The sequence below is a fragment of the Ophidiomyces ophidiicola genome (assembly GCF_022830035.1).
Source record: "Ophidiomyces ophidiicola strain CBS 122913 chromosome Unknown scaffold_24, whole genome shotgun sequence".
Lineage (NCBI taxonomy): Eukaryota > Fungi > Ascomycota > Eurotiomycetes > Onygenales > Onygenaceae > Ophidiomyces > Ophidiomyces ophidiicola.
Window position 1 is genome coordinate 1 of NW_026054664.1, and position 60,004 is coordinate 60,004.

The 60,004-nt window shown below is 49.0% G+C and overlaps 19 protein-coding genes across 19 annotated transcripts; 9 read left to right on the plus strand and 10 right to left on the minus strand.

The window, feature by feature from the left end:
- Window positions 1–5,299: 5,299 nt before the first annotated feature.
- LOZ57_005109 (uncharacterized protein) lies at window positions 5,300–8,065 on the plus strand (the record flags this gene model as incomplete). Its single annotated transcript, XM_049254141.1, has 2 exons — window positions 5,300–7,449; window positions 7,510–8,065. The coding sequence occupies 2 exons, from the start codon at window positions 5,300–5,302 to the stop codon at window positions 8,063–8,065; spliced, it is 2,706 nt and encodes a 901-aa protein (XP_049106794.1).
- A 1,459-nt stretch (window positions 8,066–9,524) lies between these two features.
- rpl15 (60S ribosomal protein L15) lies at window positions 9,525–12,782 on the plus strand (the record flags this gene model as incomplete). Its single annotated transcript, XM_049254142.1, has 9 exons — window positions 9,525–9,546; window positions 9,623–9,800; window positions 9,896–10,030; window positions 10,144–10,725; window positions 10,945–10,987; window positions 11,407–11,487; window positions 11,584–11,670; window positions 11,888–12,044; window positions 12,100–12,782. The coding sequence occupies 9 exons, from the start codon at window positions 9,525–9,527 to the stop codon at window positions 12,780–12,782; spliced, it is 1,968 nt and encodes a 655-aa protein (XP_049106795.1).
- Window positions 12,783–13,085: 303 nt separating this feature from the next.
- Window positions 13,086–14,924, minus strand: LOZ57_005111 (uncharacterized protein; the record flags this gene model as incomplete). The annotated part of the gene is made up of 2 exons (XM_049254143.1): window positions 13,086–13,203; window positions 13,264–14,924. 2 exons carry the CDS (start codon window positions 14,922–14,924, stop codon window positions 13,086–13,088), a joined length of 1,779 nt encoding a protein of 592 aa, XP_049106796.1.
- Window positions 14,925–16,127: 1,203 nt separating this feature from the next.
- On the minus strand, window positions 16,128–17,456 carry LOZ57_005112 (uncharacterized protein; the record flags this gene model as incomplete). The annotated part of the gene is made up of 1 exon (XM_049254144.1): window positions 16,128–17,456. One exon carries the CDS (start codon window positions 17,454–17,456, stop codon window positions 16,128–16,130), a length of 1,329 nt encoding a protein of 442 aa, XP_049106797.1.
- A 567-nt stretch (window positions 17,457–18,023) lies between these two features.
- LOZ57_005113 (uncharacterized protein) lies at window positions 18,024–19,538 on the minus strand (the record flags this gene model as incomplete). The annotated part of the gene is made up of 1 exon (XM_049254145.1): window positions 18,024–19,538. One exon carries the CDS (start codon window positions 19,536–19,538, stop codon window positions 18,024–18,026), a length of 1,515 nt encoding a protein of 504 aa, XP_049106798.1.
- An 802-nt stretch (window positions 19,539–20,340) lies between these two features.
- Window positions 20,341–21,132, minus strand: LOZ57_005114 (uncharacterized protein; the record flags this gene model as incomplete). Its single annotated transcript, XM_049254146.1, has 1 exon — window positions 20,341–21,132. The coding sequence occupies one exon, from the start codon at window positions 21,130–21,132 to the stop codon at window positions 20,341–20,343; it is 792 nt and encodes a 263-aa protein (XP_049106799.1).
- Window positions 21,133–22,429: 1,297 nt separating this feature from the next.
- Window positions 22,430–23,494, plus strand: LOZ57_005115 (uncharacterized protein; the record flags this gene model as incomplete). Its single annotated transcript, XM_049254147.1, has 1 exon — window positions 22,430–23,494. One exon carries the CDS (start codon window positions 22,430–22,432, stop codon window positions 23,492–23,494), a length of 1,065 nt encoding a protein of 354 aa, XP_049106800.1.
- A 924-nt stretch (window positions 23,495–24,418) lies between these two features.
- LOZ57_005116 (uncharacterized protein) lies at window positions 24,419–25,428 on the minus strand (the record flags this gene model as incomplete). Its single annotated transcript, XM_049254148.1, has 3 exons — window positions 24,419–24,598; window positions 24,649–25,002; window positions 25,054–25,428. 3 exons carry the CDS (start codon window positions 25,426–25,428, stop codon window positions 24,419–24,421), a joined length of 909 nt encoding a protein of 302 aa, XP_049106801.1.
- Window positions 25,429–26,382: 954 nt separating this feature from the next.
- On the plus strand, window positions 26,383–27,105 carry LOZ57_005117 (uncharacterized protein; the record flags this gene model as incomplete). Its single annotated transcript, XM_049254149.1, has 1 exon — window positions 26,383–27,105. One exon carries the CDS (start codon window positions 26,383–26,385, stop codon window positions 27,103–27,105), a length of 723 nt encoding a protein of 240 aa, XP_049106802.1.
- Window positions 27,106–27,200: 95 nt separating this feature from the next.
- Window positions 27,201–28,844, minus strand: LOZ57_005118 (uncharacterized protein; the record flags this gene model as incomplete). The annotated part of the gene is made up of 2 exons (XM_049254150.1): window positions 27,201–28,430; window positions 28,491–28,844. The coding sequence occupies 2 exons, from the start codon at window positions 28,842–28,844 to the stop codon at window positions 27,201–27,203; spliced, it is 1,584 nt and encodes a 527-aa protein (XP_049106803.1).
- A 1,218-nt stretch (window positions 28,845–30,062) lies between these two features.
- Window positions 30,063–31,543, minus strand: LOZ57_005119 (uncharacterized protein; the record flags this gene model as incomplete). Its single annotated transcript, XM_049254151.1, has 3 exons — window positions 30,063–30,199; window positions 30,256–31,341; window positions 31,417–31,543. 3 exons carry the CDS (start codon window positions 31,541–31,543, stop codon window positions 30,063–30,065), a joined length of 1,350 nt encoding a protein of 449 aa, XP_049106804.1.
- Window positions 31,544–32,181: 638 nt separating this feature from the next.
- Window positions 32,182–34,088, plus strand: LOZ57_005120 (uncharacterized protein; the record flags this gene model as incomplete). The annotated part of the gene is made up of 2 exons (XM_049254152.1): window positions 32,182–33,311; window positions 33,365–34,088. 2 exons carry the CDS (start codon window positions 32,182–32,184, stop codon window positions 34,086–34,088), a joined length of 1,854 nt encoding a protein of 617 aa, XP_049106805.1.
- A 396-nt stretch (window positions 34,089–34,484) lies between these two features.
- LOZ57_005121 (uncharacterized protein) lies at window positions 34,485–35,883 on the minus strand (the record flags this gene model as incomplete). The annotated part of the gene is made up of 2 exons (XM_049254153.1): window positions 34,485–35,756; window positions 35,818–35,883. The coding sequence occupies 2 exons, from the start codon at window positions 35,881–35,883 to the stop codon at window positions 34,485–34,487; spliced, it is 1,338 nt and encodes a 445-aa protein (XP_049106806.1).
- Window positions 35,884–36,382: 499 nt separating this feature from the next.
- Window positions 36,383–38,840, plus strand: SEC3 (GTP-Rho binding exocyst subunit; the record flags this gene model as incomplete). Its single annotated transcript, XM_049254154.1, has 3 exons — window positions 36,383–36,578; window positions 36,647–38,670; window positions 38,721–38,840. The coding sequence occupies 3 exons, from the start codon at window positions 36,383–36,385 to the stop codon at window positions 38,838–38,840; spliced, it is 2,340 nt and encodes a 779-aa protein (XP_049106807.1).
- Window positions 38,841–40,332: 1,492 nt separating this feature from the next.
- Window positions 40,333–41,165, plus strand: LOZ57_005123 (uncharacterized protein; the record flags this gene model as incomplete). Its single annotated transcript, XM_049254155.1, has 3 exons — window positions 40,333–40,515; window positions 40,574–41,065; window positions 41,118–41,165. The coding sequence occupies 3 exons, from the start codon at window positions 40,333–40,335 to the stop codon at window positions 41,163–41,165; spliced, it is 723 nt and encodes a 240-aa protein (XP_049106808.1).
- A 2,102-nt stretch (window positions 41,166–43,267) lies between these two features.
- DCK1 (Deoxycytidine kinase 1) lies at window positions 43,268–49,648 on the plus strand (the record flags this gene model as incomplete). The annotated part of the gene is made up of 1 exon (XM_049254156.1): window positions 43,268–49,648. The coding sequence occupies one exon, from the start codon at window positions 43,268–43,270 to the stop codon at window positions 49,646–49,648; it is 6,381 nt and encodes a 2,126-aa protein (XP_049106809.1).
- Window positions 49,649–50,336: 688 nt separating this feature from the next.
- On the minus strand, window positions 50,337–52,151 carry HEX1 (woronin body major protein; the record flags this gene model as incomplete). The annotated part of the gene is made up of 1 exon (XM_049254157.1): window positions 50,337–52,151. The coding sequence occupies one exon, from the start codon at window positions 52,149–52,151 to the stop codon at window positions 50,337–50,339; it is 1,815 nt and encodes a 604-aa protein (XP_049106810.1).
- A 2,376-nt stretch (window positions 52,152–54,527) lies between these two features.
- Window positions 54,528–55,517, minus strand: LOZ57_005126 (uncharacterized protein; the record flags this gene model as incomplete). The annotated part of the gene is made up of 1 exon (XM_049254158.1): window positions 54,528–55,517. One exon carries the CDS (start codon window positions 55,515–55,517, stop codon window positions 54,528–54,530), a length of 990 nt encoding a protein of 329 aa, XP_049106811.1.
- Window positions 55,518–55,639: 122 nt separating this feature from the next.
- On the plus strand, window positions 55,640–56,026 carry LOZ57_005127 (uncharacterized protein; the record flags this gene model as incomplete). The annotated part of the gene is made up of 2 exons (XM_049254159.1): window positions 55,640–55,850; window positions 55,929–56,026. The coding sequence occupies 2 exons, from the start codon at window positions 55,640–55,642 to the stop codon at window positions 56,024–56,026; spliced, it is 309 nt and encodes a 102-aa protein (XP_049106812.1).
- Window positions 56,027–60,004: the final 3,978 nt, after the last annotated feature.

A 60,004-nucleotide genomic window follows, 5' to 3' on the forward strand; every position in this document is an offset into this window, starting at 1 on the left:
CTCCAACTCCATTATCCAACCATTCTTCGCAGTGGAGTATAGTATATGCATCCAAGTCTGTCCGTTGGATCCGAAACGACGTCCCCTGTTTTTGTTGATATCATTGTTCTCTTTAAAAAGCTAGTTTACATGCCTCTACGGAGTATCCAAGAACGACGCACAGTCCAATAACCAGCTCTATCGAAGACGACCCTCGCACAGATCCGTTTCTTGATTTTTGGGTTTTTTTTCTTTTCTTCTTTAAATCGTCCTAAGAAGGTTTGCTGCAATAAGCTATGTCGGCATTGACATACTACATACATACCAATGGCTCGTACCACCAAGGGCTTCGCGGCCGCCAATCGTTTGTTGGACCTTTTTGTTTCATCTGAATGTCATACAGAGCACAGGTTGTGCTTTTTTTTTTTTTTTCCTTCTTATCTGTGGTGTATCAGTATTAGCCTGGCATGGATCTGAATGGCGAAATCTCTCCCTTTTTTCTCTCTGGCACCCGTTAGTTACAACGGCAGGAATTCTGGTTGGATCGCCAAACGAAGGGTCTGTGCTGCTGCTGCTGCTGCCCAGTTTTTTTTTCCTTCTCGTCGTGCCGTGTTTGGTGTGGATGTATGTACGGTCTGTATGGACGAGGTGCAAGCGACACATATGTATGTACGTACGTACATGTATGTATGGCCCAGCTGTCTCATGTGATGGGGTATAATACGGGAGAGACAAAAACCAGTCGGCCGTGGCTACTACTACTACTGTGTATCCAAGCCGGAGTCGGTTCGGAATCTTGTTTCTGCATGGGTCGGCATGTTGGTTAGTTAGTTATATGTGGTGGGGAAAGGGACAACGACTCTCCCGCAGCATTTGTTTTGCACGTTTCTTGCGTCGAAAGAGAGGGTTTTACGGTGTCGACGGAGTATGGCCGTTAGAAATAAGTCTCAGCCTTTACTTTTTTTTTTTTTTATGGTGTTTCAAACAACAGGCCCCCAGCTGGTGGTGCTCCAGCACGGGCCACGGGGGTGTTCTACCTGTAGGGCTTGGGTGCAGCGCAGTGGTGTAACAGACGGCGCCGTGGACGGGCCAATCTATTTGGTTTCTGAGTTTCTGGCTCTCTGCTCTCGCTCCCTCTCATGCGAGAAAGTCAATCTTGCAGCGGGCGAGAGAGAGAGAGAGAGAGAGAGATGGCTGGGTTTCCCCTTCGGATCCAGAAGGATAGGCGCTTGGGCGCTGGGGTCTCTTTTTTTTTTGACGCACACTGGGTCGGAAGTGCAGGGTAGATGCATGCATGTATGGGCTTGTGTTTGCTGCATCCTGGAGGGGGGAGGGGGGAGGGGGCTCGAACCAGGGAGTTTGTTAGTTCGTTAGTCGCTACGAGTATTATTATTATTATTATTATTCCAGCAGCGCACATGATGGGTGTCCTTCTTCCACTGACGAGATTATTAGTATTATTATTATTCTCCGTAGCACCGGCTTCCTTCTCCGTAGGCCTGCCGTCTTGGTGTCACAGGCGAGCGTTGACTAAAGGGCGTGCGTGCCGGCGCAGCACCCCGGTCCTGGTCGCCGCCCGACTCGCCGCGCCGCCGTCGTCGTGGTCGTTGTCGTTGTCGTGGTCGTGGGCCGTCGCGGGCAGCAGTGCGTGCATTATTTAGGTAGTGAGTCGTGAACTAACTCCTGGTGCTCGATCAAGGCATCGAGCACAGGACCAGTCGCAAAAATAAAAAAAAAAGACTGGTAACTACAGCGCGCACGGCGCCTCGACCCAGCGTTCCACCGATCTGCGCGGCCGGGGGGGAGCAGGAGGCGATCGGCGTCATGGACTGACATTGTGCTTGAGGGATTCTTCTTACGCCGCCCGTGTGTGCCTTTTGGGAGCGCTGCGGGGTTGCTGGGGCCCAGCCGGCCTTTTTTTTTTTTTTTTTTTCTTGGGCTAACTAACTTAGTTAACTCACTCAACTCCGTACAAAGACACGCTCAAGAACTTTTCGCCGCTGGCGGGCGCAAGGTTGGGGCTAGAAACCTTCCACCCACGCCTGGCCTGGCTCGGCCTCGGGCTCGCGTGTGGGGTGGTTGCAGCATCCTGGTCGAAGTAGTTCGAGGGAGCAAAAGCGCACGGCAGCTGGCGGGCTTTGGAATCCGGCCGGCGGGTCGTGTGTGTGTGTGTGTGTGTGTGGGCGGCAGCTCGAGGGAGCAATACTGTATTAATTATTATTATGATCCCGTACTCCAACACAATAGATGGCATGCACGCGCATCCTGGCGGGCGAATGGCGGGCGTTCCGCTCGAATCCCACGGGCGTGTGCGTGTGTGGAGGATGCGCGGCGCCCCCCCCCAGGCTGGCTGCGTGCCCTGTGGCCGGCCGCGCATTTGCAATCGCCGCGAGGGCAGGACGGAGCAGTTATGTAGTTAACATCAAATGCCTGCCCGGCCGTAGCTTAAGAGCAGCCTATTCTCTGCGGCCAACGGCGATTGGCGGCGGGCAGCGCCTACGCATAGTTATATATCATTCTGGCGATTCTTCGTGTGCGCTGCCCGAAACGGCGCCCGCTGAGTTCGCCAGAACCGCCCACGGCCTGCGCTTCTCCGCAAACCGAACCAACCAACTAGCTACACTAACTTAGCCGTGCCACCCGCCGGGGCCTTGCTGGCCGCCTGGCCTCTGCGCTGCACTGCACTGCACTGCGCTGCGCTGCGCTGCTCATCACCCGCTTGCTGCTTGTTAATCCGCCGCCGCCCGCTGGCTAACTAGTTACCACCCACCACCTCATCCCCCTCCCCAGCCTGCCTGCCGCCACCAACCCCCAAACTCGCTTTGCGCTGCGTTGCGTCGCGTAGCTTTTCGCGGGTTGCTTGGCCTTGTTTTTGCTGCCGCAGCTCAGCTCAGCTCAGCTCTGCTCTGCTCTGCTCTGCTCTGGCCTGGTTCCGTGGTTCTGCGCGTGGCCTGCGCTAAGCCTGCCAAACGGCGCCTGGCCCTCTCCGCCGCCGCCGCCGCCATCGTCCCCCCCGACGCTGCTTGCGCTCCTCGTTCGTCGTTCTTCTTGTCTCCCCCCCCCCCCCCCCCCCCCCCCCCCCCCCCCCCCCCCCCCCCCCCCCCCCCCCCCCCCCCCCCCCCCCCCCCCCCCCCCCCCCCCCCCCCCCCCCCCCCCCCCCCCCCCCATCATCGCATCCTCATACTCCTCCCACGCGCCTCGTCCTCCTCTCTCCGCTTCCCACCTCCCGCCTCCCCGCCATCCCAGACTCAACGCCTGGTCGCCCCGTCCCCCGAACCTGTGCCTGCGCCGTGCTGCGGGCCTCTCCCCTCAACCTCGCGCTCGCAACACACGTTCGTCTCAACCACACCCCGTGCGCGCGCGCGCGCGCCAACTCCCCCGACCTGCCCTCCGCCTCGCGTCTCCGTTGAATGACCCTTAGACGCCCTCGACGGTGCGCCTGCCGAGCTGAGCGCGCTGCCTCCGCCCTCTAGACTGCAAGCCACCCGCTCCCACCCTTGCTGCTGCTTCTTCTCGCGGCCGTGTGAGCGTTGGGGTGGCGTTGCCAGCCGATCGACTGCTCATATCGCCTAGACTGCATCCAAGGTGCGGACGGACGTCTTTCTCTCTCCCACCCCCTCGGTGTCGCTGCTGCGTGCTTTGCTTCGTCGAGCTAACAGCTGCTGTCTCTTGTAGACTTTGTTTCCTTGTTATTTCGTTCGATCCCCGTACTCCCCCCTCCTAGATTGAGCTTAAGGTAAGAAGAACACCGTTGTTATCTCTCCTGTCTCGAACGTCTGCTGCTCTCCCACCCCCCCTCTCTCTATCTCTCTTTCTGCCCGCTGTGGTACCTCCTCCTCGGACCCCGCGCGCTTCGGCCTTCCACTGGACTCTCTGCCCGTTCCGGACGGTCCGAAGCTGGCTCTATTGGGACCTACGTGCTATATGTCCGGCGCGTAAGGAAGCAAATACCCGCATGATTGCTGCTTGCGAGCTGTTGGCGTCTGGCAACGGGAGCCACTTGGACCACCTGATACCCCGTCGAGACTGCTGCTTGCTTGCTTGCTTGCTAGCTAGCTAGCTAGCTAGTTAGCTAACTAGTTATACCCAACCACCAAACGGCCTTTGCCACTGACGTCTTTTCTTCTCTCTTCCTTGCATAACTACCACAACGCAACACTCCAACACCAAACTCCCTTTCCCTCTTCTGACATTGCTTCTCTTCTGCACTTCTTTTTCGTCGCATGTCACATATCCTGTTCCTTTCGTCGCTTCTTTCCTGCAAGTTTGCCCTTAGTAATTCTTCCCTTCCTGGCTTCAGTCACCTTCTAACCTCACTGCTCTTTCACTCTTCACCACTCTCCTCCTTCTCTAACCCTCTCACAACTCTCACCCAACCACTCTACTCCCCTCACTCACTCCCTTATCTAATTCACTTCCTTCTCACCTTCCTCTAACCTTGCTTTCGTCGCATCCTTTCGTCCTCACTTGCGCTCCCCTCACTTACACCTCACTTGGTCTTCTTTCGTCGCATCACTTCTCTTCTTCATCTCCCACCTCCTACTACACCCCTCATCAATTCCTTTTGTTTTTCTTGCATCTTCTGAGAACAATTTCATCAGCTATTTACTGTTATATTGCTTCACTTGTTCCCTTAGTCCCCTCACAGCACTTCTGTTCCACCTCCCTATTCACTTGACCCTAGTTATAGCTGCCTTTATCATTGCCCCTTCGCCACTTTAGCTACTCAGCTCCCTCTCTTGGTTACTTTTATGACATTTCGTCGCATCTTTTTCGTCACAACTGTGGTTTTCGTCTCTGCTGGGCCCACCTGCTGCACAGGCACGGCAGCTGCTTCCTGAAACTGGTCTCAACCGGCCCCACAGATATATCACTGCGTTTACGGCTACGCGCGTTTGTATCGGCCATCGACATAGGAGGTACCATACGATTTTTTACCTGCGCCGTACCATGTCATTCATTGTTTATTAGCATATGTTTGCCTACTTATTTGCATGAACTCGTTTCTAACCGTGTGGCTGTACAGAGAACCAAATCCGCCAACGCAAATACACGATAACGTATCAGACATCTTCGGCATCATCGAGAAAGACATCGATTTGAATAGACAATCGCGGGTCTTGACCGCCGATGAGTCGCTATACAACGGCTGGCCTATCGTGTCGCTAATAAATTTTGGATTCTAGATTCTTTCTCGCAGGTCCCATATTCGAGAATATCTTCCACTATTTCTCTATTTGAATCTCTTCAAGTGCATGGAGATTTATCAATATTAACCTATAAACACTTTCTAATACTCGAATCCTTTCCATAAGCTACCATGGCGGCGTCCAGCAGGGCCAGCCAGTCCTCTAAATCATCACAGCAGACCTATGTTCCGTCTCCCAATAACAATAACACCTCGTTGCTGCTGGAGAAAGCCCGTCAGGGTGATCGTCGTTCTACTCCGGACTCCGAAGCACTCGCATCGTCAGAGGATGAAGTCGACCAGCATCAGTACAATCAAGCGCAGGCCCAGCCTGTTGCCAAACCCGCTAGGCGCACTTCATGGTTGAACGAAATACCCAGCTCAATGCCACGCAAGCCTTCGTTTACCGCGACATCCTTCTCCCCGGTGAATTCTAACCCGACAACACCTGCTGCCGATCAACCAGCCTGGGGCGCCACTGCGACAAGCCCAGGGATTACTGGATCGTTTAATTGGGCCTCCTCAGGAAACGGATCATTCCCGTGGGGAACTGGGATCTGGAATGCAGAGGGTCGCAAAGAACCCCCATCGCGATTGTCTGAAGTCCTGCACTCCCCTACATCTGTTCATCCGCCAAATTTCGGCTTCAGCGGTGCAGATGATGTTATCAGCCCCACGGCTCGCAGTTCGACCGAGGCGTCCGTCCCTTTTGCGATTCCGGTGCACCCGACCCCCAAAGCCTACCGTTCGCAGTCGTATTCCGTCGGACAGTTGGATCCAGAAAGCACCCATATCACTCCACCGAAGGCTGTTCCGCCCATGTCGGCTACTCGCAGCAGAAACAGCGCCCAGTACTCCGTTCAGCGCCGCTCCTCACGACCTAGTCTGCTCGGCGAGTTGGGACGCGACTCCGCGGTTTTAGGGCGTGTTCGCGAAGACGAAGATGATGATGTCAGCCCCAATGATTCTGAAGGCAATGCTACTTGGTCTTCTAGTCAGGCACGTACTATCGAGCAACTGGCTTTAGAGAATGCACTTTTGCGTCAAGCTGCGTCAAGTCAGCTTGAAAGCGCGCGATTTAGGGATCGAACCCTTTCTTCTGCTTCCGCTAACAGTGGATATTCTTTTGCTCAGGGCCATAAACTACATCCTATCCATGGCAGCGTCCCCGAGGAAACCGATCAGGCCGTCGAAGACCTTGACGAGCTCGGCGGCTTTGCCGGATATAACAACTCTCTCAACAACGCACGGCGACGCTTCAGTCTACACTCTGCTAATGTGGAAAAGCAGTACCCTACCTTCTCTCCGTTGGAGAATCGTACTTTGGAGAATATTAAGAGGGCCCAATGGCAAAGTTCCCTTGGCTTTGGCAGTATTAGCGAGCTTCCGCAGAGTCGCCGCCACTCCTTTGCTGACGTCCCTACGAGAAATGTCTCCTCGTTTCCCGGCGCTGCAGAAAACCATCCGCCCGTTGGCACGGCTTTTAAGAAAGATGAGGGCATTGGAAATTATCTGGATACTGGCTCAAATATGCCGCAGGCTGATAACCGTGAGTATATGAACTCTCGTAACAACCAGTCCCTTACCGAGCGCGCAAAGGAGCTGGAAACTCTACGCGCTCGTCAATTCGCTGCTTCATATTTCTCAGGGCATGATGTTTCCGACCGTTCCGGCGAACCTGCACCTTCAACTGGTATCTCTACTGCTTTGCACCAAGCATATGTTATGCCCAACGCCTATGGCCGTCAGCATGCAGCTCTCGCTCAGCCTCATCAAAACCAGCAGCTTTTTGTCGTCACGTTCAAGTGTTGCAGAGCAGATGTCTTCTACATCCAAGAGGATACTGGCTTGCAGGTTAAACCTGGTGATCTTGTCATTGTTGAAGCGGATCGAGGAACCGATCTTGGCACCGTTGCGCATGCGAATATCAGCTGGCAGAATGCCCGAGAGCTGAAAGAGCAATATGCCGAGGACCACTACAAATGGTTGATGCTGTTCTCTCGCCAAAGCCAGTCTGGAACTCCCCATGCTGTAAACCCCAATGGGGCTACTCCCATGGCAGGAAGTGCAGTCGGCGGTATGGGTCCTCAGGGTCAGCATACAGGGCAGGAGGTCCAGGGAGGCGATATTAAGCCGAAATTGATCAAGCGACTCGCACAACACCATGAAATTCAAACCCTTCGTGATAAAGAAGGGAACGAAGCAAAGGCGAAGCGCGTTTGCCAGCAGAAAGTCGTTGAGCATAGATTGAATATGGAGATTCTTGATGCAGAATTTCAAATGTAAGTCACGCCTATTTTCAAAGTACTCCAGGAACAAATTTACTAATCTATGGATTGTAGGGACTGGAAAAAACTTACCTTCTACTATTTTGCCGATACGTATATCAATTTTAATTCTTTGGTCACGGATTTATTCAAAATCTATAAAACTAGGATTTGGATGTCTGCGATTAACCCTGCTTCGTTCGTCACGCCGACAGCTGGACTGCAGATTCCCGGAACCCTCACTTCTTCGTCTTTGGGCTATGATCTCCATGCAGATCGTCGTCGTCAACATGATTACAAAAAATTCGGAACGGGCATTAACCAGGGATTGTCACCCGGCATCTTCTCTGAACCGTTGAATAGAGATGTGGCTGGCCAGGCGATGCCAGTCCATTCCCCTTATTTGGATCAATATCAATCAATGGTTAATGCGGCAAGGCCCGACTCTGGCTACGTTGGTTATACTCCTGGTATGCAACCCCAGACAGATCCCTTCGCCACCTATCCGTCCTCCTACGGCGTGGCTGACCCCGCAGCGGGCCCTGGATTTGCTGCAACTGGCATTCGCAGAGGGCACCCTGGGCAGGATGAATGGTCAACCCGTTTCCAGGGCCTCTCACTTGGCTCTTAGCTTCAATGAGTTATAATAATTAATTTGCGATCTTGCCGCTGTTCCCATCGGCTTTGCAAGCTTTTACACCTTATTTTTTTCTCGCGCTGCATGGAGCTCATTCCTTCTTTTTCTATAACTATGTTATTTTTGTTCTTCTGCTCTGGTTTTTCCTGAATATTTTTGCGCTTTTTTGTACCACCCTACCATGGTTCCTTTGGCTCTCGACATACAGGTGAACTAGACATACACTTGGCAACAACAGGCTGGCGCAGGAGCTTAGGATATGGATATTTTAAACGGCTTTCTTAATTTTCAGTTCCTTCGACACCTCCCGATAGATTTACCTCGACTCATGACTTACGTTTGGCATCACGTTGCGACATCATTGACCATGGCAGCGCTCGATTTCATGTACTGCTCGCGTTTTCTTGCCACATGCCGTTTTTTTTTCAACACATCGCTTTCTTTTTATAATATTGCTCGCTTCACAACAAAATTCACGACTTGGTTTACGAAATCCTAAGAGAAAACAAACCGAGACTTTCGACTCCTTTCGACACCCGAACCCGAGATTCAAGATTCGTCTTCTATTAATCTAAACTGGATATTTGCTAGGCTCTTTCTTAACTTTATGACGAGACAATTGCCTGGGCAATTTCCTATATTTGAAACAAAATCGAGAAAAATAAAAGGGCATTAAAGACTGGATGGACAATTTGATTTTGTTACCCCCGCGATGGAATTATGAACCTCACCTCTATCGGTTTTACCGAGCTCTTCCTATGCTATACTACCGCTTACGTCTCCGGCCAACTCGACTTTCCTGGACCAGCCGCCTTTTTGAAATTGGAAACCGGAAGACTCCGAGAACCTCTCCAGCACTTTCTCTTTTTCTATGACTCCTTTGCTAAGCAAGTTTTTCTTATTCTTTTTTATCGTGTAACTATATTTATTACTACTGCATATCTTATCTTCCCCTGACTCGACAGCGATTTTTTCCGTTGGGCCTGAGCCGAGCACCGCTCATTTTATACAACTATACCCCCCATTCATTTTTGTGCTTCTCTTTACCTTGAGATATGGATGGTTGGGGGATATTAGAAGACAAAGTCCTTTCAAGCTTAATCTGTGGTGCCCAGTCCTTTCTGATATACTACTATGAAATCGCTTGTTGAAACCCTTCGATTTTGTGCTCCACCTCCAGCGTTGCACTGCAGATTGGTGTTTCATTGGCACTGCGAATGTGTTTTTTCTGCTTTTTGAGCCTTAATTTGAGATTTTCAATTTTTTTCCCCCTCCTTTTATTGCAAATGCAGAGAACTTCATCGGATAGGATTGTTCTTAATCGGATTTTTATTGATCTGTGCTGGAACGATGTGATCACATGACTTGACTACAACGAGTTGCCATTTTGGGACATATACCGTAAGCTAGACCTCACAGAAGATGTTAACAGTTGTAATAGCCCAAGTAGACAATGGCATACTCTAAACGGGCAGGTAAGCTGTATATGGCACATCGTCTGACAAAAGTCATGTTGTTTTCGAAACTCACAGCTAACTATTAGAGCACCAGGGCCGCAACAATCCAAGGCAGGCAACAAAGCCGCTCCCAAGCAAAATAGAACAGTGGAGAGAACGGCTTCAGCTCAGACTGCAGCTTCCAACGCCAGCGATGACGACTATGCCGATAACGACGTGCTTGAGAGCCAGGACGGCTCGGACGATAGTATCGGGGGATTGGAGGAAGCCAGGTAAGAATACCAATCAACACCCCCCCCCCCCCCCCACCACTGCGGTACCGTTCTGTAAGGAGGCCGGTTGGGGCTGAGAAAACGCGTGCGTTTAGGCTGGCGCTGAAAGCCCTGCAGGCGGCGATGGAACGAGCGGAGAAGAGGGATGGGTTCGCGAAGAAATTCGAAGCGGAAGTGCGCGAGGATGAGAAGAGGCTCTTGGAGATGCTGGATGCGGAGCAGAAGAAAATGTACGTATGTTTGTTTGTTTAGTCTCTCTATTGCTGAGTTTTGCAGTGGGAGAAAGAAGGAGATGAAGAGGAAAAAGAAAAGAAAAGAAAACTAGCTTTAACTATCTGTCTAGTCAAGCGGAAGAGGAGCAGTTCAAATCTCGATTTGAATCCCTTTTCAGATCTGCGCTGGCGCCGCCTTCCGTCATGCCCAAGGACATAGAAACGTCAGAGGAGAACCCCAGCATGCAAAACGTTGGACTCGAGGAACAGCCTCTGTACCGCATGACCAAGGATACCCTCGAGCGGTCCCACAAGCTATTAGAAATGTTCAACAAGCTCAACGACCACGCATCAAGCATCAAGCCCCTGCCCGATCTGTCAGAAAGATGGGAAAAAGACCACGCCGAGGTGCAGCGGCTGATCAAGGTCGGCAGCGAAGTGTCCGCGGAGGAGATTGAGAGGCTGATCATGTATGAAAATCCCGAGAATCCGCTGCGGAATTCGATTTCCCAGTGGCGCCGGAAGAGGAAGAGAGGGGTGGAGGATGATGAGAATCTGAAGAATATGTTAGATCTGGGAAAGGCGGGTGGTGAAGGAGGCAGTCGAGGTGGGGGGAGGCGTGGTTGGGGGTTGGTGGCGCATCAGGTTCAGAAAGGGTTCGAGGCGCTGGTGAAGGCGTTGCCGGAAGAGGAGATGCAGGAAGAAAGGGAAAGGTGCTAGTGGTAGGGGGGATGTATGTAGTTGTTTAATGAGGATATTAGCATTTATTAGGAGTTAAGAAATGATATCAAAGACTAGAGCATGAATGACATCTTTTTAACGTTTAGAACAACCATTTCACACCCATATTTTAAGTGGTGATTATACAAATACAAGTATTGACAGTGGAGCAAGATATATTGCAAAAGACTGAATAGAGAAAAATTCAATAGATGTGCCGAAGCACATCTACGCTTGCCAGATGCCTGGTACGGCGTATGGTATTTAACACTATAAGTCGTATATTCCATAGGCTGATGTGTTGAAGTGTGGCGTTGGGCAGCTGGAGAAAAGACCATTTTTAACCCCCCAGGTACATAGAAGGCTGCATGATCAGCCTGGTGGGTGACTAGCATTGTCTTCTCGTCGAATTTCATCCAGGCCCTCCTCAAGGTTAACTTGTTCGATACGTATTGCGGGTGTGGTGAGGGAGAGAGAGAGAAGAATGTGAGCATAAAAATGTGTACCCGTAAAACCTCTCTTTCCAGATGCCAAGCTTGATTGGTACTTGGGCCAGAGGCCTGAAAACCCTATGTAAATCCATTTCTGAGCGATCTTGAGGTTGGGAGAAGATGGATCAGGATGACTAATCACGAATACTAGTCACGTGCCCAGCCTCGCTTACACGATTTTAGCGTTTTCCACACAACGTGCAACGATTGCGAGAGTATCGAAGCGACAACGACAACCAGGGACGACAACCCAAATACGACAAGGTGAGTTGATCTACTGACATCAAAATTGTGCTAGGCCGATTCCTTTGCCATAGCAATACTTTTTCAAGTACTAATCGCTCCATTGAATGATTCTAGATGGGTGCTCTTAAATATGTGGAAGAGCTTCAGCGCAAGAAGCAGTCCGATGTGATGCGCTTCTTGCTGCGCGTGCGATGCTGGGAGGTGAGATAAAAGATTTCCAACCAGGACTCCGAGACCGAGACCGAGAAGAAGAGAACTCCGCGCTTCCCGAGCTATGCCACATTTCCGCTCGAGAAATTTACACTTGGTTGTGTGGCACACTCAATGAGAACAAGAGGGGAAAATCCTCGATGTTCTCGGTCTCTCTGTGTGTCTTGCTATACACTCGTTGAACATTGCTGAGAGTGCATCAATATAGCTCCGTCAACTCAATGTTATCCATCGCGCTTCCCGCCCCTCTCGTCCCGACAAGGCCCGCCGCCTCGGATACAAGGCCAAGCAGGGCTATGTTATCTACCGTGTTCGTGTGAGACGCGGTGGACGCAAGCGACCAGTCCCCAAGGGTGCCACCTACGGTATGTTTGCCGTGCTCATTGTGGAAGGACGCAAATTCTGACCTTTTCTTTTCAGGCAAACCCACCAACCACGGTGTTAACCAGCTCAAATACCAGCGCTCCCTCAAATCCACCGCAGAGGAACGTGTAGGCAAACGCTGCGCCAATCTCCGTGTCCTCAACTCGTACTGGATCAATCAGGATTCTACCTACAAGTACTACGAAGTCATCCTTGTTGACCCCCAGCACAAGGCCATCCGTCGCGATCCCCGCATCAACTGGATCGTGAACCCTGTCCACAAGGTAAGTTTAATTTTTGATGCATCTTCGAAACGCAATACTTACTCTGATACTTTTAGCACCGCGAATGCCGTGGCCTCACCGCAACCGGCAAGAAATCCCGTGGTCTCAACAAGGGCCACCGCTACAACAAGACCACCGCCGGCAGACGGAAGACCTGGAAGCGCCACAACACTCTCAGCCTCTGGAGATACCGATAAACGCGACGCCTTACGATTGTTTTTCGTTGCGTCGGTGGATTGGGGCTTTTGTGGGGGTCTTTGCCGGTCTTTTAACACACCATCTTTGCCGCAAAATACTGTTTCCTACATCACAGGACTATTTCTCTCTGCGGATATGATATGGAGACTAGATGAAATGATTAGGAATGAAAATACAATAATCATTGCTGATGATAATATGATTCGTATCAAATACGTTTTTGAACAATGCAAGGCTGTTGCAGACAACAAAAAGTAATTCCATTCATAAATTTTCATATCTTTTTCATCGCTTTCCACCCAATGATTAATTACAGTAGGATTGGTCGTATTCTGTACAAAATCGTAGTGTTGCCTCCCGCTCGAAATAGCTCAAATTCGCCAAATCCATCACCTTGAGGAAATCGTGTATAAGTTCTCTAGTTTAAACGCCGTAATGCAACACAAAGATATCATATATGGGTTATCAATATTTTTCTCACAAGTGCGGGGAAATTTCAAATGTCCGAACAAACTAGTAGGCGTTGGGATATTAAGTGGCGGTAGGATTTGATGGTGCGCATTATAAGGCGGGCACTTCCCAATTATCTCGACTGATTTTCATCACAGCCGCTTGCTTGTGTGGAAAGGTCACCTCCCCCTCCTTGTAAAAGCCAGCTTCTTGGAGGTTGGAGATGAATCTAGTTGCATTGCAAGTCAATAAGTAGATCCAACAACAGCATAAGAATCAAGGAACTCACCTCTCGTTATCCACCCTAGGTTCGAGAATCACATTCTCTGTTCGACTATCTGCCAACCAGCAAAAGTGGACCAGTGCAGACATCCAGATCTGCACTCGATGGTCGCTCCGGTATTCATCTTCGCCTATCAAGCAGTGGAATCCGCGATCCCAATTACCCACAGGGGTGGCGAGTAGTCTCGCAATGTTCGATTCTTTAATCCAATAAATTTCAAAATACCCAAAAGGTTTTCCATTCCAGCAACCAAATACTGGAAACGAATATCGGGACGCAAATTGTTTTCGAAGGAAGGCTTCTTGCGTAGAACGCGGACCAGCCGCGCCCCACGCGGCGTTGATGCGTGAGTTATTCATCCATCGGTGTAAAATGTCGAGGTCTGATTCATTTTCCGGTTTTAAGGGCGAGCATACGGATGACCCGTCGATGAGTGAGGTGGTACTTGAGGATTTGCGGTGGCTGATCCTTATGTCATTGAATGTGAAAGAATCCCTTGGGCTGAGTACTGGCACCCGAAAAGAGAGCGTTTGGCCCACACTCCTAACATAACGAACATAGAACGTTTCGCCTTGCCTTGGGGGCTTGGGGCGGGCAGGATGGCGAACTCCATTCGTCGTGATGAAGTGTGCAGGGGCCGGTGGGAAATATGTTGGAAGGTGACTTGCAGAGTAAAATGGGCCGCCCGGCAACGATGGATGGAAGACGTGTTGTTCAGGAGATAGGATAGCAGAGGCGACTTTTGGAGATGACATTCCAAACTCCCTCGACGGCGATGCCGGCCGAGAAAAATGCGGTGAATCGATACCCGACCGAATTGCGGCGGGCTGAAGAGTGAAGAGAAAGATTCTCGGATCGAGTTGCCAGAAGGATCGGCGACTGACATAGACGTCGCCCCAAATATCTTGATAATTGGGGTCCGCAGGATCAAGGCCGACCGATGAGTCCGAACTCGTTACTAGGCCCATGCGCTCTAGCTTCTGCAAGAGATGGCGGCCTTTGAAAACACCCTCTCGTCTGATATACACGCGCCAATCACCCTTGGGACGCCCAGATTCAGGCGTTAAACTGGCTTCAGGTGTGCAAATCCGTAAATTGGGCTCGGGAAGATGGAAGTACCAGAAGAGGGTTGCCCAGAGCAGCATCGCAATCTCTCGCGTGGGAGAGGACGCAGGCTTGAAATCGGAGCTCGAGGGTAGGAAAATCGACGAGATGAAGAGAGAATCAGAGTCGCGAGTTGGTACTGTGAAACGCGAAGCATTGCCACGCGGAATGGGCTTGCTGCCCATCGCTGGAGTTTGTGGCCTTGAGCCGGACGCGGCACGCGACGCACCTGAGGAAGAGCCATTGGATGCGAACGAGAGGGCGGATTCGGGTCGATTCGTTCCGTCTGCTTGGGCAGAGCGATCTGTTTGGATGACAATGTTCCAACCTGGAGGTAGGACTGAATGACTTAAATTGATATTGTTATTTTTGAATGTCATCCCCCCAAAAACAGGGGTGACGGCCAGGACATAGCCATTGGGAAGGCGAACTGGGTCCGTGGACATCGGAACAAGGTCAGGAAACGTATTCCGGGCGCAAAGGTAGGTCTGGCGGCCAACTTGTGGTATGGCATCAAGGCGAAAACATTGTGGAAGCGAGTGGCCTTTTGACTTTTCCGCCATTGAGCGATCGGAAAGAAAATTTTGAGACGCGCGGGATCAGGCGACGGAGGGTGACGTCATGTGGTGTTCTAGAAGCCTTCGGCAGGACCCGCTAGCCTTATTGGGCTATTCCCTGTTCTTTCTCCGCCTTGGCACTAGCTTAGATAATCCTTTCCCGTGTCACGGGCTTCGCCCTATGGGTATCTGTACCGTGATTGGCGTGCCCTACGGAGAAACGTTTCCCCTCACTCCGCCGTCATCAGCTCGTCATAGAAATCAGGTCAACATGTCTATAAAGACCAGAGGATCCCAGGTTACAGTAACGTCAAAGCCAACGACATCCCTCAACAATATACTCTACTTTGCACAAAAATGCGGATCTCTTTCGCTTTTTGTACGCCCCTTTTCCTGGGATTATGCCTTCGGCTATCTGATGCCATGCGTTTTCATGCCAGCCAAGCGCAGTCTGTCTTGGAAGATCCAGCCGCCCTGGAGCCGCTCTATCGCTTGGACAAGGTTCCTGGAGATAACCCCGCATACTACTGCGACCTTGGGCCCCTCGGCCGTCTGCTGGACGTGAAAGATTTTACGGTCATTCCGAACCCATCTGACACGTGAATTTGTCCTTTTCTTATTCCTTCGTTCTTTCTATCTCTGCTATCTAGGAATCATTTGTTTCCTAGTATGACAAAAGTGTCATTCTATTTTGCTAAGAGGTGTTCCCTACAGATCCTTTCAACACTCCCTTTACCTCTCAGGTTCGACACCGAGAATTCATGGCCTTGACTTACTGAAGCTGTCGATCACAATCTGGCCCGATGGTGGCGATAAACAGGGTCCATTTAAATATCGCCTCCGCGACACCCCTTGGATTTATTTTCGGGAGAATTTCCAGCCACACGATTCCAAGGCATTGGGCTGGGCCGAAATGATGGCCGAAAACGTTTTGGGCAATAGTGTCGTTAAGGAGGGGCTCTATCGAGTCCGTGCAGAACTCTTGTTACCAAATCAGATACCGTTGTTGTGTATGGTCGGTGACGTGTCTCTCAACAGAAACACAGCTATTAAGAGATGATCGATGGCTCCATGGATATATCCTCTGATGTTTTCGGCGGTTTTTTCAGCGAAGGGTATTATGGAACTCGGCGAAGGATTCGATTTTGGCGAGCGATAGCATTTTATAAGGAGTTGTTGAGATATATTTGTTTTATTTGACTTCGATGTTTAAAAATTTGCTGTGGCACCAATCTTCTTTTCTCTTGCAAGTCTAATAAAATCTTGACCAACAACCAGGTCCATCAACCCCAGCCCCATGCACTTATAGACAACGTTGCCCTTTTGAATCCATTCAACGAGTCCCTTGTCCGGCTTATTTGCTTCTTTTTCAATTGCATCTTTCACCATTAGGAGCTCACCAACCTCGACCAACTGCCGTGGTTCTAGACCGGCCATAACTATTTCCCCTGAATGCTGAAGGCTAGTTTCAAGGCTATCCACAACTATCACGCTGCCGTGTGGCAGATTCTTGTGATGGACATTTGGCCGAGCAATATTCGCAAGTAGCTCTGGGTCCAATTCGGCTGCAGTGGGCAAGTTAGAACCAATGGCGCTGATGTACCGGCCTTTTCGTCGGCCGTCAGAACTGGTTAGTATTTTTGCAGGGAAAAGTGGCTCAAGGGACCGCGTGCAGCAGAATATAACGTCGGCTTTCACAACGCTTTCTCGAAGTAGTCTGTCGTATTCCACAAAATCACGACTAAACGCAGAAAATTTGACATGCTGCCGCCACTCTGCATGGTCAGCGGCGTAAATGGTGCGAAGAAGATCTGTGGCTCGTTCGAAAGAACGGTTGATGATATTAACGCGCTTGATATCGTTATACCGTAGCAGGAGAGCTAGACGGATGTGCCAGTATGCTTGGCGGCCAGCGCCAAATACGGTGATGGTGCTGACCTTCTGTCGTCTATAGAAAATCAAGAGAGAGTTCAATGCAGTGCGAAATGCTGTAAACTCCTGTGCATTGATAAGGCCATATGGCAATCCAGTAGAGTCCAGTAACGTCAAGCTAGACGAAGTGTTTACCTCTTTATTTGGGTGTGCGGGAGGTTTGGGACTTGCTGGGCGCGAATGGGACCGCTGTGCGGCAGTTTCCAATTGAAGTAATGCTCCACTCGGTGTAAAATCAACGGGGCGACGAACTGAGTCGTGGGTAGGCACCGTTCGTAGAGTCATTGAAGATGCTGATGCTGACAATGGCCGTTGCTGGCGTATTTTGTTCTCGTTAATTATGTTTTTGGGCGTGTCTGCCACTGTCATCACCTTATATCCATGACTCGATCCAGCTCTGACAGGCAAGAACATGGTGGTTTGGCCATCTCTTTTGGATATTGTGCTGCCTCTTGGTTCAACTTCAGATGAATCTTCTGAGTATTGATGCCCGCTGGAGTAGTCTTTTAATGCCTGTGCCAGATTGATTTGCATCTCGCGCACATCATCTCTTGTTAGTGAGAACAGTAGAGACCGCACATCATCATTGCTGAGGACGGTTAACATCGCGGGCAGATTTCCACTATGCCGAATGTTAGCAATAAACAACATATAGCGTTCATATAATTTTATGATGGCAGTCTAGAGTGTAGACTGGCTATTAAGAATCAATCATGATGCATGTTAGGCACCCTGGTGGATAAAATTTAGAAAGGGTGTTTGTTGTCTCAAAAAATGTGCCTGAAACAGTGACGTCATCAGAGACCAGCCAGGAACATCCGAACGTGTCCTTCACAACCATCAACTGTTCAACAAGAAGGTTAAGTGAATATTATGTACTTCACTGACTAAAAGATGTTAAATGACAATAACAATTGAATTCGCTGAACTGGCTGACCACATTTTCTAGCTGCCTCCAAGAGGAAATATAAATGCAACGAAATGATAGAGAATAAGTATTACTTTCAACAAAAGAGGTTATCATAAAAACAGGCATTACTACGTAAAATAACAAAATTCCAAAACAGAACCTTAGGCAGAGAAAGAAGGGGGGAGTATCAAAGCAAAGAAGCGGGCCGTTAACCCAAAAATATAGAAAGAGTTTAAAGACGAAAAGCTTATCATAACAGTCATTTATGATCCCCACATCTCATTATCGGCCTTTACCATGTCTGCCTGGGTCTGCACTTGCATCCCGTTTTTCTTTTCCATTCTCTTTCGCTCCGTTCTTGTGATCATCCGGCTTGGAGTAAGCGGCGTGATTGGAGTGAAGGGCATATAGGGGCTGTAAGGAGTTTGAGGGATGCCTGTTCGGGGGCCTAACGGGCCAAGAATGCTTTCTCGCCTTTCAACAATGGTTGTCTTGGTGGGTGGAGCGCTCATAGGAGCATTGTTGAAAGCGACACGGAAGGGAAGTGTGGAAGTGCTGCTTCCGGCACTGCGAAGGTGGAGAGGTGGAGGGACGCTATATGTGCTATCGACGGAGGTGTTGCGTAGTTTTTCGTAATGCGGGGGTTTAGATTTGCCTTTCATATGCTGCTGTTGTTGTTGCATGGGATTGAGAGGTGGTGGGCCTGGGTGGTAGATACGTGGTGAAAGGGGCTGGTTTTCGGAGTTACTGGGCGGATTTGGTTCCGGAGATAAAATAGGAGGTGAGATTGGAAGGTTGCGAACCGAGTCTCGCCGCAGTTTCTTGGGGCCTCGAGATCGGGAGCTTAGGAAAGAAAGGGCGGAGAGTCTGGAGAACCTATCACTGCGTGGAGATGGTGGAACTTCTTGCGAATCCGGGGTCTCCCGATACGCCAATGGCTGCATGTGCTTTTGCTGTAATTGCTGCATGTGGGCTTCCGTGTAAACTGGGGAGGGCAGTTCTTGTGATAGTGGGGATAGGGGCGATACTGGTGAGTGAGTTTGGAATGACTGCTGGCGTTGTCTGAGATGTCTGAACTCCGGGGGACCTTCAAGAGGCGGAACTGTAGGGCGAGGTGATCTTGCAGGTGAGAAGCCACCGTTTGATTTGGCCTCCTGCTGCTGCTCGTCGTGTTCCATAACCGCCGCATATAAGCGTTCCATTTCTTCTTGAGCTTTGAGACGGTCAGCCTTGACAACATTCTCGTCCACTGTCGATACGCTTCCCGCACGGGAGATGGGTGTTTGCCCTCTCGACCATGGCAAACTAAAGGACCGCTGTTTGCCCTTTTGTGGGCTGGGCCAATTATTGCTGTCTGCACCACTCATGGGACTGGGCCAGGTATTCTGGGGTGTCTGCGGGGTCTGCATCGAGCTAGTAGTATTGACCGTCGGCCGCAGCGGCTTAAGCATCTCCATCTCCAGCGTTTGGTTGGATTGTTGTGCGTTCCGTCGAAGCCGTCTGCCCACCGTCAGAAGACCGCCCAGGAACAGAGAGGCAATCGTCAGGTACACCCCAAGGATCACAACAATCTCTCGCCACAGCAGGCTTTTATCTCGAATGGCACCGGCGGAGAATGGCGGGCCTTGGTCAGGCGGCGGAGCAGGCTCGTTCCAAATCTCAATGTTCCAGTTCAGAGCGGGGGCAGCAGGTATCGGTCTGGCGACGAAGAGCAGGAGGAGAGCTGTGCTTGCGGAGGAGACGAGGCGTGAGAGAAGAGTGGAGGAAGAGCCGGACATGTCTGGGGTCTTTGTTCTACCATACTCCAGGCGGCATATAAGGAAACCGACAGCTCTGTGACACTGCCCCGGCGATTGGGGGTAATTATTTCCACATTCAGGAGCCTGGGGCGGGATCGCAAATGAAGCGGACGGGGATCGACCGCCCACCAGGAGCTGCACAGCCAGTCGTGGCTCTCGAATGGAGGGATTTGGGGGAGGACTCGAGTCGACGGGCAGCGAGGAGCGACGAGCAGCGGCGGGGGGGCCAATGGAGCGTCTTAAGGGCGCTCGTATTTGCTCGCACGGCGGCATGCAAGGCCCCGCGACGGCCAATCGACGGCCAGCAGAGCATGCTGGCCATCGCAAGCGTTGTCGCTGCTGAGGGGTTTGCAGCGTCCAGCGCGGTGATTTGCTGCGCTGTAAGCGCCCGGGGATGCAGCGCCGCAGCACCAGGGTCGAATCAGCATCGCGACCGCCCCGGCCTGAGCGAACGGCGAAGGCTTGGGGGCTGCAGGCCGGCCGGCCGTCTTCTTGTTTGCTGCAGAAAGCGGGCGCGCCATCACACGCTATCACGCCCCGTCACACGGCCGTGCATGGATCAGGGAGCGACAGGCTGCCCGCAACGAGGCGCTCACCGACTCGGCCGCTCTGCAACGCCGGAGCTTGATTTTTCTTTCTGTGTGTGTGCGGGTGCGCTCAGGTCGGAGCCCTCGCATCCGGACAAACAGCCAAGGTGGCCTCGTTTCTTGCCGCGCCGTTGCTGCAGCGGAGATCGCTAACTCTAACTAACTCTCATACAAAACAGCTTGCCAGCGCCAATTTATCGGTAGAACTGCGACTGCGAGAACGTCGAGGCCAGCCGTGCCTGGCCAGCCGTCAGGCCGGCGTCGACTGGAAGACAGACGCCCGTGATGGACGCTGCCTCGGGGCTGCTGAGGAAGGCCACCGCGCCAGCCACCGCTCCCGGCTCGATGACATGACCCTTCGGATACCACTGCATCGCTTCTTCGAACACCTTGGGATTTGCTGCCAGCCGCTCCTCCCACGCCTGCGTGCGCACTGTCCCAGGAGCGATTGCATTCGCCCGCATGCCGAACCGTCCGTATTCCACCGCAATCGATTTCGTGAAATGGATCAGCCCGGCTTTCGCAGCGCTGTAGGCGGGGTTGCCGTAGACAGACAGGCCGTTGACGGAGGCAATGTTAATAACTGTGCCGTGGGTGTTCTTCAATGACTGTTCGAAGGCCTTGAAGCAGAAGAAGGAGGCGTCGAGGTTCAGCGCCGTCTCACGCTTCCACACCTCCGGCGTCGTTTCTTGAAGCGAGCTTGCCCACGTCCCGCCGGCATTGTTGACCAAAAGGTTGACCGCACCCAGTGCCAGTGCCTCTTGTGCCATTCGGTGGACTGCAACATCGTCTGTAATATCGCAGATAATGGCCGTTGCCCTATGTGCTCCTAAAGCTTGGGCTGCCCGCTCGACGCTGGCCTTGTCAATGTCCACTAGCACTACATGGTCCCGGGTTTTTATAACCTCGGCAGCAATGGCACGGCCAATGTCGCCTCCGCCTCCAGTGACTACCGCTACTCTATTGGGTGCGTTGTTTGCATCCATCCTGCAGGGCTTCTGGCCTCGTAGTGAGATCGCTTGGGTGTGAAGGATGAGCTGGGGCTAACTATAAAACCAAATAGTTAATTCAAGTCAGTAGGAAACCTTTAAAGTTGCTTCTTTACTAGTAGTATCTCGTACCGCATATATTCTACCGGAGGGCCAATTCAGCGTTTGCTTCTAGAAGAAAGCTGGCAGAGTGTTTGCCACCGGTCAAGGAACCGTCAACCTTAGGCTCTTTGGTGTGATGACAAGAACACGACCTGAGTCCCACAAAAGCTTCTTTGCTCGACCAATACTCCCACTGTCAGCAGTAGGTAACGCAGGTAGGATGAAGATGGAAAACGAGAGCAATTGTGTGTAGTTAGAAGAGGGCCAGGCGTGGGCGGGCGGCCATCACACCGCATTTCGGCCCTTCGAATTCGCCTGGGAGCGGTCTGTAAGTTGGCGGGACACGAAAAGCAATTCCTGGCTACGGCGCAGGTGGGTGACATCCCCGCCACATGTGACCGGGCCTTGATATGAGACGGAGCTTGATGCCTACGCCGAGGACGCCACGAGATGAGCCTGGGATGGTCTCTGGCTCCGGCCTCCACCAACAAGACGGCTTGTCCACCCGCTTTCGAGAGCAGCTGGACGAGGTATATAGAAACATCCGTGAAATCGAAAACGCGTTAGATTTCCGCTTGAAATTCTCAAGCAACCAAACTAAGGTCTGGATTGTATACCACTTCGGCGTTTTGAGAGACAATGGCATCGAGGCTCGAGTGTTGCACGCAGACGTGGCCAACATGATCGCGACGGCAAACCCGGATGGGATGGGCGCAGTGGCATCCGTTTTCGTTGAAATTTCCGTTGCATTTCTAGACCTGAGTTAGCAACTTTGTTGTCTTCTCCAGGAAGAATCGAACTAGTTAACTACCGTTTGGGCGGTCAGGTCGACACCGTCCTCTTTATATAGCTGACATGTCTCAAACAGCAACCTCGATGGCGCCAGCCATGTCAGGAATGGTATGGGCGAGGATGGGAGGAGCCATGGCTCCCAGGAGGAGGTTCATGATGGACTTCATTGTCAGGGACGTCGGCTTTGTCTTGGAGTCGTACAATCGATGTCGAAGGCTGGTGAGACAAGCAATGAGAAACCCCGCGTTTGTGACAACACGGCCCGATCCGCTATATATGAAATGATAATCATCAATTTCAGCTTTGGGTTTTCTTCTCCTTCTTCTCAACCATCCTCCTCTCCTCTCACGACTCCACAATCCCTAACTACCCCCTGACTTCTCCCCCACCCTTCTTGACGATGGCGGGATTCGACAACGGCAGCGGCCCCTGGGTGCCCCTCAGCCGCGAACAGAAACGTAATCAATTCCATCACGATCCCGCAAACCCCCAGAAGACGTGGCGAAGACTCCACGATGATATGATTAGCATTGGTGACAGCTACTTTAACCATGGCTTCGGCAAGGCACGACTTCGGGAGAGTCTGCGCGACTTCTGGGATGAACTGATCCACGCAGCGAAAATCACTCCAGCGGACAGTCCCGAGCTTGACCGACTTGTGACGCTGATTCTAGAGGCTCGCGAGTTGGGACATTTTGCTCGACGCCCAGGGAGCATGACATCTAATATGGCTAACCTGGGCCGGATGGACAACGAGGAAAGGCTCTGGTGTGACCTCCCTTTCCTCACAAGGGAGTTTCAAGATGCCTGGGGAAACGAATCGGCAAGCTACTCAGCAACAGAGCGAGAAAGCCTTGCCGCGCTAACCGCCAAACTGGTTGCTGTGGGGGTGTGCTCGGACCAGTTGAGCGGTTGTGCCCTGTGGTTCTTAAAGGAGACTCTGGAGACAGAAAGACCACTGAGAGGCCCCAACTCTCAAGACCACCCCGAGCAAACTAATTCCGAGCCCTCTGTTGTCGACCTGCTTCCAGCCTGCGACGCATGGTTTCAACATGGACGATTCAAGCTTGCCCAGCGCTCACTGGTGAATTTCAATCCGGACGTGTCTATGTGGAGCAACGAAAACATCCAAATGTCGAGCCTGCCGGGTGGCCTTGCTCTCGAAGCAGGCGTTACTCAGCCTGGTTTTAGTGTTAAGCGGTGGTTGTTTTGGCGACAAAGGCTCAAGGACTTCTACGACTCAGGGGATGCACAGATTGCTGGGCTGGCAAGGGCCTGCTTCGAGGAGATTGTCATGGCTGGAATGAAGGTAGGTCTCGAGATCCCCGGCGAAAGGGAATATTTGAGAAACCTGTTCAAAGCTCTCCGCGAGGAACTTACGGCTCGGGGTCCCAAGGGATGCGTTTGGCCGGAAGAAATCGAAATTGATATGGGTTGGGCAGAGGAGAATAAATCAACTAACTAGTTAAGCTTTCCCTGGTGAATACCTTACTGACTGGAGAAGAGTGTTTTTCGAGTTTTCTTTTCTTGTTCTTTTTTTTTCATTGAGGAGCCCGAGTTACAAAACTTACGAAGTAGCTACATAGCCATTCCGTCTTTAAAGACCACCTAGTCGGGTTTTTGCTGCATAGTTAACCAATGGAGACAGCCTGAAATCCTTTGCAGTTTAATCATTAATCATACACTAACACAATTTATCATTTTGTTTGGCCATCTTTCTAGTATGCATTGGTGAGCCAGGAACCCAGGAACTCAGAATTCCATCTTATTTTCTTCTCGTTTTTATGTGCTATACCCGCATGTTCTCGAACTGGCAGTTTCTCGATACCCTCTGAGACTAAATGAATTATTTCCTCGACGGCAGCATAGTCTCCGTCTTTTATTGGCAACTACACTATAAAGTCCAGATTCTAACCATGTCTCTGGAATGACTAAAGGCCTGAATAACCACTACTGTCTCTAGGGGCCTTCGAAAGATGTTAGTTTTTCTTCGTGACGTTCAGGCCGCGACATTGCTCTGGGAGAAGAGAAACCTGATCCTCTTATTATGCGGAGTCGACATGTACAGATTACTTATGCTGGGCGCGGGGCTCTTTACGGGGAAGTGTGAGTCCCTAGAGTCCGTAAAGGAATCTGTTTCTCGAAGAGTTTTACATGATATTGTTCACCTTGACTGTCGTCAATCCGAATTCGCTTTTGCCACTACAGCAACTGGAAGTTCGAAATGCGAATTTTTCGAAAATAGCCTAGAGGAAGAGTCCAAAAGCATTTCAGGTCTACTTGACTATAGAAAGGATTGATTACATGTTGATTGTGTATTTCCTTCACCATTGCTTAACATTCGCGAGGCGTTGAGTTCTGGATGCGCTGCGCCCTCCTCTACCTTAGGCTAGTTTTCAATCTTGCTGTTTGTAAGATTCGCCTTTTGGGACACAACAACGCCAAAATGGCAAGGGACAAATGGGAATGTTTTAGCTAGCCAGACTCCCAAAACATTAGACACTATGACAGCCTTGACGACATCGCAATACGGTGGATGAGAAGGCTCCCACTTCCCGTTGATCTCAAACTTTTTGTCTCAGTAGAGCGATATAAATATAAGACTCTGAAAAAACTTACTTGAAGAAATGGGTACTGAAAACCCAGCCTTGTTGTCCGACACACTAGAAACTTTAACATTGTTGGTGGCTGAGAAAAGGTAAGCGAGTATTGTCCAAAGTCGCCATCGGAGTTTACGTGAATCGCTTGTATTCCTCTTCGCGATGGATCAACAATAAACCCGATTCTAGTTGCGTCCGTAAGCGGAATGTATTTTGCATGAGTGAAGAGCATAAAGGGGTCCTGGTCACTGAGTAGGGACTTAACCAAAAAACCGGAATCTACCCAGCTATCCCATGGAGGAAAAGGCTTATGATAAAAGAACGGCTCAGGCCCTGTACGGTTGGTTGGGATTATAGCACGGCATTTCAAAAACTGTTAGATGTCAGTAGAGGGACCAAAAAACGAGAGCGAATGAGACCATACATCGCAGATGATTGTTAATTCTCGGAGATCTGCATATCTAACTATCGCGATTTCATAAGAAAAGGGCGCACAGTCATTATTTAATACCCAATCTGGCAGAAACTTGTGTTGTCGAAATGCAAGATCAATCACGCCTAAACCATCACTCTTAACTGCAAGATAACTGCTCCCATCAAGTTGATAATCTGTGCTGTGCTCCTGAGGAACATGATCTATTGGGGGGGACAAACTGGAGACGTATATCCTATCTCCCACATTGACCAAATGGATGCGGACTATATCACTTCGCAATCGGACTGTCTTCGCTGTAAATCTTGTGGGGGGGATTTTAAACTGCGGGAGCATTTGCCTAGAAAGCTGAGATGCTGCCCTCATGACGAAAAGTAAACGTCCAATGTCATGTTCTAAGACTATATTCCAGATTCCTCCCGGGAGTCTAGGTTGTACGGTTCGGTAAGGATGCTGAAAAAACAGACAGCAAAGCCAAAACCAAAAATTCGCAATCATCGTCCCCACGAAATAGTGCCATTGCTGCTTTACGTCTCGTGTGCTGGATGGATCGTGGAGCGGCACTGGGGCAGCGAACGCACCGCTTTTACTCGGCGGCGTCAGACTTTTTGGGAGAAGAGTAGGCTCAACCAAATATATCAGTTGATACAACTTCGAACGTGGAAGATCTTGGACGAACTCGAGGCACCTCCTATGCAGCAGCCAGCCTCTTTTGGTATAGTCGAATGACGGGTAAGACCAGGGAGCTAAAGTAATATCGCCGACGCTTACGAAATTCCTTTCTGGGTGTCGTTGGGGGGTAAGGCTGGTATAGTCGCCACTTGCGGTGTTTGGTGGTAGAACGCAGTAGGAATCCCCCCTGGATATATCGACATCCTGGAGGCACAGCGGACATGGTTAGTAATACGAGAAGTTCACAGTCATAGCTAGAACCGGCTTGGCAGGCTTAGGTCGATGATAGAATCGAAGGGGAAGGGAGAGTGATTTGACCTTAGCAATTGTGTGATGGTTGCGCGAACTACTTACTATAAGGGCTGCAGCACTACTCCGTAGTAGTTACATAAAGCAACTATGCATGGTTACTCAACGATCCTGATTCCTCACAGAAGTCGCAGCTAACTAGCCGGTCGATGTGCGTAGTTACATGGCGTTTTGTAGCGCCGCGAGCGAGCCGGAGCAACAGTCATAGGATGACGGAAATCGCCATTCGAGTGATGCTGCCTTCCCAGCCACCGATGTGTAACTAAGTAGCATGATGGCGGCTCTCCTCCAAACTAGACTTCGGCTTCATTAGGGTGCAAGCTCACAGTACGTCTCATTATGGGCAACAAAGTGTCCACGGTCAACGGCCTGCGATCCCCGAACATTCTCCAGCCTGGAAACGCTGTCAATGAGGTCTGGGTGGGCAATCTAGAAATCATCTCTCGCCTTCCTTTTGGCGACTCAAACCTGGCCCAAGCAGGCTGGCCTAAGGGAGACTACCCGAAAATCCCCTGGCACCCGTTCATTATCCCACTCCGCGCAAGAGCCGACAAGATAGCACGATCCATATCCGTTACGGCATTAGAGCGTCGGGGTATAAGCGAAATGATGGCAAAAGTAGACTGGTTGCTGATGTTTTGGACCCTTGAACGCATTGTCGCAATTCCCTTTTTTCTTTCTACCATCGCGTTCCATCTTACGCCGGACCGCTTTGATGCGTCTGGATTCATGGGTCCATGTGTTTACGGCTGTGAAGACGGGGAACTAGGCCACACACCGCATCTTAAATACCCTATCATTATACGTGCAAAAATGGCGTGCCTTTTCTATGCCACTGGTCTTTTCGTCCTGTTTCTCCAAAATATCATCAGTGCCACCACTTCGCACTTCAACATGCCGACTATCTCCCGATTCGAGCTAGTGTTCTATTCTTGCTTGGGCATCTTAGCTAGTTATTCTTGTTTGCGGCTTATGTTGGCTGCGTTTCAAGCCACCAATCAACTCGTGGGAGAAACAGAAATGAGGTTTAAAGAAAGCCGTGATATCACGTTCACGGAATAATATATAGGTTCGCCGTCGTATTACCAAAAAAGAATACGTGATGCTGTGATGGATTCGGTTTGGAGATGGGCTAAACCAAAATGTATTATTACATCTTATTGCGCTGTCGGCGCCTGACGATTCCAAAGGTCACGCCAAAATTGTTTCATCCCATATCCCTTAGCTGTATCCTCGTCATAAACTCGCACAGCTTTGCCAAGACCCAGAACTTGCTGGAGGGGGTTCGTAGCCTCTGTCATCGACACTCGTCCCGGTTCATGAGATCTTTGTGTAGCCCTTCTATGGACTTCATCCGCTAAGGAGGGTGCTACATCAGCGTAGCAAGTATCCAACTCTCGTTGAAGATTGACGTATGGCCTTTGGGCAATTTGCGGGGCTTGAAGGTTGTATGAGCGAACGAGATCGTTGAGTTTCTTTATTTTTAGTTCATGGTACTCCTTTTCGACAGAAAGATATTGCGGATCACGTAGGCAAGGAAGATTTGGCAGAGGTTCTGGTTCGTTTTCAGAGTTACTCTCGGTAGAATTCGGCGTAGCCTCGATCCTCAAAGTACGTGATAATCTCCCCTCATTGTCTATCTGTGTTCTGGGTTCGGCACCTGTAGCATCCTTGTACTCCGTCGGTACTGAACAACGGGCAGCTTTGTTGTGTCTAGACTCTGCAGCAGCGTATGCCTGAGCCCGTCGGATCTGTAACTGTAGTGAGCCTCCCTGGCTTGATATCAGACGTGCTGCATGTCTTTTCCAATCACTTCTCAATTGTGTACGAAATCGGTGAAGTTCAAGCTTTAATTCTTGCTGTTTCTGGATCCATTCGGGCGCCAATTCTTGCTTTTGTAAAATGCGGTTCATAAAGTATTCAGTCGTGTCAAGATACGGGTTAGCAGCGGCATGGTCACGTTCAACATTTTTACCTTTTCCACGGGGAAGATTCCGAAATTGACCTTGTGCTATGGCATCTTCTATCCGTTCATTGGCCAAAGAGCTCAGCCCTTGAAGTGAGACGGGAAGAGATCTAGCACCAGGAGTGAATCGATCATGAAGTTCTCGACGGTATGCTTCCCGTTCTTCTTTGGAAATTTGAGAATCTTGGGTGAGTTCATAAGCCTCTTTGCGTTCCCGAGCCTGAGCAAGCCGTTGCCCAGATGTCCGAGCACCACGGATTCTTGGCGGTGCGTTTACGGAGACCGGTGATGGAATTTTGAATGGTGTTCGTAGAGGCTTACTAGAATCGTCAAGCATGCGAAGGGCTGTATCATGAATGTTCTCTGTTCCAGTCCAAGGAGCAGCGGCGGCCATGTTCTGGGTTCCTCGTCCAGCACTTCGCTTTAGGAAAGAATATGTCAACATTCAAGGGTAGAGAGGCTACAAGGAAGGAAAATATACCGGCATATTCACAACAGACCAGGCCTGCGCATGTTCATTTTTAAATGAGGCAGCAGCTATTCTCTCTTCTAGCTGTCTCTTTAACTCGTCAGAGAACCCGGCTTCTTGCATGTTTTTCATTGCAGATTTTCCTCCCAGCATAGCTTCTTCAGACATATCCCTCATTCTCCTCGACATTGCGCCCTCATCTTCCGGTGGGGCACCATTTTGCCGACTGTCTTTAATTGTACTAGCCTCGCTCTCTTGATACTGTGGGGATTTCGTTGATAATGTTCTGACGCTATAGTAGAGCGAGGGAATTGGCCTAACACAGGCATTCTGAATTAATACTTCAAGGTGGCGCTGGCACCTCATTTTAATCGTCTTCGAGAGCAGTCTTATCGTCGAATGTGCTGAACATGAACACACGATCGAATGAATTTATTCCCGCGTCTTCGGCCTCCGTCATCAGTCCGCTTAGTTAACTTATGTCAGCAAACGTCGAAGATCAGAGTTTGTGAGTCTTGGCGTACCGAGAGAAGATAACTAATTCAACGCCGAGCAAGGACAAAACAACTGGACTACACCTGGGATTGTCGACATAGCTGAGGTGGCCCTGGGCTACTGCTCTTTGAAGATTTCTTTTTTAGCGTACGATATTGATATACACATTACAATTCTGCGGAACGATACCCACGACCATGCCTCCGAAGCTGCCGTCCACGCGCATGAAGCCTATGCGGCTGCAGACAATCAAATTCCTGAGAGTTAAGCGTACGAATAAAGCTGAACCGACAAAGTGCCAGACCGCTATGAGTGCTGTGTTAAGTAAGTCAAGCCTGGTTGAACGGCGAAAGAATAAAGACGCTGACCGTAGCCTTTATGGTAGATTGCTGGGCATCGGCGGGCCATTCCATCCAGGGCTGTCTTGCTGTTGAAACGGAGCTTAAAAATTGCCTCGACAGACGTGTACGTGATCCAGGCATCATCCTGCCTCCTGCGATCTTGCCTCAGTTGAAACTAACCGGCTCAACTTTATACTATAGGAGCGTAAAAATAACGAAAAAAGCCAGATCAATTATCATCTCATGCGCTTGTTTCCTCAGATCTGCGGTCCAAGGAAGGGGCGTTCCTAGATGTTTCTCTGTCCTATGATAGAATAGAGCTTCATTGGGGGCGTACATACGTCGCTATTATGAAAACAAAAGCACCATTGTGCGCTAGGCAGAGCTTACTGAATATCAAAATGTACGAATTCTACGCAGAAAATGCACAGTTTAGCATACACTGGAGTTTGATGGCGAGGAATCGTTCGGTCTTCTGTCTAGAAGAAACGAAGACCTCTTTATATTTATCGCTGACAAGAATACTTGTGTACATTATTTTAACAGATACCTTGGCCATTTTACAAATGCAAATATGTAATATTATTTTCTAGGTAGTGTTTATCTTATAAATAGTTGTTGCAAGTTTGGAAAGAGTTGGTGTTGAGCAGGCACTGCTGATCAGAAAGCTCATTTTAGAAAAAGAGAAGTCCCTGCTCTGGAAATGGCACTAGCAGAGAACAGCCCTTAAACTGTTACCCTAGGGGGCTTAAGCACGCTGGAGTTTTAAGATCAACTTATTGCTCTTTGGGTGAACTGTATATGCGTCGATCGCTTCGATTCCCTCATCGTCAACGATAGTAGTAGTATAATTAGAATATATAGTTGCAATGACATATTTCATTTCTAAAATAGTATCAGGATTCGTCGGCATTTATCAAGTGATATTTTAAGGGGCATACCTTGTAACGCCAAATTACTTCCAACACACATTCTCCCACCACTCCCAAAAGCCCAAAACCACCGTTTCATATTGTCCAATTCAGGCGAGCCGTCTGGCTTCAACCAACGTTTTGGGAGCCAGGACTCCGGCTCGGGAAAAACATCGGGGTTGAGATGCAGCGAATATGCTTGAGCATTAACCCTCGTGTTCGGAGGGATATTGTCATATCCGCCGAGGCTAGAAGTTGGAGAAGGAGTTATGCGGGGCTGAATTCCTGGAATAGGAGCGTGCAGCCTAAGAGTTTCCATGAGAATAGCATCCAATAGTGGTAAGGCATCAACACTTTTCGGTGAGGGAAGATCCGGGATGGATTGGTCGTTCAGTGGTGGTTGAATAATTGGTGAAAGCTGCCTGAGTTCTTCGCGCAGCTCATGCTGCAAATCAGGGTATTTTGATAATTGCCAATAGAGGTAGGTCAAAGCAACCGCACTGGTCTCGTGGCCGGCAGTGAGTTGGTCGTATAGCTCACAGGCAACATCAATTCGGAGCATTTTCGAGGTTTCTTCGTCCAGGGGTTCCTTGCAGTTTCCTGGAAGTTGTTTTAGCATCGAAAGTTTGAGTTGCTTGTAGACAATAGGTTCGAGCTCGATATCTGTCGACGACATATACTTATCAGCATTGTCGCATAACTCAAGGCCCCAACTCTCCATGTAGTCATTGGCGCCCCGACACCACCTTGGGATAACAGGGATGTTGAGGTAATTAGCCCAAGCAATGAAATTCGGGACCTCTTGGTAATAAAACTCGAATGGCTTGCGGCACTGAAAAGCGTGAATCCAATGCTTCCGTGTTGCAACATCCTCTAGAAAATTCGTGCTTGCAGGCAATCCAAAAATATACGCCGTCACAAAATCCATCGTGATGGCGTTATTTAGTTCGTAGACGTCAAAACTGTCTCCTGCATCCGCATGCCTCTCGAGAATAGGGAACAATCGACTGAACAATAGCTTTCGAGATATCCGAGCAAGATGTGGAGAGCTTTGTAAGTACGATTTGGAATATATATTTGACATCATTCTTTTGCGCTGTGAATGAGGCTTGCTTCCTACCATCGAAAACATGCTAAGGGTGCTACGGGCTTATTAGATGCGGCTTTGCCTTCCCATACCTAGAAACGTACCCATAGAAGCCAAAAACCCTTGGATACCAATCATGTTTTTCAAAGCCGCCTGCATACACTGTGCGGATGCCACCATCAACGCAGTTGATAGAGAGCTCATTGGGAGCAAGTCGAACAATAGGGCCATATTTTTGATGAGCCCTGTGTATCGTTCTATTCCCTCTCATCCGAAAGCGATTCCATAGGATCCATAGAGGAGATATAGACGATGTAAAGTGGGCATTAGGAATCTTAGAGAGAGGAGATAAGAAAGCAGGGTATATAATGAACTTATAGATGACGCAAACTATTGCGCACAAGGCCAGAATCGCCAGCGAAAGGGGTGATATGAGTGCCATAGGGATAGGGGTTGAATTCTAGGTCAGTCACGCTTGGAGAGAGGGATTTCCATCTGCATCGTGGAGGGCGCATTCTCTAGTAGTTAAAAGACTTTGTGGGGTAAGACCGATATAACAGGCACCAAAGCGTCTCGTCCACATATCAACTTGGCCGAACTTCGGCATCTTCTCCACTGGGCCCCAGTGGTTTTAATAAGTATGCGCCAACAGTGCTTCGAGGTCTTGGTTCGGCGATAAGCGAATGATAGCGTGTTTTTTAGTCACCGCCGTCGGACTTAGCTTTTCCCAAACTGGGCGTTGTACATCCGGCGGCGATCAATTTTTAACTCCGAGCCGGCTCTGACGACGGGCCCAACTCGTACTCCGCACGGAGTAATCTTCCACAATAACTACTCCGAGGGGTCTATGAACCGCGATAGGGAACCAAATGCTGTCGGACTTACCGCCAGAAATCATCTACCAAGTCGCTAGACATATTCCAAATCTCAAGACCTTGGCCAACCTAGCAAGAACATGCCGCCGGCTGCACGATGTAATATCTGCAGACAATTACCGCATCCTACAGGCCTTTGTGCAAAGCCGGTTTCCTTCAATTAACACCCCGCCCTTTTGGAAGGATGCAGCCCGTGCTCTGACGTCGCGGACTCGCGCCTTTGACCGAAATGCCATAATTGCTCGTTTTATTTTGCCCCCAGAAAATGCTACCCGCATTGGACATCCCAGGACTATTAGGACGGATCGCCCTACCCTAGGATATCGCCCCGTACTCGATAGCTACGAAGTATGGTATGGCAATACATGGTGCTCTAGGAAAGAGGTCCTCGTGTGGGGTGCAGGAGCAGACTTGATGATACGAGTGAAAGATTTTGGTCGGAAGCATCTCCAAAGTCACCCCCCATGCGAACCCCAATCATTGCTGTATAGACACAAAGTTAGCGGAACTGCCCAGGATAATGTTATCTGGGCGAAATTCAACGATCTGCATGGTGTTGATAGCTGGGATGATATTTCTGGCCTTCATGTGTTACGACCCTCTTGTACAGAATGGTGCGACGAGGAGGATATCATATTTGGCCGCCGAAATGGTCAACTTCTTCAAATGCTTGTCTCTCCCAAATACGGCACGAGTAAAATTAAGAAGCGATATCTAGCCCGTGGGAAACACCTCGATGGCAGTGACCTAAGCCCTGCTTCAAAAGTACTCTCCGCCACCATGGATAGAAAAACCATTTCATTTTTCAATGTTGATACCGAGGACAAGGACGTCTCTCCCTTTGCAACCCTGGGTCCTGTAACAAATGAGACCGGGAGGTATAAATGCTCAAAAATTTTATGTGAACATAAAGTCGCTATTAGCTTTGACGCTCTCCGAGGCCAAGTTTCAATATTTGAATTTTCTCCTGATGGAATTAGGATGCATCGGTGTTTGGGCATTATCGATCGCGATATGCCACTTAAACTGAAAGCAACTACTATTGAGCCGTTGACAGCAACGCATATAACCGGTGGGAGCCCTGGGGACCTTTTTTTAACCGGTCGAGAAGATAGTGAAACAAGGCAAGGTCGTTAATATGACTGGTTTCGAATTTGCTTTCTAACAGGCCTTCTAGGTTGCACGACATTCGGGCTCGGAGACATGTGGTGACGGTTTTTGAAGATACAGTAGATGACAGCCCAACGTATAGTATCAAATCAATTGGCCATGAACGATTTGTTGTTGGTGGCGCTATGAATGCCCTTTTAAAAATTTTTGATATGCGTATGGGGCGTTATAGCTATACGGATGCCTACTTAGGAGAAGGAATGTTACCGACGAAGGAGGCATATGGCAGCCCCGCAATCAAGTCCAACGCCGAACAACTTTCGAAGAAGGATATATCCATATTTCTCTCAAATCGAATCGAAAACATTCCAAATAGAATGGGAACGTTTTTGCGCGCACGCCACCGTTATCGGGGGCCCATATACGCGATCTCTCACCCCTCCCCATCATCATCTACCATTTTTGCTGGTCTAGAAGATAACGTCATAGGTCTAGATGTTGTGTCTACAGATGATTTGGGAGGAAAGCACAAAGAGTGGTACCATCGTAACCTGGATTTGGCACTAGATCCGCTCGGTGGTGTCGACTGTCTACCTATGGATTTATCTTGCTATGAGCGCCCATGGCCGCGTGACCGACAGAAAAATGTAAAACTCATGCTGCAATCACCATTTTATATGGCTCTAGAAAAGGAATACCGCGGGATCAAAAGTACACCCCATGTTAAAAATCCCTGCTGGGATCAGAGATGGTATCATCCGTGGATCTCAGGGTCCCGTGGAGCTGAATAAGCTTATGATAAAGCCCTGAAAGGACGACTAAAGCTGAATAGTAATTCTGCAAGTGTAAGTTATAATTATAGAAATGCACAGGGTACCATTTTGAAGCAACTAAACACTATAGAGTTAGAGGAATAGAAAGGCAAAATTTTTCGATCTTTGTGATAGAGGATGTAGTCTAATTGTCAAGGCAAGCCAGAAACTCCTCGCTAAGCGGTCTTGCACGAAACAATAAAAATAAAATCACCAGGAAACGTCCAACCACCTAACCAGCTTTTTGAAAAGTTCATAAATTCCCCAGTGAGTAACAAATACCAAGCTTCCCGAATTAAAAAGACTTGGAATACCTATTGTTGCTAAATGCCACACGCTGTATGGTTTGAAAATCGACTTCGCTTGCTTTTCTATTTAATCCTCGAACTTGAAACCCTTGCCAGGCCCAATATCAATAGGTCCTCCGCGGTAGGATCCTCGTTTTTTCTTATTCTTTTCCTTGGTAAAACCCTTTCCACGCGTGACCGACAAATCCTGATGAGCACGATCCGCATAGGCATATGAGACATACGAGTTCGACGGATGATTATGGGGTTGTTCACTGGCAATTGCGAGGGGAGTAGATTTCGCACCCCGGTGAATACGGTGAGGGGTGGTCGGGTCTGCAGGCGTTGAAACAGGTGTAGAATCGGTAGCAGCGACAACACCATTGTTCATCTCTTTACTCAAATTTTCGTTTGAGGCGTTGGAGAAGTCAGCAGAAGTGCCACGCAAAGTTGTGCTAGATTCTCCAGATAGCCTCCGACTTCTGGCGCCGGCCGTATTCTCTTTACTTTTGACAGACGAGTCGGAATCGTCTGAAGATGCAGATGAAGAGTCGCTGTCGTCGTTGTCGTCGCTAGAATTCGGGGGGCGAGAGTCTGCGGCGATATTCTCTATCTCGTCGTTCTTCTCTATGGCGCCAGCTTTAGGCGGTATTTTTGAATCAGATTTGGAAGAGCCAGTGTCAGAATCAGAGGCTGATGACGAATCGACGGACGAATCAACTGGTGAATCAGGCTTAGGTGACTGCTCTCGTCTGCGGCGCTTTGTCGATGGGACTTCTGAGCCGGAATCAGAGCTAGAAGATTCAGACGAGGACTCATGTTTTCGTTTTAGCGACTTCGATCTCTCTTTAATATTATCTTTTTCGTCTTCGGAACTACTCTCGCTCGAGGAGGAGGATCCGGAGGACGAGCTGGAGGAGCTGGAGGAGCTGGAGGAACTGGAGGAGCTGCAAGAAGAGCTACTGGACGAGGAACTAGACGAGCTAGTGCTACTCGAAATGGTAGAAAGGCTGGACGATTTTCTCGTGGTGCTAGAAGTATCAGAATCACTGGTTTCGGTCGTGGACTCAGTATCAGCATCGCTGTCATCGGTTGTCAAGGGCAATGCTAATTTTCTTATGTGGGCATTCCTGGCTTCATATTTTTTCCAGCCCGTGAACACATCAACCATGGAGGGGCATTTTTTGGCTATCTTCGACCCTTCCTTTTTTTTGACCTTGTCAACTACATCGACTGTGCTAAGTTCAGCGTCAAATGCTGCTTTGGTTTTAGAAAAGCCGTTGGTAGACAAGAAGTCTCCAATAATTGCCAGTAGTGTGGGAGATATAGAGGGGGTTTGGTCTTTGCGAGCGTGTTTCGCCTGTTCAATAAATTTTCACTTGTCAGTCAATATCAAGGTACCGCGGGTCAGGTCAACATACATCTTTCTTCCTAGATTTTCCCACCATTTTCGAGATTAGTGAATCCTTGGCTTTCTTTGGACTCATGGCAGGTCAAAAATATCAAAAAAGAGTCCGAAAAGAGAATTCTGGAAGTGCGCAGAGTTGATATCTTTTTTCACAAAAAATATCGAAAAAACAGAATTTAGAGACCTGAGCTAACCCAATTGGGGAAGGCGACCGCACGCGCTTCCCGTGAGTTCCTGGCCAATCATAGACCGAAAGATTGGTTCTTGCCAAGCTTTATGCTACCACTACTATTGGTTAGGAGCGTGCCCCACCAAGCGCCGCTTGCCATACGCCGCTCGCCAACGACCAGTCTGCTGAGTCAGCGACCGCCCGTTCCTCTGCGTAACAGGTCCGCAAACAAGCGGCTAGACGAGAACAACCTGGCTGCAGCTGGTAAGACAGCAACCAACAGCCAGTGCTATGAGCTCTTTTTGGCCATGCCATTATCTAACACAGTGGTCTAGAGTATGGACTACATATTCTGTATCTCTTTCAGTACTACCTCTCAATCCAACAACCTGGCTCCTATCTACATACAATGAGTAACCGCGATCGCCTTCACGGGCTCCCCGCGGGCTTGTCGCCGCAAAAAGGTCGTCGACCTGGAGGGGAAATTCGCAATGGTGGAAACCTAGCGCCTGGAACATCGGCGATGTCGCGAGCAGAGAAATTCGAAGATGAAAAACAACGCATCATCCAGAGCTGTTTCTCAAAGAAAGAGCCGGATGGGTCAGGTATACTGTGTTCTAAGAATACGCTTTCATGCACCAGAAGTCTTGCTAACACTATCTGCACCTACTAGTTATCGAATCATATATTACTCATATCCGTGTGATGGAAGATGGAAGCTATCCTTCGAGTCCTCCTCCCCCGGATTCTTCGCCTGATACCAAGAAACCAAGGATAATAATTATCGCTGTTCGAAAATCAGGGAGGGTTCGAATGCACAAAGCACGAGAAAATGATAACCATTCCTTTTCAATCGGGAAGACGTGGATGCTTGATGACCTCGCTCGTATACAAACCTATGAGAACTCCGTGCCATCAAATCCTGTCGAACAGCAACAAAAACAATGGGCGTCTAATGTCGGATTTATTGTTACTATTACAAAGCCTTACTACTGGCAGTCAGATACACCTAAAGAGCGGGACTTTTTTATTGGAAGTTTGGTCAAGATATATAAGAAATACACTGGTGGGAAGTTGCCAGCATTGGTCGGCTTTGATTCTCGAGATAGAGAAATACTTACTGGCGGTGCATCCAGTGGTTCTCAATCCGTTAAAATCCCAAAACAACCAGAAATGAACGCCGCGAGGCAGGATCAGCGACTCCCTGGATCTCGTTCTCCATCAGCCCTCGCAAATCCCACACAGTCACCACTTTCAAATCGAGCTCCAAGTCGCGATGGGCCTATGGAACCCCGAAGACAACCTTCAAGGGAACCATTCATGCGAAATCAGCCTAGCCAAGAACAAATGCAGAGAATGCGAGTCCCTTTCGCTACACCTCAAGTTCTACAAACATCACCATCAAAAGAAGCCCTCTCATCCAAGACAATCGAATCACCTTTCTCAGAATACGCACCTACTACCTCATTTACAAATGAATCAGCTTCAAGAAAACACCTGGCACCTATATCCACGGACGGTACTACCAAAGTGCAGTCACCTGGTGAGGGTTTTGGCCTTCCTCGCTCTATCTCTTCTGAAGACCAAGGAAGTCTGCGTGACAGAAACAGACGAAATCTAGACCCTGAAAGTGCCTCTCCTTTAGAGCCCTTAAAGCAGAGAGTGTTCCCTCAAGCTGGACGGCGGGACGGCTCGCCAGGCTTACTACGCCCCTCAACTGCTGGTTCAAAAGCAAGTTCCGGATCCAGAAGTCCACGTACAGAGATGGACGAGATGACTGCTGCACCAATTGCAAACTCTGCGCCTTCTCGAGAACTACCTCCCTCTAGAGGAAGCAACGTGTCTAACGAATCTAACATTATCCCCACCCTTCCTCCCGTGTCAACAACCGCGTTTGAGGTTGGATTCGAATCCTCCATGCCCAATGCCGATACAGATACCTCTCGTCGACAACCACCCGCTGAGCCAGCTCCTCTGCAAGTTGAAATTAAAAAGGACCCGTCCCCACCACCAGAGGAGGAGACACACAGACCAGGGCTTGGACCAATGGTAAAGAAAAAGGCTAGCAAGGACGTTGCCAACACTTTTCGAAAGGCTGCTACAGCCTATAGTGCCTTTAAACCCAGAGCTGGAGGCGCTGCGGAGCGTTTGATGGCGGCAAAAGAGAAGTCGGGCAACGAACCTGATGGCATTACAAGCGTTGTGCCTGCACCATTTTCAAGGATGCAAAGCAGTGAAGTTGTAAAGGATACCCCGTCGAAGGAGCCTGCAGAAACTCAGGGGCGTTTCAAATCACAGCCTAAGGCGACCCCTCCTAAGACGAAACGCGCTGAACGTGCCACTCGTAAAAAGCCCCCCGCATCGCCCGTACCTCGCCCCGAGCCTAGGGAAGACAATAGCGCCATATACTGCAATTCCCTTGGCATTGATCACAATGTCCTCCAGGGCCGTGGGGCGAAGTTTGATCAGATACTAACAGACCTCGGGTGGGACGGAAAACTTAAAGATGACAAGCGGGCCGAGGACTTTGAGGCGGATATTCGCAGAGAAATTGGCAGGGTGCAAGCCAGTAGTTGGCTTGGTCACCTTGAGTTCCGTGAAGGCCAGGCTAATGAATTGGGACAATTACTCGATCAAACGATTCAAGAATGTGAGGAGCTCGATGCGCTTCTTACATTGTATTCCCATGAGCTTAGTGTAAGTGGCTTATTTTCAAAATGCTTATATTGTTGACTAACAGGAACCAGACTCTCGCAGACGACGTCACGTTTATCGAATCCCAAGCCGATGGCCTTCAGGTCCGCGTTTCGAATCAAAAGCTGCTACAAATGGAATTGCAGAATGTACTAGCCCCAGCACGATTTTAGTAGAATCTCTTGTCTACAGATATAACCAGCTCTCATTCGTTACCATATTTATACCATATTGGTACTATATTGGCTGAAATTTTCTAATTCCTATGTTTTTTCAAGACGACTTGCATTTCAAACTTTGTATATGGAGCTCTTGGGAGTTGGTGGATTGGCGTAAGCGCTGCCTGTTGATTTTATGTCATACATCATTATTTTCATGCATGTTGTTATTTTCTTCTTTATGATAATATTTCAAACCATGTGTTGTACAGGATTGTATTTTTACGTTACTTGCCTTCTACCCGCGCCACGAACCCTTTCTAAGTGATCATAATAGGTTAAAGCTCGAGTGCCTACTTATGGAGTACGTACTCTGCTCTTATATCCTTACTCGACTGTAATCGATCCTAGTGGGGAAGGGCTAGAAGATCGCGCTGGACGTATATGACATGAGAATTGATCAGCACTGTCGTATGTTCCTTTTCCAGCAGGGGCGAATAACCACTGGAGTATCTAGGTAGATTATTCAGGGCGGGAAACTCTTGTTTAAACAATACTAGCCGGATAATTTCACTGCTTTGGTCTGGATACAGTCGAAAACTAACAATTTTCTCGTATAAAAGGGCTCCAAGGGCAAAATTTTCATTCTTTATTGTGCATTCAATAATTTGTCTCGTCTTTCGATGCACCAGGCGCTGGTGATTTGTTGAATATGCTACTTGTGGCATGAAACCGTTTATCTTGAGGCTCCAAAATGAACCAACGCAAGCCTGCCATCGTCTTGGATAAGAAAATTGACAGCCAATGTCGGGGTGAATGGCATTTTTGGAGTGAAAGTATATAGTTATGCCTTCCGCTGCCTTTAAAGGCCAGCTAGACTCACGAGAACAATGCGGGTGGATTGGTAGAGGCATCACTTATCTACTCAACTCTTTCTGGTGATCCAAAAAGGTCGATAATGTCGGTTAGCTTTCCTCCCGGTAACTAAGGAAAATACTAGGTCGCTCGACACTCCTTTTGATTGCTCAGAGCTGGAATGGCACTTCACACGGTTAATAGCGCAAAAAATACATATAAGCTTTTCTAATGGCAGAAGATTTGTGAGCACGGGATACGGCACTGATTTCTTATCGACTAGTTAGCTCAAAGGACGTGATACTAATAGCTTGTCGGTGGACAAGCAACTGTTAATGCCGTATCAGATGGCTCTTTCAAGGGACCAAATAATCCGGGCCAGGAGACCTGATATAAAAAGTGAGCATATGGAGTGTAGCGGAGAGTACTTCGTACTCCATATGGTGAACAGCTGCTTTTTAGCAACCTGGTTATAAAACTGCAATCTATAGAGTAGAAGTCATCTTTGTATTAACCGTGGCCTTGCCAAGCCTCCTAGTCTGTTCATGAGATTCGCCCGCCAATAGCAGGTGTTGCGATCGTTGCTTCGCGTGTTTGCCACATGAGTTTCTACTCAATTCTTTCAAGATTTCACCAACTATCTTGAATATCCATGCCAAAGAGTTTCGATTGTTTGACGAAGGCAGACACCATTTACTGTGATGAGGCGGGATTCGATGCTTTCAAGATCCTCATTGATCCCAGGAATCTGGAGTTTGTGGAATGCCTCAAAACCTCGGAGGCATCATCGATATTTCATGTCAACTACTCCTACAAACCGCGGGTCCTGAAAGTCGTATGGTGTTCTCTACATGACAATATTATCTTACTTTCTAACCATTATTCGGCCACAGTTCCACAATAATGGGGATCCGGGATACGCGTCCGACTGTATTCGTGACTTAAACCGTGCTCGCTGCGAGATAAGAGCTTACTGCCGTTTAAAACAGTTTGGAATATGCAATACCGGCTATGTACCAGATTTCTATGGTTATATGCCAACTATTGATCCTGCAAGATATGCTCCTCACCTCAACGAGTTCCTGCACGATATCAATACCCCATCTGCAATTTTAATCGAGTATCTGCCAAAACCTCAGCCATTGAACTGTGTCACTTACACACCAGAGCGTATGCATAATGCTGTGTTGGGCATCCAGCAAATTCATTCGGCTTTGGTTGAGCACAATGATCCTTATCCAAAGAACATCCTGATCATTCCGGGTGACCCTGAGAGAGTTATGTGGGTTGATTTTGATGTTGCCATTGTTTACCCTGTTGGAAAGAGGCAACGCCCATGGCTCGATCTCGAAACAGAGGTGGTTGAAAGTTTTGGTTCATTGCTTGTTTGTCACCTCTCTACCCTAGCTGTTGTATTAAGGCTGACAATGCCCGCAGGAAGAAGACCAGAGGAAGGGTCTCCCACCAAATACAAGGTTCTACTAGAAATAAGTACTTCTCAAGCTATATTACTTTTCACAAAAGCTGCCAGTCGTCATTTGCTGCACTCAACATCCCAAGGTACCAGAGGCCGAGAAGAACAGTTAAATGCCCGGGTCCCCTTGCTTCCCACGGTGTAGCCTATGCAGCCAACAAGTTCCCATTTGCATCTAACCTCTTAACCGGGATTAATTCGGTGCCGGACAGAATCTATCCGTACCGTGCTCCGTGCTGTTTCAAATAGAAATTGACTTGAGAAAGGACCTGCATATATTTCCTGCATTCTGCTGTTGCTTGTGATGCTCTATATTTACTTTCCTACTTCCATGATACTTTTAGATTGCCGGGACAGCGGTTCGGCGAGGAATTTACGACATAAAATGCAGTGTCTGGCCGGTAGTTGTCGATAATAGTCGCTGCGTCGCCTATATCGACCGTGACCGGCGTAAGATGGAGGCCCGCAAGCTGAAGTGCGAGGTTCTGAAAACCAGTTCTCAGCGCACGGCGCAACCGACTCTGGATGTACGTATTGAAGGCTCGCTTGCTATCTAGTAGGAGGCTTGGCAAAGTCACGGGTATTTTGTGTTTTGGTCCCCTTGGAGGTTTATAGGCGTATAACTAGTGATATTGGTGAGCAACACGGGTTGTGTGTTTGGTTCGCTAGGCTGGTGCTGCGATACGACCTCTGTTCTCCCGCGGCCGAGCTGTTTTCTGAACGGCCGTTCGACGGCTCTGGTTCGAATGTCTGGGCAAAGAGTCTGTATGAAGGCACGCCTCTCTTTTTTGAAAGCACCGTTTACTTTGCGTGCTGATCCAAAGGCTATTGCCACCGTTGTGGGGTTCGGCATGGATATGGAGGCTGGCGGGGCGTTGGGCAATCATGAGCTTCGTCTTAGCGACACGACGGCCCCCAAATCCCCGTACCTCCAGCCCGGGCTCTCCCTGATGAACGAGGCGATAGCTGGGCCCAACCTGGTGATTTGGCTAGTTCCAGGTGGCGGGTTACACCACCTCGGATGCCAATGCAGCGCTCGGGCGGCGGGACCGCGGCCATCGAACGACTACGACGACAGTGGCAGCAGCCAGGGCGAATAGGATGAGAAGCCCAATCCCAAGCTTAGGAACGCGGTCCAGAGGCGCGACACAGGTCAATAGCGCCCCAGCGGATTGAGCTTCGGAGAGCAGCACTCCGTAAGTGTTCTCGCGGCTGCGGCTGCGGCTGCGGCCGGAGATGCCTGCGGGAAAAGAGAGCGCGTGGGAACCAACTTCGCAGCGCCTGTAACTAGTTATTTAGCCACCCAAGCTCTATACTCTCAGTAGCCAACTACTTAAATATGTTCTACAGAGTATGCCGTATCTCAACCGCTCAAGCGATGCGATGCCAGCAGCGCGACGGAATAGACTAGACAGAGCCCTGGCGCGTTAGCGTGGCAGCGTGCTTGGCGATGGCGAGCTTGGGCAATGATAGCCATCTCGAAATTCCTCCTCTGGGACCAGGGGCCTAATTCATCCTTCCGCTGGCTTCCTCTGGCTCGTGCTGGACGTTTCTGCTTTTGATCCGCGAGCCCTAAAGTGCGTCAGTTGTCTGGGTCTGTTCCGGCGTCACCACTGCTTTCCGAGCAGCCGCGTTTAAGTTCGCTACCCCTTTCGCCTGTTCCCCAGCGTGTTCCCACCCAGCCGCTGTGGCCGCTGTTGGGCTGTGAGCAAACGCCATCCTTCAGCTCGACTCTGGCAAATGATGCCCCAGCCTATCCTCTAAACGCCGGCGTAACACCTACATGATGATTTGCCGCTATTAATTGGTGTATCCACTGTATGTATGCCATACAGCGTCCCATCCATCGGACGTCCTACGAGCGTAGCCAGGGGATATTGACAACCTGTTGACCAGAGAGAAGAGCTGACTGATACCCAGACATTTCACACTACTAGGTGCTTCTCCGCTTGACTTGTTGGGCAATTGCGTCAGTCGGCATCGTGGCCCTGACCTCACATCCCATGCCGCCCTACACGCCGCATAACCAACAGAAGTACCTGCTACATATTTTTTTTTTCAGTGGATAGACTACTGCTACGAATAGATTTATGCTTCTCACCCCTCTGTCGCCATGCCCTGGAAACCCTTACCCCGGATTGCATTTGCGGTCGCCGTCTACCCGTTTCAGCCTTCCTCGCCTGCAGACCTACCCCTCGAACTCGGAGACGAGTTATACATAATTGAGCAAGGTGGCAAGGATGGAGCATGGTATCGCGGGTATCTGGTTGCTCCGCCGTCGTTATTGGCAGGCCTCACAAGTGTCAAAGGACAGACGCTGGAAGCTCGAGTATTTTCCGGGATATTTCCCAAGAATTGCGTCGAAGTCCGTGAGGTTCTTGGAGAAGCGGATAAAAATAAAGAAAATGGGGTGACAAACGTGGAGGTGGTACAAGTCAACGGAAATTTGAGCCCCGTTAATGGCGAGGACGCCGACAAACCGAATGGCCTAAAAGATTCATCTCCCCGAAAAACTTCTCAAATAACAGTTATTAGATTAGACGAAGATGCCGGAAAACGACATTCGGCGTTTCCCATACGATCACCATCGCTTGCCTTGACTCCTCGCTCTACGGGCTCCCGCGGCCCGAATGCCCCCAAACCGCCCGCCCCAGTTCCAATGCTTAAAATCGGGGACGAAACACCCACATCACTCTCAGAGCCTTTAGTGGACGAAATCGCATCATGTCTACGAGAATGGCACTCTACAAATATTCATGAGCTTCTGTTGGCGAGACAGTACAATGCACTGGAAAACATGTCGAATATCGTTCTAGAGCTAGACTTAGCACGACGACAGCTTCTTCACAACGTCTTGACCGCCCAGGAACGGTTATCACTTCGAGAGGAAACGGTTTGGAATTTGGTACGGGGAAATAAAACGTTAACTGGAGACGTTATTGTGCGTGATCCGAAACAACGAGGGCGGTTGCTTATAGGTGACGACTCGGCTACAGAACTGGCGAAGCTACAATCCGAAATGAGCATGCTTGATGGTGAGGCAAAACCACAAGTAGATACGGTTTCGCTGCACCATGTTCTTTGCGAAGTGAACGGAGTTACAGGAACCAAGGCTGGCTCGGTATCTTTGGCGTTAAGCCTCTGGTCTCGAACCGCAAAAGGCGACATGAAGCAATTAGCGGAAACATACTCTGTCAATATCCCGTCCGCAGAAACATTTGCTTCCATGTCCCAGAACGGTAGTCTAAAAACTCTCTTCACAGGGTTGAATGCTGCCGATATTGGAGATAGCTCGGCTTCTGATTCTAACCTTTATCTTGTTGTGCAAGTGCTAAGCCATGAAATTACGAGACAAGTTCAAGCTTCTAATTCTCGGGCGCCTTCTCGGGACGGCCCTATGGGGAATAAATCCAATCCAGTTCTAAACAGTGTTGGCAAAGGTAACCTAAGGGGAAGGCGGAGCATGATATGGGGACCAAAAGCTAAAGGTGTGCCGCAACCTGATCAGAATGACACCATGGGACCGCCACGGTCGAGAGACTCGACCAGTGCTTCTATAAGAACCGAGAAAACGACCAAGGAGACGTCAATTTTGCGAATTATTGGCGTTGGCGTTCTAGAAGTTGGCACTGTACTTAGAGCAGGCAAGGACGTTGACCAGATTATCAATATATGGGCTCCTCTGGGTGTCATCGATGAGCAGGACAATTACACCGAAGGATTCGACAATGTTCTGCGATCCTTTTTACACAGCCCAACCGGCAGGTACGGCAGATGTTATCGCGCTTCCAGAGTCCACGTAAACCTTCACCCATTCGCGAGCGAGGATACAGGGAGCCTGATTCGGAACAATCCAACATTGCTCCATAATGTTACCAGGACGAGACGAATTGGCTTTCCGGCGGCTCCTACGAAACCTCGTTCCGATATTTATCTTACTTTGTCAAAAGCGAATATTTCCCAGGATGCTCTTCTCTCTCACCCGATAAATGGACAAGTCCCCGTTCCCCAGACGAGCGGTCTGCGAAACCTACAGCTTACTCTCGAAGCACGAAATGCCTCGGGGGAAAGAATTGAGCATTGTATTTACCCTTCCTCAAACTCCATAGGGCTAACGGCCTGGAGAACAGCCGTTGCAGAACGAGGTTCCGCTTGGAACCAAACCATTAGGTTGAATATTCCATCGGATCAAGTCCAAGGCTCTCACTTGATTATGAGCGTTGCAGATGCTCCCGATTTTCCGTTTGCTTTAAGCTGGATTCCGCTATGGGACCAACAAGCTTTTATCCGAGATGGACGGCACTGCCTGCTGCTCCACGCGTACGATAAGTGCACGTCAACTGTTGAAAATGGGAAAGGCTCATACTTGTCACTTCCATGGAGCGCGCTAGGGAAGAACGAATCGGCAAAAGATGAAGCCGTGACAGGTCCATTAGCAACATTAGTACTCGAAACTGAACTCTGTAGTACTGAATTTTCCCAAGACCAGATTTTGCTTGGTCTCATAAATTGGAAAGAAAAGCCTGCCACGCAACTCCTGGAGCTCCTGCGGAGGGTGATTTTTGTGCCGGAGATCGAAATCGTCAAACATCTTCGTGATGTTTTCGATGCCTTGTTTGGTGTTATGGTAGAGCATGCTGGCAACGAGGAGTTTGAAGATTTGATTTTTAGAGATTTGGTCACCGTTCTCGGTATTGTTCACGATCGTCGCTTTAACCTAGGACCCTTGGTTGATAAATATGCGGAACAACAATTCAGTTTCCCGTTTGCAACTCCTTGTTTGATCAGGAGCTTTTTACGTCTGCTCCAAGGTACTTCTGATCCACAGCAAGCTCGAAATCTTCGCGCCGCCTTCAAGGTTGGACGACATATCTTAAAGTTCATCATCAATGCCAGGGGCCAACAAAAGGCCAAGGAAGAGTGCATTGGCATAACGAACATTCAGTCGACGTTCAACCGCGACCTGCATTCGATATTTGAATCGGTGGAGTCACTAATGCAAAACCCAGCTCCGAATCTCGTTGGCAGTAAAACTTTGGCTGTACAACATTTTCATACTTGGCTTCCTGAGCTTGCGAATGCTCTAACGAAAGATGAAATCTCTGACATTGCCTTCAGCTTTATGGATGCCTGCAAGGATGTGAAGAACATGCTGATTCTCTATAAACTCGTGTTGATTTTGAACTATACTAGATTGCCATTGTTCGAAGAGCCCGATAGGAGGAAACTTTTAATCCCCAGAAGCATCAAATGGCTGGCACCTTATTGGGGAGAAACTTCAGAGGTTACTGACCAATACAGAGACCAGGTTCGCCTCTGTTCGTCAGTTGTGGCGGAACAGTTAAAAACTCCTAGCCCCGAGCTCTTCGAATACATGCCCAAGGCGGTGGCCTCATATTGTGCAATTGTGACCGAAGGCGTTGAGGAGAGCGACTGGCTTTCCTTGCTTTTTAGTAAATCTTTCCCATTCCAACTAAAGCAATCAAAAACGAAGCAAAAATTTGACGAGGCACTTGTGGAACTCTCCGCCATCATTGCTGTAATGTCAAAAATCCAACGGCCCAAGGAACTATCGTTATCGCAAGATGAGATGGCAGTGTTTCTATCTCACACCTTCAACAGTCATAGATCCATCCTTGACTGCGAAGCTTATCCTGCGACTTGGCTAAGTCTGTATATTTATCATCATCAGTCTATTACTAAAAGTCTCGACGATCTTTCCTCGATATTGATAAAATATTTTCTTCCTGCCCCAGATGAGGCTGATACCTTCGATATGGAACTATGGAAACTCTTCTTCACGACACTATTGAAGGTGGTATCTAGCGATGCCTTGGCGCTGGAGACCTTCCCAGAACAGAGGCGACGAGCCGTGTGGAAAATCGCAGGCGATGTGCGAGAGTATGGTGCAGAGCTACTTCAGAGAACCTGGCGATGCATTGGCTGGGATACCACTGCTGAAGAACGAGCGCGGTACGGCTTAAGCAAGTTAGGGGGCTACCAAGTTCAATACGTTCCAAGTCTTGTTGCCCCTATTATCGAGCTGTGTCTCAGTGTGCATGAAGGCCCTCGACGTGTTGCCGTGGAAATTTTACAGACTATGATTGTCAGTGAATGGCAGTTGAACGAGGATTTGTCTATGGTCGAAGCGGAAATAATATCAAGTCTGGATGAACTATTCAAAACGAAAAAGTTCCACGAAGGAATAACCCAAAAGCTGTTTATCACTGAATTACTTGGGCTATTCGAAACGCCCTCGGGCGCCTCGGATGCGGAGCTAATGGTCACGTTAAAGGAACTCATCGCAACTGTGGATGAGCTGTTGGATCTTTTAGTAGCCTCTCACAATGGCAATATCACTGAGAGCTTAAACACGATTAAGCTCATGGAGTTCATGAAAGACATGGAACGAGAAGATATTTTCATCCGGTATGTCCATGAACTAGCAAAGGGCCAGGCTACCACACGCAATCACACTGAAGCCGGGCTTGCTCTTCAATTCCACGCCGACCTCTATGATTGGGATATTTCAAGAACCGTGCCCTCACTTTCGAAACCACCGTTCCCGAAACAGACAGCTTTCGAGCGCAAGGAAACATTATATTTCGAAATTATCCAATTTTTTGAAGATGGAAAAGCTTGGGCCCACGCTCTCTCATGTTACAGAGAACTTGCATACCATTATGAACATACAATTATTGACTTCTCAAAACTTTCAAGAACGCAGGCGTCTATGGCTCGAATTTATGAGGCAATTGTTAAAGAGGACATTTTAGTTCCGCGATACTTCCGTGTTACTTTCAAGGGTCTTGGATTTCCAACTACATTGCGAGATAAACAGTACATATTTGAGGGGTCACCATTGGACCATATGGCTACCTTCACGGATCGTATGCAGAAACAGTACCCGAGTGCTCAATGCATTTTCACAGGGGAGATCGAAAATCTCGAGGGCCAATACTTACAGATTTCTCCTGTCAGCGTACACAAAGATGTTGAACATCCAGTTTATCAACGCCCGAAGGTCCCGCAGTCTGTTCGGGAACATCTTTTAACGGCTGTTACTTCAACATTTTCCGTTACGTCGAAAAAGAATATGAAAGGCACCAATGTTAAAGAGCAGTGGATTTCAAAGACGGTTTTCACCACGGCAGAGCCGTTTCCTAATGTCTTGAGGCGGAGTGAAATTGTAGCAAATGAAGAGATTACCCTTACTCCTTTGCAGACGGCTATTGAGCGTACGTCCAGGAAAACCCAGGAGTTGCTGATGTTTGAAAAGAGAGTGGTGTCTGGCGATGATACAAATATGACGAATTTGACGGAGGTATTGGGTCATATGCTCGACATTGAGTCAATGACGCCCACCTGCGTAGCCCAGTATCGACAATTTTTGCCTGACGATGAAGACTTGCATCACGACTCGGATGATGAGGATTCCAAACCGCAGGCGCCTATCGATCCTCTGACTAACGCACTGACGGTAGCCCTAGTTGACCATGCTCTTGCAATTAAGCGGTGCATTATGCTATATTCACGCCCTGCATATCAAGCTACGGGAGCTGAGCTCACACAACGATTAGAAGCTGCTTTTGCCCCTGAACTCCTATCTCTGGCCAATTCCCCTTCCCAGCAACCACAATTTGGATCTCCAGCTCATTTCAGCCCTCAGTCTGAGCCAACAATAAATGGATGTACACCACGCTCGCCATTAAGTCATGTCGCCAGTCCGAAACCAGAGTCGAGAATGTCGCGCGACAGTCTTCCAAGACCTTTCCTTGAGAAAGCCCCGATTGGCAATCGATTGAGCCTTAATTTGTTTAAACGATCGAATCACGCGTCCAGTCCCGACATTACGGCTACTAATTCCGTCATAGCGCCTCAACAAAGCCTAGGTCGACTAGATGACGCCGCCAGTCATCATAGCAACCCTGTCAAGGGCTCTATTCGAGCTACAGGCTCGACCAGCGGAATATCAGACCGGGATCGGGAGGCCTCACAAGTTCGGAATAGAAATCGCAGTCAATCACGCAGTGCGAAGAGTGACAGCAGCAAAAAACGGAGAAGCTTCTTCAGTAACAACGAGAAGGTTATTGACGTACCCCAAACAACACCAACCACATTGCCCGCCAGTCCCCGCACCGAAGACATGCGCACCACGCAGCAGAGAATCGTGGAGCGAGCCAACAAGTCCCGAGCGGCGCAGCAAAACCAAAACCAGCCGGAGAGATCCAGCTCGATACCAAACCGTGTCGTGCAGCGGGTGTCGCCGCAAAACGGAACGAGCGACGGTGGCAGCAGCCGCCCCGTGACGTCTGAGAGAAGCTCGCCCGCGCGCCCGAAGACTTCGCACAGCATGGCCAGCGAACAGGGAAGCGTTGGTGGCGGCATGCGGGACTCCGTCAAGAAGCGATTCAGCTTATTGAAAGTGGGTCGAAAGGCTAGCAAGATGAATTTCCGTGACGGCCACCTGGGAGGAGCCTTGCGAGAGGAATAATCCGATTCAATTGAGCTTATTCTTAAGGATATTCTTTTCTTTCTTTATTTTGATCAAGAAATTCTTGAAGATAGTTTCTCTCAATGCACTTTATGCCCCTTTTTTTGACCCTTGGTTTAGATACGATATTTCCTTTATCTACCTCTGCCTTGGGCCCACACATTTGATACCATCATGTTGATGATTCTATTCCTTCACATTCTGAATCTCTGGCATAGCTGCCATTGTATACACATACTATATTATTGCATATATTGTTTGGCCGGTTCTTTAACGGTGGTATATTTGCCGCGTTTATTCCCCTGTGCTTGAACCCTTCGCTCCTTGTTCCATTCTTTCTTTCTACATTCGTTCAATAGGGGGTGTTATTACCATAGATTAGTAAGCCGTAATTTCATAAAAGAATTTCGAAGTATATATACATTTTTTTATCGTTTCGGTAGACCAATCGAAGAAGTATGGAAATTAATGTAGTTAGTTTATTATTTTTCTATGCTAAATCCACGTAAAACGCCAGGCTCAGGGGACGCAACCCAATCAAAACCAAAGGATATCAACGTTCATAAGTATACAGGCAAATATAAGGAAGCAAAAAGAAAAAATGGTGGTACCAGTGAGGTAAGTTGATACCGAAGGATCGTGAAGAACTGAAAGGAAAACAAAAACCATCAAATATTTTTCATGAAAGCTAGGAAATGGCAGTTTGATTGTAGAACAGATCGCAGTGGTGCGGGTGCTGCCGACAATACTTGGGCTGGAGCGGCGCGGCCATGACACCATTCGCAACGAGATACTCCCTGAAGTTCAGGATCCGCTGGGTCATTTCCGTGGTGCGCTTGGTGCCGTTCTTGCGCAGATTGCCGGACCACACGAGCTCAGCCAGGGCGGCGGCGCGGGGCCAGAACTTCGCAGAAATGACGACGTCGTCGACCTGCTCGGACCAGAGCGGGGCGATGGCGCCCAGGACGTGCTTCTTCTCGGCGTCGGTGAGGCCCTTGGTGAAGTCGTAGTTGTAGATGCGCTGCCAGCTCTTGTAGGGCCCGCACCAGGAGCCGCCGTTGCCGCCGTAGTTGAAGTTGGGCACGTCGGCGGTGGGGTTCTCCATGACGTTGTAGCGCGGGTCGTTGCCGACCCAGCCGCCGAAGCCGCAGTCGAGGTACATGAAGTCAGCGGAGGAGACGATGACGTCGTAGCCGAGGGTGGTGAGGTTCTTGATGTGCGCGATGCCCTCGTTCCAGGACTGCATGATGACGTCCTTGGGGATGTTGGTGGCGTGCATGTTCTTGGAGAGCAGCATGTCTTCCCACATGACGAGGCGGCGGTTAGGTCGGTCCTTGTGCATGATGGGCAGGGTCTTGTCCACCCAGAACTGCAGGAGGCCATTGAAGGTGCGCGAGGGGTCTGCCTGGAACCAGTTGCGGACGTGTTTGCTGAATTTGAAGCAGTTGGGCTGGAGCTCGTCGCCGCCGACGTGGAACCAGTGGTCGGAGAAGAGGCTGCTGATGTCTTTGTAGACTTTGGCGACGACGTCGTAGGTCTTGTTGTTGGCGATATCTAGCTGGCCAGGGTTGGGCTCGACCGCGGTGTGTTTCTCCCAGACGTCGTTGGACCACCAGGAATCCGCACAGGCCAGGACATCGGGGTCGATCTGCTTGTAGCCAGATGCGGAGTGGCCCGGCATATCAATCTCCGGGACGATGCGCACGCCACGAGCCCGTCCGTAGTCGATGATGGCGCGGACATCGGCGGGCGTGAACACCTCTCTGGGCGAATAGGCATCCTTGGTCATCTGGGGGAAGGACTGCACCTCGATGGGCCACGACTGGGTGTCTGTGATGTGCCAGTGGAGCACGTTCATCTTGGCCAGGGCCATGGCGTTGATCTGCTCAAAGATCTTGTCGAGGCTGATGAAGTTGCGGGCGGTGTCGACCATGATGCCTCGCACAGGGTACAGCGGCGCATCCTTGATGGTGACGGGCTGCTCGACGACCAGCACGCCCTTGTCGACGATGACGAGCTGCTGCAGCGTGGTGAAGGCGTGCAGGGCTCCCCACTTGGTCTTCGCGACGATCTCGATCTTGTCGGAGGCACTGGCAATGGTCAGGGTGTAGGACTCGTCGACGCCGTGCTGCAGGTCGGCATCGGCCATCTCGACCTTAACATCAACGCTGCGGATACGGCGGGGGGCATCCCGCTTGTCAGTCTTGCTGCTGGTGGTGGTGGTGTTGAAGGGCGGGAAGGGCGCGAAGGTCGGGATGGGGGCCTCGACGGCGGCGGGCGTCCATCGCAGGCGGACGACGGTGGCCCAGGCGCGCAGCCAGGCAGCCTTGACGTCCGTGTCCAGCGGGCCGTTGTATCGCAGCGCCCACTCGAGATGCAGCGGGCCCGACGAGCCCCATTGGATGTCGCGCGGTGCCGGCAGCGGGTTGACGGCGACGGAGAGGCAGAGGAGGGGCGCGGAGAGGAGCGAGAGGGTGAGGGCGGCGGCGCGAGGGAGCAGCATGGCTCACGGCGCGTTTCAGCGGTGTTTCGACAGCAGGTAGGCAGCGGGAGCGGGGGATATATAATAGGATCAAGGAGGAGGAGGAGGAGGAGGAGGAATAGCAGGTCAAGCGCAGGCGGAGAAGAGCAGGAGGAGGAGAAGGAAGATGAAGCCCGCGACGGGCCAGGCGACTGAGGGCGCTTTATAGAGGGAATCGCCGGCAGGACGGCCGCGCGAACGGGCCGTCAAAGCAGCGACGAGCAGCAGCAGCAGCAGCAGCAGCGGATGTAACGCCGCGATCGTCGAGAAGCGCGAGAGGCGGGCGAGAAGCTCAGCAGCGAGTTGGTTATCACGATTAACTACGCCGTGATGCGCTCGTATGCCATCCCTGCCGGCTCCACGCGACGCCGTCCGTGTCTGCGGCCCGACTCTCTCGATGAAATACACCCTCTCTCTCTCTCTGCTCTATTCTACCCTACTCGCTCGGCTCTACTCATGACTATTATTATTACTCCGTATTCTACTTCGTACTCTCCCTACTGCTGATCGCTCATCTCCCGCGGACCGCCTCGATTAGGTTGTTTCAGCGCGGAGTTTTGGCTCGCCCGGCGGCCTCCCGAAACTCAACCACCGCCGGACTCGCGCGCGTCTGACTGGCGAGGCAATATCCCCGAGCCGTGCAGTGTCTTATTCGCAAGGAATGGACTAATATTGACTACTTGGCTGTGTTAGGATTATTATGATCATTGCAGCAGCCCAACCCGCCATCCATCCAAAATGCCCCCAGCACGCCGAGAAATCGCTCAGAGGCATAATTAGCTATCATACATACTCGTACAAAAGGCACACAGATCGAACAGTAATCCAACCGCCGTCAACTCATCCGCTCCGATGGCGGCCTGTCAGCACACGGCTCGTGCCCGAGACGGCAAACGTCGAGAGGCGGGCAGCAAAGGGTGCGCGCGGAATCACGAAGGAACTAATAACTCGCGAACGAACACGCGGGCCGTGACTTGCTACGATCAGGGGCACAACCGCTGGCTTGACGAGTTGGCTAGTTAAGCACCATGTGCATCGGCTGGCGCGGCGTGCTCGCTCCCCTGTTCATCTGCGGCGTCTTGTTTTGTCGTGTCGCCCCGTCTTGGGCCGGTGCTGGCTTTGACGCCGTCAGCGCTGGGCTTTGGGCCCTCGCGCCGCCTGCTGGTCCATCTCCACCTCCAAGCACTTTCATCACGCCGCGCCAATAATCGCCTCCAGCTGACAGATCGCCTCTCTGGCGGGGTCGCAAGCCGCGTCTATCGCCAGCCAGATCCTCCAACACCGCGTGCGCCGCATATTTCGCGTCGACAAACCCACGTACACAGAGCTGCAGCGCCTCGCAGATGGCCGTCATGTCGTCTTCGGCTGCCACCAGCTCGCGTTCGTTGCTCGCCAGCAGCTGTTCCATCTCTCGGGCCGCCGCCATGGACTGAGTGTCGCTGTCATGGGCCTCATGAAACATGCCCTGTGCAGCACGGAGATCGTACAGGCGCGGCTCATACATTATATACCACAAGAACGCCCCGAAGTACATGGCGCGAAACGCAATGAGCCCTTGCAGGATCTCCCGGTGGTCGTGACGCAGCTTGCTTCCATGCCAGCCTAGCTGTCGTTGGATTTCTTGATAGTCGAGCTTGGGCTTGGGCTCCCCGTCCGAAGTGCACACGTCTATCTTCCCTACCAGGCGGCCCTTCGATTGACAACGGTCGACGATCGCTGCCAGAAACGACTCTGGGTGCCGGAGAGGGTCGCTGTAAGACAGCCTGGCAAAGTCAAAACAGAAATTCACACGAAGTTCCAGCAGATGGTCTTCCCTGCCAGATGACAGCCTGTGTGCCGTCTCGTAGCACCTTGCTAGAAACAATTTGAGTTTAGAGATATGAGGGCGTGTGTCGCTCATTTTGTGTTTCTAACGGCCGCCAAATGCAGGATCTGGCTAGTAGTATTTGCCGCAGGAGAGAGACAGAATTGTGAAAAAGAGATGACACAGAGTGTGAAGGGGAGAAGAATACTAATAGACTGCAGCTCCTCTGTAAGTAGAATAGGATAGTGGTAGCGATATGTAAGAAAGTGTTGTGGGACACCCATCCATATACAGGAAAGAGTATAAAGCCCGGTTCATCTGGCTGCGCCAAACTGTATACTGCCGCTTGCACCAGTTTCTTGCACCTTGAAAAGAAGAAGTTAAAACTTCCTTTGGCTTTTTTGGCCTTTCCCTGTGTAGTGGCAGGTTTACTTGCAAGAAATGGGGGTGGCGACCAGTGCTGTGTAGTTACTCCAGCCCACGGGGCAAAAAAGCTGCACATTCACAACACCAGGGCTCTCTCTCTCCTTTTCTTTGTTCAAACTATGTGTTCTTCATCTAGCTTGATCCTCTTTACTGCCACATGCACCCTCTGACACATGTGGAAGGTCAACATCAACAACCCAGGGGGCATTCAAAGGTTGATACGAAACAGTCAATATTGCTGCATTCACAAACAGCGTCTCCGTGCCGAACTTCAGTGGATTGTCACTGTCACCACTCACATCGACGAACGCTCCTCTGTTCTTGAGCTCTGCATCCCCGTCTTGCAAAATGGTCTCCGAGATCTCTGAGTTCCAGTTCATCCTCACGGCGCCATAGCCTTCGTGAATATGCCCAAAGCAATGGATCAAGGGCTTTGCACGGCCTACAGCCCGGCGCAGATGCTCACAGCCCACATCTTCTCCGCGAAAGACGCGGTCCAGGAACCCCCTCGGCGGGCCGTGGGTCATCATGATGTGCACGCCCGGGAACGACGGCACCGGGTTCTCAGGTTGCGCCGTCGCAGAGGCACTAAAGCGGTCTTGGTCTCGCTGGTAGCCAAACGCCCAGTCGCAGAACGCCGGCTGATAGGGGGTGGTATAGATGGTGAACTGCGCGCCGTTGCGCAGCGAGAACGTCCGCAGGCCTTCCTCAACGTAGCAGATGCCATGGCGCTTGGCCTCATCGCCGCAGTACAAAGCGCGGATCCTAGCCAAATCCGCGACTTGGCTGCGGCGAGAAAGATATCGCTCGCGGCCGACGGCGTTATAGTACGCTTCGTCCAGCGACGTGTCGTGGTTGCCGGCGATGACGATCTTCAGCTCGGCGTCGGCCTGCTTGAGCATGTCCACCATGACTTCGTGCTCGTTTTCCATCCCGCTCATGGTGATGTCGCCAGCGTGGAGGAGCACGTCCGCGGAGGGCAGCGGGTGGCGGTATGGTGTAAACCGCTCGTCTGCAGAGTGCAGTCCGCACGCATGGGTACAGTTGGTTGCAAAAGTATTGCGAAATGTGCCAAATTCGCGTTTTTTAGCGTGCCCTAGGAACTCCACACAAAACATAGATATGTAGAAACCCGATTTTGCTCGAATTTGGCTTGTACGATCAACTGCGATCTATTTCTCATATATTTTGTTAGTAAAATTGTTTCAATAGTGATAGTTAACCTCTCACATATCAAACCATGGCCCCCTGTAAGTCCTGCTGCCCTGTGCCCAAAGCTATCAAGAAGACAGCCCCTCTGTGTGCCAAAACTGCAGAAGCTTCTTCTGGGCTCAAATTGAAGCTTTGGGGCTCAGCTTTGACTTCTGTAGCAGCTGAAGATGAGGGTACAGATGCTGATCAGAAGAATATGCAGTTTGAGTCTCTGAAGACTGTTTCTACTGCAGAGGAATGTGATTGAGGTTTTATCAAGAGTCTGTCTGTCAATCTTTTGCTGCCATCATCACCATCATCACTGCCTGATCCTCTAGATAATGTCAGTATCATTGTTATTGTTAAATGTATGATTGGAAAGCAGAATGTGGCAGGAAAGACTCTTCTTTTGAAGCTCATGGAGTCTTTTGAATGAGAGTCTTTCTGAGCTTAGTATTTTATGGAGGTTAATCACTGAGGCTATAAGAATGAGCAAAGAACCTCTTATATTGATGCTCTAGCACAGATTTTCTATACAGAGGCAAAGGCTCAAAGCACAACTATCATGAAATCATTCATTAATAATCAAGAGAACTGGCAGCAGTTATTAACAGTTCTTGGACATCTCATACAATCAGACTCTGTGTGCAAATATATTCATATAGTAATGAATTTTGCAGTGAGTTCTTTCAAAACAGCATTCAAGCTGATAACTACTGATATAGAATCTTCAAAGTGCTTCAAACTGAAGCCTCTGTCTGTTATTGTGGAGAATATATTCTCTTTGCTGCTGTCACTGCTGCTGTCAGTACAGTGCAAAAGACCACAATCAATGTCTACAATCTGCCAGCTTGCTGAAATTAAGGAGGAGAAAGGTTCTAATACTGCTTGGTTAATAAAAGAGCTGCAAATCAATTATTCATGTGAATTAAAGCAGGGCATGCTACATCTACTAATCCTTCTGAAAAGCTTGTGAAGCAGTGGCTATGAGAGTGTAAGACTCCGTGCTGCAGCCTTCTTACATTCATTCCATCATCTAAAAGAGATTCATAAAATCTTCTTGATGCTTAGATGATCATGCTTCATGGCATCTGGAATTTGTAAACTCCATGACTGATTACATGATCACACTAGCAAAGCTGAACACACAAAATCTGCCACAGACACTTCTTTACAAAGATCAGTGGCAACATATCTAGAGATTCTAGATACTGTTGTAGTAATATAAGTTATCTCTCTCTCTCTCATGCTTAGATTTCTTCATAACCACTTCTCACTCAACCTAACCTCATTTACAAAAGCTGTAAGCCATTGCCATGTTACCTGCAACCACCCAATCCTCACAGTTTGCCACTGACCTTCATAAAGAGATGATGAATCAGACTTTGACTGGTTGCAATGATTTCAATAACACTTGCAACAAGTGGGTGAAGAGACACAGAGTGTGGATAAGTTCAGCAAACACCTTTTCCTATGGCAATATGACAAATCTATGCACAACAAGCTGGATGAACAGAAGGATCTCCCAGAGAAACTGAATGAGATTCAGACAGTTGCAATGCAATTACAATCTAGTGTCAAGAGTTTCACTCCCAACCCAAAGTCACAATTCATCTCAGAGACAAATATCAACTGTGGTGGAACACCATTCTATTCAAATCAAGCCCATGGATCATGAGATCAGGGTTATAGAAACAAGATCTGAATCTCATCATGACAGAGAGAGAATCAACATCAGAGAATCTTCAATTTTCAGTTTACAAATTCAAAGTGAAGTGGAAAATCAGATAAGAATGCTTGCTACAATTGTGATGAGACTGATCACTATGCAGATAAGTGCATCAAGTCAAAGAAGAAATAGAGATTTGAGAAGCAGTCTGTAGATAGAATGAATATCAAGCAATTGAAGTTGTCTGAGCTACAAGCTGTTTTCTCAATCACATTGTCTGTCAGAGTTCATAACTCTAAAATAGAAAAAGAAATTAAGTGAACTGCTGTGGCAGATTCACTATGTTTCTTTCTGATCATAAGTCTGAAGCTTGCAGTAAGACTGGGTCTGAAGGTTCATAAGATGAATGTTGAGATGAAGACTGCAGAAAAGAATCATTTAAAGTTAGTATCTGAAGAAATTATGAACATTTTCTTTGAGACACAAGATACTATGAATAATTGACAGATGTTTAATGAGCAAGCATTAATTGCTGATATATCTGAGAACATAATGTTAGATCTCTTCTGACTACATCATCATGATTCTGTTGTTTCATTTGAAAATCTGTCACTTAAGTTTCATAAACAGAGTGGATTAGACTCTATGACAAAAATTAAGTCAATTTCTCTAAATGAACTTGTCAATGGTGATAAACTCTTCTATGTAATGAGGGTTCATAAAAGTGAACAAGTCATCATCATGAATGTGGATCTGCAGATATCAGACAGTTATAAAGATTTAATTAATGCATTCAGTGATGCAAAAGATGCTTTCTTGCTCTCTCATCAGAAGAATGATCTAGACATTGAGTTGTTGTCAGAGACAGTGTTAAAGTTTGATTCCATTTATCAGCTTTCAGAAACAGAGACAGAGGCTTTATGAGAGTATGTCAACTTCATTTTGTCAAGTGAATTCATCAGACTCTTCAGATCATCAGCTGGATCATCCATTCTGTTTGCAAAGAAGAAGAATGAGAGGTTATGAATGTGTGTGAACTATTGAGACTTAAATTCAAAGACAGTAAAGAATCAATATCCACTTCTACTGATTGAAGACATTCTGAATCAGATTGGAAAAGCTAAGATCTATATTCAGCTGGATGTGAAGAATGCATATCATCATTTACAAATAAAAAAGAGAGATGAATGGAAAACAGTCTTTTAAACTTCACTGAAAATGTTTAAATATCAGATGATTCCATTTAAACTTACAAATGCACCAGCAGCATTTCAGTCATATATCAACAAGATACTGAGAGAGTACTTAGATGTCTTTGTGATGATGTATCTGAATGATGTCATGATGTACTCTGAGAATGAGAAAGAACACACTGAACATGTTCATAAAGTGCTCAAGACACTGAAAGAGACTGAACTCTATTGTAAGAGATTTAAGTGTCAGTTCAGTGTTACAGAGATAGACTTTCTGAAGTATGTAATATCATCAGAAGATGTTTCAATGAAAAAAGCTCAGATGAACACAATCATTTCTTGATCAGAGTTCAAGAGTTGCTGAAATATTTAAGTCTTTCTGAGATTTACTAACTTCTACTGACAGTTCATTCCCAAGTTCTCCAAGCTCACACTTGGTTTGACTAGCATGTTAAAGAGTGGGAAGTCAGGGAAGAAGTAATTCAGAAAGAAAAGAAGAAGAAGTGAAGAAGTGAACAGTTCACTCAGCTTTCTCACAGAAGAGGCTCATAAATTCTTCTATGACTTAAAGAAGACATTTACAAAGCAAGTGATGGTATATCACTTTGATTCAAAGAAGAAAATCAAGCTGAAAACAGATGCATCTGAATTTACTGTGTGTGGAATTCTCTCTCAGCTACAGAAGAATGATATGTGGAGATCAGTGAGATTCTATTCAAGAAAGATGATTTCAGCTGAGTACAACTATGACATTTATGATCAAGAATTACTGATCATAGTTGAGTTATTTCATCAATGAAGATGCTGACTGAAGAGATCAATTCAATTCATTTCTGTTCTGACTGATCATGACAGTCTCAGACATTTTGAAATCACACAAAAGCTGTCAAGATGATAAGTGCAGTGGATTCAGAAGTTATCAGCTTTCTGATTTAAAATTGATTATGTGAAAGAATCAAAGAATCCAGCAGATGATTCTTCACAAAGATCAGACTATACTGAAGCATTGAAATATGAGAATATCTAAAAATGTAAAGCAGCTGAACAGCTCTGTTTTATATTAATCTGTTCTGACCAGCAAGCTGAGAAGAAAGACTCAGAACATGTCTTGTCTAATAGAAATATGCACTCTGTGAATAGAAAGACATATTATAAATCAGAACAGACTTACATGAAGCTGCTTCTGAGTGATACTTACAGTATTTAAAGATTTGAGAATGAGTTACAAAATGTCAAGCAGCTCATTCTCAGTGATGCTCTGAATGAAACAGACTTACAAGAAACTGCATCTCTGAATCTAATAACAATGTTATCTGAGATGCTTGCTGATGACAACCACCCAATAGAGATTAGAAAGAATCTTCAGTTAGACTCAACTAAATTCACAGACTGAACAGAGAAGAAAGACTGTCTCTTTATGAAAGAGCATCTCTATATACTTACAAATGAAGCTCTGTGAATTGAATTGATTAAAAGACATCATGATTTATCTCTGGCAGATCATTTCACAAGTGAAAGAACTTACAAACTGCTAGCACACAGATTTTATTGA